Raw genomic sequence first — 72089 nt, forward strand, 5'->3', positions numbered from 1 at the left:
TAATTACCTAGTAGTTCCTCCCACCACACAGCTCTGGAATTTAGAGACCTTGTATCAGGATTTCCTCCGCAAATGCACGTCATGAATCTCGGCCTCCTCAGGCCGCATTCCAGAGCGGCAGGTTGGAGTCGTCTGCTGAGGCTGATTCCACCCCAACGCCTCTGCTCTGTAAAAGTCAAAGGTATGCACACCAGCGTTCTTATTCTTTCCTCCCCAGGCCTCCTTTATTCTCCCTCTCTCTCTCTCCTGGCTTACTTCTTGGAGAGGTACCAAAAGCACATATATTTTTAATTGACTTATTTCTCCTTTTTGAAAGCAGTGAAGTGTTCATATTCCTTATAAGTACTCGAATGGGACTAAAAAGCCTCTCCACAGCCCCAGGGGACAGAGTGGAGCTTCAGCTTGCAGACTGGCAGGAAACACTGCAGATTATTCATGCCATAAGGGATTGATATCCAGAACTCAGAAGAAGCTCAAGCAACTCAACATATGTATGTAAAACAAACGTAAATAAGTACTCAAATTTAACAATGGACAAGTGATCTGAATAGATACTGCTCAAAAAAAAAAAAAAAGACATTCAAATAGCCAACAAGTATATGAAAAAAAATGTTCAGTGTCTCTATAATCATCAGGGAAATGCAAATTAAAGCCGCAAAAGATACCATCCACCCCAGTTAGTATGACTGCTAACAAAATGACAAGAAAATAGCAAATGCTGGTGAGGGCGTGGAGGAAGGGGAGCCCTTGCTCAGTGTTGGTGAGGATGCAGAGCAGTAATGCCATGATGGAGAGCAGTGTGCAGGGGGGAGGAGGACAGAGGTTGGTTGGTACACAAGTACAGTCAGGTCAGAGGAGTGAATTCTCATTTCTGGAGCACAGTAGAGCAACTATCGCTAGTAATTTAGTGTGTATTTAGAAATAGAATGAAGCATTTTGAATGTTCTCAATACAAAAAATAAACATTTGGGGTAATAGAGATGTGAATTCCCCTGATTTTATTATATATATTATATGCATGTGTGAAATATTGTACACAACCCCATGAATATGTGTAATTATTATCAATTTTAAAATCTTTAATAAGTACTTAAATCAATCATTTCTATATAAAAAAGGATCCTAAAAGTTTTAAAAAGAGAGAGACACTCTTTCCAATTGTTGGTTTTAAGAAATGTGGAGAGGGCCACAGATTTAGCTCAGTGGTTCCACCACCTGCCTCACAAGTGTAAGGTCCCGAGTTCGATCCCTGGTACCAAAAAAAAAAAGAAAGAACTGAAAGAAATGTGGAGGCCCTTGCTGGCCTGGATTTCAGGTCCTGAACACAAGGCTCCAGGCCTCTAGGCTCAGGCTCCTACTGTCAAGTGGGAGAAGCAGATGGGTCAAGTTTCACATGAAATACCCAAGTATCAATCCTACCAAAGCACAGACGGCCATGGGGGGACCAGGCTTCCTTCCCACTGGGGTGATTTCCACTCACTCTCCATGCAATAAGGAAGCCTCGGTGAGTGCTGGAGTGAGTCACTGGTGAAATGAGGACATCTCTGGCAGTGCAAATGATTTATCTTCGTAACACAAGGAGTACGAAGATGTTTTGTAAAACAGGCACAAAGCCTAAAATGTTAGGGACTTAGGAAATCCAGGACCTTCTCTTTCTGTAAGCACTGCACCAGCATTTCTGTTGATTTCTGGGTAACAAAGCACCACAAAACTTCATGGCTTGAAACAGACAGGGGAGACTATCCCGTGGGGTCCTGTGGTTTGGCCGGAGCTCCCCTCCAGGGGGTCCCTTGGGAGTTTCTCCTCAGGCTGTGCTCTGGAGGCTGGGCTGGGCTGAAGGAAGGGCCCAGCCCCTGGGCAGGTGAGACCGTTGCCCTGGCTCTTCACTCACTGCAGGCTTAGCCAGGGCCTTGGTTCCCTTCCACAGGGCCCTGCTGGCACTCTGGGCCTTCCCAAGGAAGACAGCTTTGCTGAACCTCGGCAGCCAGGCCAGCACACACGGATCCTACAGGGCCTGGTGTCCCAAGTCCAGAACAGGGCTGGTACGACATTCCACTGAGGCACAGGCACAGACGGATGGAGGAGGAGAGGGCGAGGCCACCCTGGGGTGGGAGTGGCAGAGCCGCACAGCAGAGCAGCTGGTGGGAGATGCCTTAGCAGCCACTGTTGAAACGCAGGCAGTCGGCTTTGCCTGCGCAGCTTCAGCTTAAAGCTACACAGCCAGCCAAGCTCGAGCACAGAACCACATTTTACCCAGGATGCTTCCACCAGCTAAGGGCTCCGTCTGTGTCCCCTGCAGTCCATATGCTGAAGCTCTCACCCCCAGTATCTGAGTCTGTAACATTATTTGGAGAAATGCACAAAAATAAACAATATTTAAAGAAATTTTCTTTTCAGCCCAATAAAGAAACTGAAAATTTTCCATGGCCACTAACCTTGAATTGTGTTGTTCCTTTCTCCTCTTCCTCCTTTTCTCTCTCTTTCAGTTTCTCCCCATCGTCCCTCTTTTCCACTCTTCCTCTCTTTAAGATGTGTGATCACAGCATCTGCCCTTCCCCTCAGCCATTCCAGGCTTTGGTCCCCTCCCTAGTTCCACAAGGTGGCTGTGAGCCAGGCTGGGTACACTGCGGAGAGTCGCTCAGAAACCTCAGCCTGACTCCAGCACCAGGGCGTAAGGAGTCCACATTAAACCTGGCAAAGAGCAGAGCTCGCAGGCATGCACGTTTAGTGCCCAGTGCTTCCTGCAGGCAAGTCTCTGGACCTGGCCTTCGTGTTGAGATTCTTCCCAGATGTGAAGGGCAGCGTTCTCCCGGGACCCAGGGTCAGTTCTGCTGGAGATTACTGACAGCCACAGCGTGTGTCGACGACTTCGCAGGCCCCTGTGCGGGCTGGAGGGAAGAGCTTGCAGGAGGCACAGAAGGAAGAACTGACCTTACTACCCCAGAGAGAAACCTTCCCACCTCTTCAGCCTCACTGGTGTCCTGTCAAGGGCAATGGCAGTCAACGCTGAAACCTTCTCAGCACGCCCTACTGCCATCAGCCTATACTTGCAGGTGCCATTGCAACCATGACGATGTGAGAACCTATTTCTTGTAAGTGATTATTGAACCCAACAAGGCCTGAGTTAAACATTCCAGGTCAGTGGCAATGCCACACGCTCGAGTGATGAGTGGCCTGGCTGTCTCGGGGAAAGTTCATCTTTCTCCCGTTAACAGCCCAGGGCCACTCAGATAATCATGGGTTGTCCAGAATGACAAGCTCTCCCATCCAGCCTGCTCCGCAAGCACCCAAGGTGTCAGAGCTAGCCGGTGGAGGGCCAGGAACTTGCAAGAGTAACAAGATCTCTGCAGACCAAGCTGCCCAAGCCCCAGGGCGCCCAGTGCAGCCCAGCCACCATCACTCCGGGATCCATTCGGGATGGGGATGTTTTCTTTTGTCCCATTGACTATGTTTCCAGGGGACACCATGAAGCTGGGCTGAGGGCATGCTTTAAGAATCAGTCGTGAAAATGCTAAACCTGAAAACCACAGTCCAAGAGGCCAGTACCCTCCCCTGCTCCCCTGGAAACGGAGCCTTTACTACAGCTGTGACTTCCTATGTATGCCCCAACCCCCTCCTTCCTCCAATCGCGTTCAAGATAGAGACTGAACCACAAGGCTCAGAAGTGAGTTTGAGTGGGCCTGGGGGTGGCTGTCATGCTCGCCCAGCAGTCCAGTCTGGACTAAGCCAGGGCTGCAGCCCACGAGCACACTGGAAGGGAGCTGGACGCACAGGCAGCGCCGGGTCCACGTCCCGGGGTCCTCCAGGACCAGCTGTGAATCTGTTAAGCCAGGCAGGGGTTTGCGTCCCCAGGGGGATTGGTGGGGGTGTCACAGCGCCCTGGGTGCCTCTGCCCTTTGCCCCAGCAGCCCACTGCCACCACAGTGCCCACTGGCCACTTCCTACTCCTCTTCTCTCCTGCTTGCCTTTGGAATCCTGCTCTGCAAAGACGCCATGGCCAGAGTCAGGATTTTACAGGCAGCAGGGACCAAGCACAGCCAGAAATAAAATGGCAAATAGACTGCAAAGGGCCCTTCCCTCTGGCGGTGGCAGGATAGGTGTTCCTCTGCCTGTGGTGACACCATCCCTCTGTGCCAAAGGGTTGGGCGCACATTAGGGCCCAACAGCTGCCCTGAGCTTGTTTTTCTTCCTTCATGCCCAAGGACATCATAAACCAAATATATTCCTAGAGGACGGTTTCTGGGTGTCCTGCAAGCACACAGGCAAAGTGGGTGGACAAGTGGCCAGCAGGGACAGTAAGTCAATCAGCAGGCACAGGAGGGGTCTGGAGAGCCTCTTGGGGCACAGCAAAGGACAAGGCCCCCGCCAGGCCCTGTCCCCAGCACTGATGTCAAAGCCAGCTGGTGCTGCAGCGCTAGCCCGAGGAAGCGATGGAGCCGTCTGTCCACTGCCTTTGAGCCACCAGAGGCCAATGTGGGCCAGTGGTGCCCCCCCACACCGTGCCACTCCTCAGACGTCATCTTGACCCCTTGGCTTGGGGCCTGCTGCTCGGCTAAGAGGAGAGGCAGGACTACTCCTTGCACCGGCTCATTCAGGGCACATGGGCCCCATTCCAGGCAGAGGAAACCCGCCGCCTCCCCAGGTCAGTAGGCAGCTGGCCTCAGGGGTTACTGGGATCGGGAGGTTGGGAAGATCACCGGAAGGAGGGCTTTCCAGGAAGCTGGCGCCCCCGACCCTGGGCTCAACTGCACACACGCTGTTAGAGACCGAGGCACAGATCCACACTCGAGGCTGAGGTGCTCCTGCACCTGAGGAAGGATGAGCGGAGCAGAACGTGCAGGCCAACCTGAGCGTGTCTTCGAGATATAACTGGATGTCTGGGCCGAATACCACAGCGTTCTTACTGACCTGCTCTCCTGTTTACCCAGAAGTGGTACCACAGCCGTAACAGCTGGTTTTCATTGTGTTTGTTTGTGCCAGGCATTAGCTATGGCTTTTACCTTCATGAATCCTTTCAGCCCTCATGTCCACAAGAGGCGGGTGTTACTCTCCTGCGCATCTTATAGATAAGAAATCAGGAGTTGGGTGACGTGGCCAGGCCTCACTCTGTGTCATCACTTTGCCCCAGTGTCTTCACTCATGTCTCTGAGAAATGGTTATTGAGCTGCACAGTGGCCCCAGGAGGGCTAACACTGGCATGAGAGCATGGCTGAGGAAACATCACCACACAAAGGGCCTCTTTGTTGAAGGGGATCCTTCAAAAACATGCTTAAAAACTTTAACTGCTATAAAAATCATGCATGATATTCCCAGTACTTTCTACATGGCTTCCAAGTTGTCTTTTTTGGAAAAAGTCACTTGAAGAAAAAACCTGATGAGGTCACGGGGGGTTGGGCATACCAGGAAGAATGTCATTGCTTCCTAACGCAACTTGAAAGACACAGATATGCAGATGCGCCACATACCGTGTACGCCCATCAGCACCACCACACACAGCACCAGTACACGCAAGCACACATGCTGCCGCCACACACACAACACATACAGGTCCTCACATTGCATAGACAACACATATATACAGATGTGTGCAAGTGCACACCACCATGCACTCTTATAAATATACACCACACACTGCACACATGTATCACATACCTCCACTGCACTGCCGCCGTGTGCACCACACTGCATGCACATGCATACACAGCATGACTCTAAGCCTAGGCTCAAGATCCCCAGGGCAAGTGCCTCAGCTGTCTGCATTATTCCAGTCACAGGCATATCTGGGGTCAGGAGATCGCAGTATCAGGGGATGTCACTTTTCACAGCCCTGGTCTTTGGCCAATGTCCACTTTGAAAAAAAATTCCATAAATTATAGCAAAGTTCTCATATGCCTGAAGGAATTGAGCCCAAATGTCAAGATCTCCGCTCTCCAGAGTGTGTGGGTGTTTAGGGGAATTTGGTTATGAATGGTTGTCAGCAGTAAGCCTAAAACTCAGAAGAAGGAAGTGCTGATTTATGACCAAGAGTGCCGAGTCTCATTTCAGAAATGTAAAGGGTGCAAGAGTCCACATGCTCACACACAGACACACATACATCACTGCTGTACATGCTCACACACACAACCACACGCCAGTCCCGATACACTCACACACATACATGCACATATATCATTGATGTCGTGTTCACAAACAAACACACATACACAACTGCACACTGAGTCCTGATAGACTCATACATACATACACACTCAAAGAACACACCCTAATAGAAAGGCTGAGAAAATCTAGAGTAGAGACAGTTAAGGTTCAAGAGAAGATGAGCCATGCCATGGAAGGGGGTACAACATGGTCTGTCTGTGCTCGCGCTCCTGGTGTGATTTGTAAGACCATGAGCCTCTCCCAGCCCTGCAAGAGTTTCCCGTTTCCAGGTGCTAAACCGACAGCCTTTATGGTGAGCAGCAAAGCACTAGCTGCTCCTCCTGAGCACTCTGTGTGCCAGAGACCACCCACCCAGCTCAGTGTCTCCCTCGAGGAGGACTGAGGAGGTGAGGCAGGTGGTGCAGAGCCATTTCTGTGGCCTGGCTGAGGCGGCTGGCTTTGGGTAAGGCAGAGGCAAGGGCCTCCACCCTGGCTCCTTGCGGTTGGCAGAGATACAGGCTGTGCTTCGAGCCCAATAGCTGATTAGCACCAGGGAGGAAGCCCCAGGGAGGATGGGCAGTGACATCAGAACTACAACTTCGGCAGGTTTCAGTTATGAGGTCCTGAAGCTCTAAATCTCTTCTCTGTCATATTTTATGATTTCCTACATCCTGCTAGATAGTTTCAAGCTTTTTATTTATTGTTTTAAACTTGGTCAAGTCATTTCTTTTATCTCCCAGGTCTGATGATTCCAATGTCTGACATCCGTGCTGACCTAGTCTGGTGTTGTCTAGGGTTTCCATCAGCTCTGCTCACACTGCCTTGCTCTGCATGTCCTGGCATCTGCCAGTGCATGCTGCTCATTGCCTTTCGAAGGTAATCGCAACCTAGGACGCATAATTCCTTCCACCACAGAGCCTTTGTCTTTTCTTGGGCGAGGCACCTAAGACACTTCTAGGCAGGGACTGTCCAAATCTAGGCTTGAAGTTTGAGGGTTCACTCAGATTATATACGGCCAGGGTGTAAATCTCTACTGCTCAGCAGCCATCGTAAGGATAGTTGTTTATTATTAATTATTATTATCCCCCCTTTCCTGTCCTGCTCAGAATCAATAGTCATTTCTACATTCCCTAACATGAGGGGAGATCAGGAGTTTAGTCCTAGATCAGCCCTAGGTATGTACCTATTTGGGTCCCAACTTAATCAAGGAGCATATCCCATGAAACTCTTCAGCCTTGGCTCCTTGGGTCCCGACTTCTGTCCCCTTTACTCCACTGAACCACTGATCCATATGTGGGTAAGTTCTTTACAACTAATATCTGTGAGCTTGTTGGGAATTTCTTTATTATTTTTTCAGTACTTCAAAAGGTTTTAAGTGATATTTAAATGAAAATTTTATTCCAGATTTTTAAATTGTTTATTAACAAGAAAGTAGATCTTAATAACCTAGACCACAATGACCAGAAATAGGTCGTAAGAGGGAGTCACATGGGAATTCCACGGCTGGAAAGACTCTAAGCTGTGTGCCCCCCAACACTCGAGTCTCATCCCAGAGCTCCACAGCCTCCTGCACACAAGCCCACTAAGTGTGGCACCCAAAACTCTCAACCGTACCGACCATCTCTAGACAGAGAGCTGGGAAAATGCCAAAAATAAACTCCAGAAAGGCTCCTGCGTTCCTTATCTTCCACACACTGCACATCTCCCACCGTGTAAAGTCCAGCTCTGTTGACAGCAACTCGAAATCATTGCCCCAAAGCAGAGATTTTTGAAGGCATCATGTGGCCGCTTTGTAAAACCTCCTACTTTGGAGTAACTTACCTGCTCAAGGCTTTCCCCAGATTGCTCTCAAATTATATTTTCTTGTAATAACTGCATGGTCCACTTTGAGGTCGTTGACCTGCCATGCATGGAAAACGCAGACACTATCAACTTACCTCACAAGAAGAAAACTGCGGAGTTGAGTGGTTTCTTTAAAATGAACTGATTTTAATGATTCGCCCCATTTCCAGTTCTAATGTCAAAAACAACAGTCCCTGGATAATGAAAACTCCAAAGAGTGGTAACAAGCTAACGCACTTAAATCATAGGGTCTCTTTTTGAATATAGGACCAGACCAGAGTGCAGCTTTGTAACTGAGCCCCTTTTTGGACCTGTCTTGCGTGGGGTCATGGCACATATGACTTGCATTCCCCTTAGAGCTATCCCGTCTCTTCCTAAGAGGCAGAAAAATTTATAGAGGCAAAATAGGCAAGGACATTTCTTAGAGAATATGCAATGCTGTTCATCCATAATGACATCTTGGGGGTTATTTTGCCCTCCCTGGTCTCATATAAGTCATGTTGATGCAGTAAAATTTTTGTAAAATTCATAACCAAAGTGTATTGTACAAAAAAAAATAATAAGTACTCCCAGCCAAAGTCCTGAGACCAGCTTTAGCTCAACATCCACCTTGACTAATGGAAATGCTCCTCTTGAGAAAGGATGAGATTTTATTAGTCCTGATACTGGAAGGATTCCCTCATCTTTGCTTTAAGGTACCTCTGATTATTATTAGATAACTCAGTCCTGAGCATTTGAAAATGCAGTGCTTTTTGTACCGTAAAACACTCAGCTTTTTAATCCATTTCAGTTCTTCTCTCTAACTATGGCATAAAAAGATAGATCTCATCAATATGTCATATTAAAAAGAAGAAAATAAATTTCTTTTGATTTACCTTCTACCACCAAGCATTTTTAGAGAAGCATGCTTTTGCAGAGCACATCAGGATCATAAATGTGTTAATGCATAAAACATCCCATTATTCTTGCTATCTCCTCCAGAGAAGGAAACGGTGATAGAGAGAGATTAATGTATGGACCAAAAGCCATCCAGGAAATGAGTAGCAGGTCTGGGATTACACTTCTGAGTTCCTGCCACCCACTGTTACATTGCTGCAATAGTTCCCCAGCCCCCCAGGTGCCATTTAAAGTGTAGTGGAGATGGGGGAGGGGTGCTGCTGATCAGCATTGGCAAATTATAGGTGCACAAATTATTGGCCAAGACGCAATTGTGAAAGTAGCCAGGAGTCTGGTTTCATTCCAAGGCACTCAGAAGCTTCCTGCTGGGTCAAAGATGTTGTTCAACAGAGGAATCTGAAGCTGGAACAGCAGAAATGCTGAGGCTGTTGAAGTGCAAACACTCAAGGAGCTCCCTCGGCCCACAGCTTCCCCCTGCATGACCCTGGTTACCAGCTGCTGTTGACCATACTACACGTAGGAATGGCAACTGCCTTCAGTAGGGGGGACAAGGAAGACCCTGGGCTACATCCAAGCAGACCAGTTTGTGGACACAAAGCCTGGGGACACTGAAGAACTCCAGCTTCACCCTGGGTGGGGGAACTCACGACAATAGAGCAATTGCAGACCCTCTGACAGGAACTGCTTCTCATTAATTCACTGAGTCTATAATGAGCATCTTTTATGTATGATGCTAGGTTCAGAAAAAGATTTTGAAAAGAAGTGACACAAATTTTAAAGTATAAGGCAAGTCTCCTGCTTCCCAGTAACTCATAATCTAGTTAGTCACAGTACTCAAGGGACAGCCAAGAGAGCCTTCTGCTGCACTTGGCCAAGATGACACCAGGCAAACCATCGGGTCACTGCGGGTCAAGGCCAGAGCTCAGAGGATCATCGCTGGGCTCCTGTGCGGTATGTACCTGTGCCCTTCTGTCCTGGGATTTAAGTGGCTCTCGAGAAAGCCAGAAGAGTCCATTGCTCTCCACACCACCAGGCACTGGAGATGGGGCTGAACCTCAGATCCTGTCTGTGGACCACTGGTGAGCCTGATGAGGAGACACGGAGAAGGCCAAGTCCTTCCAAATCCAGTTGAAGTAGGCACTCAAATATGCACACACACACACACACACACACACACACTCACACACACACTGTCAGCTGCTTCCTTTAATGTGACTCAGCACATCCTGGAACACTGGGGCTCCAAGCCCTGCGAGCAAGTGCTTTCTCTCCACCCACCCAAACTGAACACACCCTGCGATTTTGATGGATCAAATGTTCAGTCTTCAAAAGCTCTGACTCCCCTATATTTGCAATTACATGTTAGTTATTTTCTGTAGTAACAGTCAGAACTTTCCCACAACTGCAGACTTAGACCATATTCTGTTTCTATCTGTCTGCTAAATTTTTCTTGATTTTCCTTGGAATTGAATTGCTTTGTCGAATACAGCAGATGTAGGGGCTGGAAGGAGCAGGGCACTTGGGGAAGCATACTTACTTGCTAAGCCTTGCACTTTTAAAGTGATTAGCCAAGGTTTGAGAAATTTCTCAGTGACAGTAGTTATGGAACCAAATAAAAACCACAGAGATATTTGTAGTTTAAATGTTCTTTAAGTAACTGCATTATTACCACAGCAGCCCCAAGGCTTCCCCTTTTTTGCAGATTGCACATTGTCACCACTTCCTAAATAGCGGGCTTTATTCAAGCACTACAGGCTCTTGGAAAAAGTATTTCATGCTTTGAATAATTTAATAACCATGCTGGAAGGGGAAGACCCCGTTTTGTTCCCACAAAATCCTATCTTGGGATTTACCACCTGAAGAGAAGCGAGCAAGCTCAGGTGGGTGTGTGGAGTGGGCACTCTGTGCCCAACACCATGTGGACAGTGGCCGCTGGAGCAGAGCTTCCAGGGGGTGATGAGATCACCAACACACTCAAAATGATACAAGGGCACTCCAGAGATTGGGTAATTCAAAGGTTCAGAAGAAAGAGAAACCCTTGAGTACCAGCCTCTTTGTCGAGCCTCTATTCTCTGCTCATCTTTCAGTTTTTAGCTTCTCCTCAACAGTTCCCATGAAACTCAGTCATCACAGTCAATGCTGGGACAATGGCGTCCACCAGCCCAGCTGTGTCCTTGTGCTGCCATCTTGTATCATTGGCCCATTGACAGACAGAAGTGACCAGGGCAGGGCATGCTGAAGGGTGGAGGAAATGCTGCTTCTTCCCTGAAGCCTGTGCCCAGCATACTATTCTGCCACATCTTGTGTTCCTTGGACAAAGTGTCCTCAGAGGACGGGGTGGGGGGTGAGGGTTCTCTGTCTCCACGGAAGAGTATTTTGCAGTAGGATTTTTTCCTTTCTGCTATTTCTTAACCTCAGTAGACAAGCAGAAATGGAGCCTCAGGTAAGTAAGAAACGACTTTAAGGTCTCCTCCCAGAAGCAAACGCTGTACAACCACAGACACCAGCAGAGCACTTCTGCCCAAGTGCCAGCCTTGGTCTCGGTTCCACAATATGCTTGCTGAAATTGTTATCGCTGCCTGATGACAGTCAATCCCCAGGAATTCTGGAATGGTTGCAAATCCACCATTTCCTGCAATTCATCAAAACCTACTTTCTAAATGGTTTTGACTTTCTTCAGAAATATCATCATACATCACCGTCACAGAAGTCCCCTGTGCCCCTCGTCCCCAGTACGGCTGGGTCACCTTTCAGAGCACTCGTTTTTGCCAGAGGAAGCTGTCGGCTGGAGTGACCTCTGATGAGACACGTCAAATGTAAGAGGGATGGCTCTTCGTGATCCAAATTGCAGATAAATTGAATGAGCTTATCTCCCTGAAGAGCTAGAGCAAAAAGAAACAAAACAACACCCCCCACCCCACCATGCAATGAGTATTTGAAAAGTCTGTGGTTTAACAGAGAGAAAACAAGAATGCCTAGATTGGGTGAAAACAGGAAAATGATAAAGGCCAAGCAGACCACGCTGGGAAGGGGGCAGCAAAGAGAACTCTGGGGTAGAAGGAAATGTGGCTGCCAGGGCTCTTGTTCCATCTGCTGGGTGACTTCTGTGGGTTCGGGCTCCTCAGCTGTGTGGCTCCCATGCTAATGCTCCGGGCGGGGAATCACAGATCTCCTTGAAGTCTGCCTAGGGCTCCAACATCTCGCTCGGTCCCTTCTGAGGCCAGAGGTGGAAGTACAGTAAAGCGGGTGCCATGCTGAAAACGGGTTCTCCCATGGGCATGGCCACTGCCCATCCCGCTGTCTTGCTCTGGGACCCCGGGGCTTCACTGGAGAAACAGAGACAATTCCAGGCCCACAGGCTTCTCCCTCCAATTCCCAGTAATTCCCAACAGGGCCACCTGTCGTCCCTTCCCTCTGTCACATTTCGTGGACATGCATCATAGTCCCACCTTTCATTTGAGTGTGAGGTCAGAGGTCCAGCTCCAGACCTGCTGGACATGCCTTCCAGGCCTCATAGGCCGTGCTGGACCCACTTCGCCCTCATCAGGGAGTCCCCGCTGTGCTTCTCTCTCTCTCCTTCTGCCTGCAGGGCCAGGTTCACAGGAAGCACTGAGGGCTTGGCCTGGATGGCTCTGCTGTGTTTCTTGCCATCTACTTGGAGGATAAAAGTAGAGGAAACAATGACTTGTTCACAAGTAGAACTTGGATATCCAAGGCAAGCTAGGAAGAGGAAAAGCAATTCAGTAATCTGTGAATTACACTTCATTTTCATTTGTAGTCCCCAAGACTGCTTACATCCACAGACTCATGGAATTGGAAGTAGCCTCAGAAACCAGAGTTTCATTCATTTGAACTGTTCTTCTTTAATTATAGATCTTATTTTCATGTTATATGCAAATGTGTAACATTTTAAATATGCTTAATCTCGTGGTTTTCTAATTCCTAGCTGAGAGCCAAATTAGGTGGTATTTTAATGTACTTAACCATATGTAATTAATTATAATTATGTTGACTAATGTTTAAGTTTCAGAATGGAAGTAGAGCAGGACACACAACAATACATGTACACTATTGTTTTCTGCTAACATGAACTATGGAGAATTTTAGGCAAGAGAGAACTGATACTCCTCCTTATGAAAATCTTAGAGCTATATGAAAATTAGATCTCTTTTGCTACTTCTGCTTCTTTTCTAATTGCACTTTTCAAAGTTGCCTTATTTCCCATTTCTCTAGTTATGTGTCATTTCATAAATGTACATGTTGTGATTACTTCATAGCAGAATTTAAAATTCTAGCGGTGTGAAGAGAGAGATTGAAAATTTCCTCTTTAGTCTTGTGAAATGCAGCTTTTCCCTGCTTGACCTCTCCCTGTCCAGGGGTCCTGTGTTGGGCTGCTAGGCCTGGTCACCCTGACTCTGTGGGGCGGGCTCCCTGCCACCCACCAAACCTTTGCAGTTGTAACCTGCCATCTGATACATCAGAGAGCGAGCTCTGACTTGTTTAGTTCTGAGCTGGGAAAGGGGAAGCTGCACTTGATTAAACTGGTTCTAAAAAAGGAAAGCCCTCTAATCTGTATCTCTGTGGGCCTAGGCCCTGGACCTGTCTACCTCAAGGCTGTCTCGGGAAATCCCACCACTCGCCCTAGCGGCACTAAAGCTGGCATTTGGGCAGCGGTCATTTAAATAAGGCAAGTTATCAAAGAGCAAGGGTTTCTAGCTCTGAATAAAATTGTGGGAGGGCAGATTCAGCCACTTCGGGACTTTGATTGGTGCCGTGTATGACCCACCGACTGGCTGCTGGGACAGAGCTGGCACAGGATGGCCTGGCCCTAGAGCTCTGTCCCCCTGCTGTCCTGAAGGAAGGGGCCCTCCTGGGCACTCACCAGCCATGGTGTGGACCGAAGGCTGGGTCTCCAGGCTCTTGGCTGAATAAAAACCAAGATCCTATAAATTAATTAGATCCAGTTAACCAGACAACTACCAGCTCACCAACTAACCAGCTAACAAAGCTTACCAACTAGAAAACATTATCACCAAGATGGCCCCTACAGACTGAAACTTAAAAACAAAAGAGCACTTATTTTTCTGCTTAGGTAAAATTCATTTCCCTTTAACCCACAACGGGTGAGGCCTGGTTTGCGCAGACAAAGCACGGATGGCAAAGCTTGGGCTCTTTTCATTCTCTGCTGCACTGGAGGAGGCATGGGTTGGGCACGTCTCATGGCTGCTTTGCTGTTTCCTTGTTTGCCTTCAAGTGCACACTTGGCGCCTTCTGTGTATTGACGGGGTGGCATCTCCCCGCTGGGTGACAGGACGGTGATGCCCAACTGGAGCTGGGATCCGAGGCTGAGGGTCAGGTCCTGGCCCTGCTGCTGCCTGGCTTGGGGACTCTTCTCCCTGCACTTCCGGCCCTGTAACCAGCCACTCCACCCACAAACCCAATGGTGATGCTGCATGATCTCATCCCACCTGTCATGGCTGTGCCCAGATGTCCCCCAAAGCCTCAGGTGAACGAGGTGGGGCTTTTCAGAGGTGCTGGATCTAGAGTGTGTGGGCTGGAATTGATTCATGGTGCAGTGCTGGGCTCAAGGGCACTGGGATTAAGGGTGTGAGTGCTGCCCACCCTAAGCAGTCTGGATAAAGTAAAAGGGGCAGAAAGAAGCTGCTAAGGCCCTTGTTGCCTTTGCTGTGTTCCGCTGCCGTGAACTATTGCCCCTCTGCCGTGTGGCCCCCGCCTCGGAGCCAGCCAGCTATGAACTGAGACCTCTACAGACTGAGCGAAATAAACCTTTCCTCCTTAAACTTTGGATGTCAGGTATTTTGTCTTAGCAACAAGAGAAAAGCAACTAAGACAGCTCCTTTCTACCACAAAAGTCTCGTGCTGGTCAGTTTTAAAGCAATTTTATCTTTGAGGGAACACATGAACACTCCCCTCTCCCTAGAAGTATATCAAGTGTTGGCAGACAGGGGGCTTTTAATTCCCACTCACATTAAACAGTGAATAAACTGGGCATGATGGTGCACACCTATAACCCCAGACCTTGGGAGGCTGAGGCAGGAGGATCACCCAAGTTTGAGGCCAGCCTGGGCTCCATAGTGAGTTCAAGCTCAGCATCATAGCAAGACCCCCTCTGTGACTTACCAGGTCTCCCGCCAGGTTTCTGACAAGCGCCCCCAAAGCCCCTCCTCCCCAGTGCTCACGCTCCGTAAGTCCCTCTCAGCCCTCTGCCGCAGCCCGGGGCTCGGCTCCCAAACCCTTCCCGAGGAAGCAGGCTTCCTCAGTTTCCCCACTGCGCCCTCCTTCACACTCTTCCTCCGCCGAGCTGCCTTCCTTCATGGTGTTCAGTCCTCCTACTGCACAGTTGCAGGGGTCTCCGGCTTCGGGCGGGCAGGGACCCAGAAACCGCGAGACTCAGTTCCCTGGCTGTCCTGATGCTCTGCTCAGACACCAGAAGAGAGGGTCCTGCCGTTGCCGCTCAAGGCAGGGCCGGGCGGAGCCAGGGACGAGGCCCATTGACCTGCGTCTCCCCCTGCACCGGGCCGTGTGGCCCCCAGGTGAGCCGAGCTCCAGCGCACGCTGTGGCCGAGACCTGACCGGGAGCGTGGGGGCCGCAGCAAAGGCAGCGTCTGGTTCCACGCCTCCCTCCCTCCCTCCCTCTCTCTTCTTAGCTCTTCCCTTCTTCCCCATTCCTTTCTTTTCTTTCTTTTCCTCACACAGGATGAAGCCACGCTCCGCAGCTCCCCCGGTCTCGGCCACGTGCAGACTCCGACACGGTCGCATCCCGAAAGTCACCCAGGGCCGGGCTCCCGCGGACGGACGTCGCCAAGTTCCCTGCTCCCGAGCCCGGCGGCCTGTCCTCGCCGGGGATCTGCTGTGGGGCAGCAGAAACGACAAACACGCACGGGCCCAGCAGCTAGGGACACTTCAGCTGTCTGCATTTTCAATTATTTTGGTCAAAATGAATCGCTTGCTTTCTTTTCTTTTTTCTTTGGGAAACAGTTTTACTTCCCGATTCCTCACTGGACACATAATTCTGATTTATAAGCCCAGCCAGCCTGGGTAAAAGGAAGCTGGAAACGAAGCCGATGCTCCAGCCCTCAGCTGTGTTTCTCCTTCCCCTGCAGTCTTTCCAGAAAACACTTTGGCTTTCCTGAAAAATGCAGATCCGAGCTGTGCCCTGCAGGCCCGAGGCTGAGGACTCCAGCTCGCTCGTGAATTGCCCTGCGCGCCCTGCAGCTGCACTCTTTGGGCCGGGACAGACTCTCCCTCCACGTTGGTGTCCTGGCCACCCCTCCTCAGGCGGTGCACTCCGGCCTGAGGCTTGTGTTAGTGACCGCAACGAAGCCGTCATTTTCCAACTCGCCCCACTTCCTGCGACTGATGAGCAGCTTCTGACCAAAGAACACAACTACAAAAATACTCTTGATCCCCAAATCTCGTAAGAAACAGAAGGTGGAATCGATGCCTCTTTTCCCTTGCTTCTTCAGACGATTCTGTGTGTCGGAGAAGAGGAGCCCCGCAGATGGGAAATTGGTGTCAGCAGCTTGGAAACACCTCATCCTTTCTCCCGTCACCTACACCCAGGTGCCGCAGGGAAGCGGATAGAAACGACCTTTCCCAAGTGTGTGCCATGCTCACAAGTGTTCTCTCAGTGACTTCTGAGGGACCCTTCCTGCTGCGTGCCGTGACTGTCTTGAATGTCATGCTTCACAATTGCAGGGTGCCTTTTGGTCCCTACCCCATGGCCAACTCCCTGACTTCTCTCCGCTTTACAGCTGGGCACAGTGAGGCTCAGAGAACATTCCAGACCTGCTCAGAGACCTCAGGTAGAGCCGGTCTTCAGCCTCCCACTCCCTGATGGAACCACCCTCGGCCTCAGTTCCCTCATCTAAACCCCAGGGCCGAGCACTGTTCATTCTCTGTGGAGGTCATGGGGGTCTGTGCTTCTCTTCTTTGCTTGTTTCCTGCTACCCTCCCCCAGCTGGGAGCCCCACGGTGGCCGTGAAGGTGCCAGGCGCAGTGCCAAGTGCCAGGGCCAAGGTTAGCAGCTGGGCCTGAGAGGCCCCTACAACGAGGCAGCCTCAGGGCCACCACATGGACAGTGGCTCTCACCATACTCAAGTGACTGCTATGCCAGGTATGTGCCCCACGCTGAATGGCCTCAGGGTCACTTACTCTGCTCCAGAGGCCACAGCAGGAGGACCATTTTCAGTGTGCGGCTCACACCACTAAAGCAACTTTAAGGGATTTGATTTTGATGCAAGAACTGGGCTTCCAGTGCTGTGCAGTCATCAAAGTGCTATAGCTCGGGTACCCAGCACAGCTCCCAAAGCTCAGTGCAGCCTGAAGGACATGGGACCATGACCAGACCGATGCCCAGCCCCAGACGAGCTTCCCCAGTATTTCTTCCTAAGGCAAGTGGTTCTGTGCATTCTTCCCCCTACCATCTTCAAGAAGGTGTTGCCATTCTGGTTGGAAGCCCATCTTACTTAGGGCTGTCAGATGAATACAGAACACTCAGTTAAACTAGGATTTCTGATAAACCACGACTTATTTTTCATCAAAATATGTACTATGCAACATTTGGGATATGCTTGCAAGGTACCACTAAAAAGAGCAGTGAATGTTTACATTTTAAAAATTATTAAAGTAAAAGACACATTGCTATTAATCCCCCTCAGTATTCTCCTCTTCACTTTGAACACTTATCCCATCATTCTTGCCACTTTCCGAAGCAGTTCTGGAAGTCTCTTTCATGAAGATCTTTATGAAGTGAGGTACAAAAACAATGACTCTGCTGCCAAATGCAGTCCAACAGAAAGGCAGGCTCTTAAAAATAGCGTGGTGTGCCCTCACCCACTTTCCTCACAGGGTCTGCACCACGAGATTTCTGGCTTGTCCTGGAGGTCAAGGTGACCATGAAAGGTAAACATTTTGAGTCAGTTCAGGACATCAAGGCAGCACAACTAAAGAAACTCACAAAAGAGGACTTCAGAAGGAACAACGGGTAAGAAGGTTCAATCGGGGGGAATATTTTGAAGTGGGATGAATGACAATGTGCCTTCTAAAGTAATAATTTTTCAAAAATCATAGTCACTATATTTTTATCATATTTCATATACCTTTATCTGAAATACACATTTATCTGAGTATACTGTGGTCTTGTTTGTGAAGTACACTAACTTTATTTGATTGGTTGCAAAAAATCAATAAAAACAAACACCACTCTTCATAGCTAGATATTGGCTGAATGGAATTAAGATTCGAAGCCCAGGAAGAACGAGAGATTCAGCCCAGGCTGACCTGTCTCTTCAAGGACTCAGCCACACTGCCCCAGATGCTGTCCCAGCCCGGACATTTGCCCAGGGAGGGGCATTTGTGATGTTTGAGCCAGGGGTGAGTGGTGGGCTCCAGGGGCCACCTACGGGGATAGAAGTCCAGCATCTCTGTCCTTAATCACAGCAGCCTTGGGTATGTTACTTCCATCTTCCCTTAGTTTCCTCCTGTGTTAAGTGGAGATAAACACAGGACCATCTGGCAAGATTTGGTGAGGGTTCCATGAGTTCCTCTAGTAGCATTTATGAGCATTCATCTTGCATTCAGCACTCTCACCATGGCTTCCATCAGCTTTGCACAAACTGGTCTTCATCCCTCTGCTCAGCTGGGACAACTTTTCTTTGACTGTCTCTAGGTTTCCTGACTGAAAATACCTACTTGGTAGGGAAGACCTGATTGCATTCCTGGCTAGTCACAGAAGCTTATCTAAAAAGTCATCCCTGAAGAAGGCGATTGTCCTAGTCACTTGTCTTACTGCTGAGACAAAATATCCAGCACCCACAAGTTAATAGAGGAAAGCTTTATTTGCCTCACAGTTTGTAGAGGTTTCAGTTCATAGTTGGCTGGCTTCAAGGCAGGTGGCATCATAGAGAAGAAAGAGTCCATGGTGGGCAGAAGGCAGCAAGCAGCAAAGTACCAAGCAGCAAGCAACAACCAGCAGTGCTCTTCCTGTCCCTTATACCGTATCACACCCAGGGTGGGCCTTCCCATTATCTACTCCGAGAACTATGCCAGACCAATCAGTGGACTAATTTAGTAATCAAACACCCTCAATCCAGCCACCTCCAAAAAGCCCCATCTGTGATCACATGAATCTTTGGGGGACATCTAGACACAAGCCATGACAGTGATTACACTGGATTTACCCTGCACTGAAACAAACCAGGTGAGACATGAACAGTGTTGCAGAAAATTTCAGTGGAGATAGCTGTTTGGAGCACTTTCCATCCCTGAAAGACGCCTGTGAAGATTAGGGTTTAGTGGCACAGGTTTATTGAAGCCAGGCACAGCCCATGGGTTACTTTGGCATCCACATGTCAAAGGACAGCTAAAATATTGCTGTGTTTGTGCACAACTTTAAACTCATGCCTCTGCTCACATTAGCAGTGTCCAGTAGTAATTCTCACCAGAAGGCTGCAGAAGTGTGGGCAGGAGCAGCACTTTAAGGACTCCATTTGGGATATAAGAAGCCACTGTGGCATGTTGTTAATTTTATGTACATGGCGACCACTGAAAAGCAAGGAGCTCTTGTGGGGAGCCAGAAAGGCTCACCAGAGATTGCTCTAGAGGTGACTGCGTGTCAAGGCCCAGTGCTTTTCAGCAGATGGGGCCCGGCTGATATGCGAGTGACATACCACCCGCTACCTAACCTTGAATCCACTCCGTAACTCAGTAATCCCACAACTCTTTAGCATGCTACATACACCAGTTGCAAGACGCAAAAGCCTTTAACCAAAATTACTACATTTGTACGTAATACAGTACTTTTAAGCCGCCATGTGTGATTTTTTTTTTAAGTCTTGACATCTTAAATTTTTCTTTATTAATAAAATGAAGCCCAGCTGTATTTCATTATACTCAGATTATTCAACTGTGATGCCATGTGGCTTGGATAAAGGCTATACTGATTAATTTTCCAAAATGTCTTCAAGCAGAATCATTCTTTTAGTTCTACCTCACAACCTGTGTGGACTCCAGTCATATTCCTCTCTCGAGACTGTCCAAGTTCAGTGAATACCAAGTTCTGTGTAGATGTTCAGAGACTAACAGGTATGCTACCAAGAATATCTAAACAGCCTTTGTAGATAAGACTGACTGGGGAATCCTTCTCGCTTTGTATCATTAACATTGCTAGGAAAGAGACAGGGGAATGTAGTTTATAATTTCTGCATTTTATTTTGGTAAGTAGCAGTTAACGTATCTTCCAACGTTTTCTTTTAATAAGGTAACCTTTAAAAGTGCTTCTTCATACTGCCAAAGACTTAATGAGGTCTATGCCAGGGAAATAAAATGTTTTTATGAGATATTTATCTCAATTTTACTCTTTCTGTTATCAGTACATGTTGCAGTACATAATGTTTATATCCCTCATGCGGAGTTGGTGCATGAAAGTAACACAAGGCACTGGAACAGGTCACAGTGCCAATCTTAGCTCCCTTGGTGCCTCAAACAGGCTTTGCCATTTGGGAAAATTGCCTGTGAGAAGCTGTCTGTCTGTCCCACTTCTGCTGTGGCCTGGTTTTGTTTTTGTTTTGAGGAAGACCTCACGGTCTACAGGAAGGCATTGTGAACATGCCTCACTTTCCTTTAGCCCTACTGTTCAACAAACAATGTATTTGCCCACTGATAATTCATGGATAGAATTTAGAAATCCTGACTGAGAAACTCTTAACTGAAGCCAGCCATAACCTAAGGCCTGTCAGTTGCTAATGCCTGTGCTTTCTTCCAGGCCCTGGTTCTCCAATGTGGTCATCATCTCTAGTGTGCTAACAAATCAGCTCTGGAAAAAAATCCTACCTCGTAGCTTTTGCTGATTTGCATGGTGTAACTGTCCCCAGCAAAGCCAACTCCAGGTTACCAATGGGGAAAGGACTGGCAAAAGTCCCAAATATCTATTATCGTGTTCACCTAACCTCATACAAACTGGCTTTGACACATCAGAACAACTTTTGTCAATATTAAACAATGTGTGCATCTATGAAAATATGACAATACTCTATATGTAAGTATAATTATTAGTTGAAAATAAAAATGTTTCAATGTTTCTAAAGATAATTTATGGAATTGTGAATTATTTCCTTACAGTGGATGATAGTTGACATTTGGATCCAAATTGTGGCACAAACTGTCCGAGTGATCTAACAGCTGAGAATGCAGCTGTCCAGGGGCTATGTGCTAGTTCTCTGAGAAATGCAAAGATCCTGGGATTGCTTTTGATTTCTAGAAACTCATAGTCCCGCAGGAAGGCCAGGAAGGACTCCTGAAATTATAATACAAGTTGAATGTGAGACATACTGTTGTAAAAACATGATTTTTAACTAGAAAGTAAGATGTACCTTCTAATAGTAACAGAAAAAGTACCTCCCGAAGAGTTTCAGCCAAGTTTAAACTGACCAGGGATTTTTTTCTTTGGTGTAAAGGTTCTGAGTTCCATCCTCAGTAGTGCCAGTGAATTTTTTAAAAATGAAAGTAGAACTTTGTTCATACTGTAAGTTAAAAACAAGAAGAAAGGAAGATTTACAAACAGCCATCAAACTTTTAACCAAATCTTCTCAAAGATGAAGTGGTGATCCTGCCATAAGCTGATAGCTAATCGCTGGGCCAAACAGTCCTTTTTCTACTTCCACCATCAAAGTCATGTTTCTTTCTCTGTTTCTAGAGTTGAGCTTAAAATATCCTGTGACTAGGTCAACATAAGATTAAGTTTAACAGTCTCCAAATGTTGTAAGGAATTCCTATCTCAACCTCCCAGAATTCCATCTCATCGCAAACTAGGCCTGAATCACACTAATTGCAAACCTGACGTGAGGCGGGCACTGTGAAATGGTTAGAGACAGGGTCACGTTGTACAAGAGGGCTCCCCCTGCCTCTCTCTCTCCCTCTCTCTCTCTGTGACTTCCTAAGAAATCTTCCTGGAAACGCTAACTTCTGTCACTGGAGAAAGGAAAGTGCTTCCTCCAGTGACCGAGAGCTGGCAGTGGCCTGCACAGGAGGTGGGGCTGTCCGCAGAGATCCCAGGGGCCCGAAGCCAAAGCGCATCCCAGAGCTGCCATCAGGGAAGAGGACATTTACAACAGAGGTGAAGGGAAATTTTGGTACAAAGCTAGAAAAAGAGGTGGGAGGACAGTGGAGTAGAGGAAAGAAAAGGAGAAAGAAAATCAAAAAGAAAACCAAGTCCACATGAAGCATTTGCCTTGCATAAAATTTTGGAATCCAAGACGGAAGCTGCAGATAAAACTTTGACACAATCTCTACTGAAACAGAGCACCTGATAAGAAGACAGACACCTGGTGCAGCCGTGAAAGCAAAGCAGAGCCCTGAGGCCCACTGTGGGCTGGGGGCATGGAGAAGGCCACACGGGAGGCTACGAAAATGATCCGTGAACGGTTCAAATAGGCACAAGCAAGTTCGAAGACAAATGAGAGTAGGGGACTGGGCAGCCGCAGGAGATGTTTCCCTCAGGGCCCCTCAGAGACACAGGGAGGGGCGCCCAGAGGGTCTGCCTTCCACAGCTGGCCTGCCGAGAACAAACGCTGCCAGTGCACAACAGCCAGTGCCTGGGGTTGCATCGTCCTGGCCGGGAGAACAGCGAGCACCCAGGCAGCAGGGGAAGGGTGAAGCTCTTCTCTGCCACATTTTTCTGACAAAACAAGAGAGAGCGGACGTAAAGCGAACCCTCCTCCATCCATGAGTTCACGCAAGCCTGTGACCCACCCTGAGATGGAAGCCAGCAGCCGTTCACAGGCAGGGACAGACTCAGCAAGGCTAAGCGACACCCTCAGGTGATTCGTGGTTGGGATTTGAATCCAGATCTACCTAAACTCCAAGCCCCAAATCTGTTCAACTGTCCTTGGCTTCCCAGTCTGTCTCCTGATGATTTCCAAAGCCATTTCTCCTCTGCTACACAGTTTTACCCTCCTTGCAAGCCTGGTGAGGTCCAGGACAGGGACCCTAATCCCCTCTGGGTGGTCGAGGATGCCGGACCACGGGACCCTGAAAGCCTGGGCCATGGTCAGGCTCGGGCAGAGGCAGGTACAACAGTGTCTGGTCTCCTCCTCATGACTTTGCTCTTCCAGAACAACAACAGCCCTCTGGTTACAGTGAAACTGGATATAGGTGTATCTGGAGAACCCACGAAAACACAGCCAAACTTAGGGTGTTCTTACCCAATTGAAAATGGCGAAGACTCACTAAGCAGGCAGCATGCTCCTGGGGTCTGGCGCCAGGTGGCTCATGTTCTCTGTCACTTCTGAACTGGTCACTGCTTAGGGTCAGAGGAGGTGCTCAGAAATTGTCTTCTAAGTAACTAACCGCCCTTTGCTGCCTTCGAACACTGGAATGCGTTAGGGTTTTCACCACACCACACATCGAACCCTTTTCTTTCCTTTCCCCACTGCCGCTGCCTCCATCCACCTCTCCCTTCCCAGCCCCAAGCAGCAGAGTGGCCAGTGCGCTCCAAGTGTCCTCTGCCCACGGGTTCCCCTTAAAGCTCAAGTGGCATCCTTCACAGTGTGCATGGGACAAAACTACTTCCCTGGGACTTTCTCCCATGAGCTTCCCCCCGCTTTGATGGGAAGTCCAATTCCTTCCGGAAGTGTTCAGGGCCCTCCAGGACCTCTTTGTCCTTGTCTCTTTTCTCCATTTACACACTCTCTGCAGCCACAATTGTTTGATGTAACTTATCAGTTAAAATGTGTATAAGCCTGCTGTTGTCACATAGATAGGTTTTCAAGCTAGGAATATACTTTCTTTAATAGGTGCTGTTCGAATTTTATATTTCCTCCAGAGTCAGTTTCATTAATTTGTCTTCCAAGGTACTTCTTAGAAGTTGTCAAATTTATTTCAAAACAGATTTTTATAATATGCTTTCTATATCCTTTTAAATTCTGTAAAAATCTGTGGTAATGTCTCCTAGATCTTAATATTAATTTTAAAAATGTATAACTGATATTGTGTAACAGGAACAAAAGGTCTAAAAGAGCAGGGGAATTGGGAGGGGTAGGGGAAGGGGAAAAAGGGAAAGGAAAAAATATGAGAAGAGGAAAAAAATGGAAACAAGGTCTTTGCAAATAGGGAAGGGTGGAAGGGGTGAAGGGAGGGCAGGGGAAGGGGAGAAAAATAAGAACCAAGAGACTCATGTAAAGGTACAGGATCCCAATGAGGAATGCAACTGTATTTTATACTGAAAATGTACCAATAAACTTAATGGGGAAAAAAAAAGAAAAATACATATTTGAATGGGTTACATTTAAAAAAAAAGATATATCATGTATAGGTACAAATTCCCAATGATAAAGGGGATCATAATGTATATCTGAAATGTACCAATAAACTTAATAAAAATGTTTTGGTTTTCAAGGAAAAAAAAAAAAGATGAAGACCACCAGTGGGCACTCAGTGAGTATGGGTCCGAACAGAAGATGTATCCAGTGCTTAGGTCCTAGAAGCCCCAATATATTCGAAAGATAAAGGGTGTATTACACTTGTAACAGTGAAAATCTTACTGTGTTTTAAAATATCTGATTAATAACCATGGAGTTGCATTCTAGTTTCATGATGTTTAGTTGATGTAAATAAACAAGGTTACTTACTCAGCCCTCTAATAAGGAGAGGAAAAAGTGGCAAAATGGTCAGGCCTACCATGACTAAATTTCACAGCTTCATGATTAGTGATTAGGGACGTCTAACTTCACAATGACATTTGGAGATTCGATCTATGAAGACATGAGTGGGAGGAGCATATGATAGTTTATCAAAACCAGGACTGTGCCTGACAATCAAATATATAATCACTCTATACTTCAGACAATATAGGTTTACAAATTTTCAAATACACACAATTTTTAACAATAATTTAAAGCCAGAGATTATGATTTTGAGTATGATTATTTGCTCAAAGCAAGATACTACTGTATTCTCCTCTCCAAGCTGGGATTCTGCATCCTGCAGGCCACTTCCCAGATGAACACTGGCAACCATGGTAACTGGGAAGCCCGTACAGTGACTCCTGGGTAACAACCCATCAGTTACATATCAACTCACCCCAAGGTGATTCATTCAACAAGATGAATACTTTCCAGAGTAGACAGAAAATTGTCCCCTGCTGCCAAAAAGAAGATGTCCACATCTTGGGAAGATGCTGTCTTACACAGCAAAGGCACCCTTGCAATGGGAATTCAGTGCAGGGCCATGGGTTGGGAAGGTTGTCCTGGGTCACCTAAGTGGACACAACATACCTACAGGCTCCTGATGCTTGGAAGGAAGGAGTTCCGGATGTGGAAGGTTGGCTATGGAAGCAGAGGTCGGGAAGGGAGAGAGAAGATGCTGCTCTGCTGGCTTTGAGATTGCTAATGCCCAAGAAACACTCGGCTTCCAGCAGCTAAATCAGCAAGGAGGCTCAGCCTTCCCAGCCCTGCTGACGCCTCGACTTTGGCCCTGTAACACTGATCTTGGATCCCTGACCATCAAAACTACAAAATAATGGACTTTTGTCATCCTAAGTCACTAAATAACATCAATTCAGGAATTGTTACAAAGTAGCAGCATGCCTAGCAGTGGGAGTAAAGATGTAGCACCTGCTAGGAATATTTTCAGCAGGAGCATTTGATCTGGGGATTAGTGTGTGTCAGTCATCAAACCTCAAGAAATACACAGCACAGCTAGAAATCAACAGAGAAAAGTAAATAAAATGCTCAGGAGGAGGAGCAATTTGGACTTTGATGCAGAATTTTCCAGAGGGAAAAATAGATCTTTCCATTTAACTCTACAAATCCTCAGTAACTCTGAAGCGACCTTTTTCTCTTATTTTCCCATAGTGCTCAGTCTCTGCTTTAGTCTGTGACCTAACGATCCTGCAGTGTCTCATCTTCTGTGTCTCCAAAGCGCCAAACATGAGCCAGGAACGGAGCCCGTGTAATATATTGGTAATGCCTTCGCTGCTCCCCAGTAACACCCACTGAAGTCAAACTGGACTAACAGAAGTGGACTTGGCCTACCTCCCTGGGAAGACCTCGGTGGTGGTTTCTGAGACCAGATGATGTCCTGAGGGCGGCAGGCATTGTGTCACAAAGAAGGGGCCACACATGACCGTGGGTTTGTCCTCTCGCAGCAGACGTGGACCTGGCCATGCAGCCCTCATCCTGCCTGAGTCATGGATTGCCCTTGATTGTCACCTCTGCTGGCCCAGCCTGGATTGTCACCCACGCCTGTGGCTGGCTTGGGGTGAGGGGTGGCTGTACAAACACAGCTGCCAGCCACCAGGGCCGTGTGCAAGAGGGAAGGAGAATTTCCTGTGGCCAGAAGAGGGGCTGAGCAGATGAAGTAGAAAATATCCACTCCATTCTCTGGTTTTATTAGGGTCCCACATATGTGCGAGGACTGCTTACCGTTATGCTGGGGACCGAGCATCACTGAGGGCTGGAACCTGACACCCCTCAGCAGGGCTTTGCTCAGACCAGTGCTCTAGGGAGAGCACTCGGCGCTGAGCCTCTTCTTACAACACAGCTGAGGCTCAAGACAGCAGCCAGAGCTGCCCCTCACTGGGAACCAGCGATGAAAGCAGCTCCCTCGGGCAATTCTCTGGGTTCAAATAAATACTCTGTCCTGGGTTAGAGACTCCATCTGTGTGCACAAAGGTGACGAAGATTTGAGGAAGCAATTCAAATCTGACCTAAAAGCTGCTGCACGTTGAATTCCAGCTGTCAGGGGAGAAAAGCATTTAGACTGCAGAAATGATAGGGTGCAGGGGCCGAGCTTGGCAGGCTGCTCAGCCACCGCAGAATAGACCTACCAGATGAGCATGCATGGTCATGGAGCTCACAGAGGTGCTCAACACAAAAGCATTCCTGAGGAGAAGAAAGTTCTGTGGAATGCGATGCAGGTTTGAAAATTATACTTACTTGAAAACCAAGGGAGGCCTGGAAGAAGGCCCTGGCTGGCTTCCTGTGGGCCACACTCAGCATACTCCATCCCTAGAAGACAAATCTTCCCCCCACACCCATGTCTAGAGGTGTCCTCGTCTCCACACTAGTCAGGCTTCCTGGTGGCCTCCTTCAGCCACCAAGAAAAGGAAGGGCACTCAGCAAAGGGACAAGAGACAATTTTCCTGACTCTCCAGCTGCGTCCTGACCAGCAGCAGTCCAACGTTTATATGGGTAGAGGACAATCAGAAGCAAAGTATATTTGCGTAAAAGATTCCCAAAGCCAGATGCTTCCTAAAAATGATTTGCACAAGGCTGTAGATTTGGTCATCTTGGGACCTTGTGCTTTTGAGGCAGGCAGTGGCACCACTGAGCCAAATCCCCAGCCCCAAGATTTGGTCATCTTGAAAGAAATTTCCTAGCCGGTGGCTTCCCAAGCTGTCCCCAGTACCTGCACTCTGTGAAGACCAACAGTAGAGGCAAAGACTCTCCCTGAAAAGTGTCTGTCACTTGATCTTTTTGTTTACAACTAAGTAAAGTCTGAATCGCTGCCTTTGTCCAAGGGCGTCGCAAATCGCTGTGGTTGAGACTTAAGCCTTGGTCAATGTTAGACCAACTCTTAAATCCCAGCTTGGCCGGTCATTCATTCTGAGATCTTGGACACCTTACATAAATGTTATATCCTCCACTGATTGCCAATTTTAAAATAGAAGTGATAAATCTACCTCATAGGAGGTTTGTAAATATTAAACAAGATGATTATGTAAAGTACTCAGCAGAGTGTTTAGCATAAGATAAAAGAACCAAAAAATGATTTATTTATTTATTTCAGAAAACATTGCTGAGGGTGTCCTGTAAAAATGCATTCAGCAAGCTTCAATTGGTTCAGAGATGGTTTCTTGGCAATCTGTGCTGAAGATTGTGATTTCATCTTACAGCCTACTTGACAGTCACACCAGGTGCTACTACAACTGGTCCTCAAGGTTTCCATTGTCCGACCTCCCCAAGCCTTCCCAAGTTGGATTATCAAATGTTAGGAAGTAACGTGGACAGCCGCCATGCTTCTAGAGCAGGTGGTGATTTGGGTGGCAAATGCTCAGTGCCGAGATTTTGAAACAGCTTTTGCTACTTTGCAAAAGGCTTGTCCTATGCAAGACCCCAGCAGGGGCAGTGTTAACTCTAAGTACTAAATAGACCCCCTTGGTAATCACTACCACAAGGGAAGGGAAAGTGTATAATCTCCTTTAATAACTGTATCAGTCAGCTTTTCTATCACAAAATATCCAATACGCACAACTTAATGGAGGAGAGGTTTAATTTGGCTCATAGGTTTGGAGGATGCAGTCCATAGTCAGCTGGCTCTGAGGCAGAAACACTGTGGCTGAGGGGCGTAGCAGAGGATGTGCTTTGCTCTTGGCAGCCAGGAAGCAGGAAGAGAGGAGCCAGGGAGGGAGATACATCCTTCCAGGTCACAACCCCAGTGACCATGTCTTCCAGCCAGACCCCACCTCCTAACAACACATTCAGACAAGATCTCGTTAGTGGGTGAATCCACTGATGAGTAGAGAGGCCCTATGATACAATCACGTCCCCAAAGTCCTACCTCTGAACACTAGGGACGCTGGGGGACAGTCTGGATCTAAACCATAACCATAACTAAGAGGGATCCTTTGTAGGTAAAGTGGACAGACAGGCAAGGAGTGACCAGGAGAAAGGGGTTGGAAAGGGAAGTAGGGGCCTAGAGACAGACTTGATATTTGAATATTGGAAGTAAAGTTAAAAGACTCCATTCCAGAAGGAAGATGGTGGCAACTGTGCTGGGAGAGTTGGGTACATTACAGAACCTGAGGAGCCGAGAAGCTGGTCTTGGGCTGTCCTTCACCTCAGTATTTTACCCCACTCACATATCCACATGAGCGCTCCTCTTGACATTTCTCAGAAATGGGAGAAGGAGGAGAAAAAAATCCTCCACAACTGCCCAGTGAAGCTCACAGACCAGCAGAAATCTATCACTGACCGATACAGCAAGACAAGATGTGGCATTTAGCAAAACTGGTACAAGGAATGTTCACTGACCAGGCACTGGCTCATTTGGAACTTAATCATAAGAAAGGGGCCCAAATAATTACAGAGGTTCTCTTAAAAGCACAAGATAGGGCATTGAAAGACCATAATGTGGAATTTAGATCAAATTTATATATGGCTAAGTCCAACTCAGGGCAAGGCCAGTGCCTGAAACACATCCACTACCACAGCAGAGGTCGCTTTGGGATCATGCAAAAGGTTTATTGCCATTATTTTATGAAGTTGGTTGAAGGACCACCTCCCCAAGCCACCAAAGACAGCTGTGGCCCACACCAAGGAGTATATTCAACACCTTTGCAAATGAACTATCATTCACACGCGATGGGGGTGTTCAGACTCTACGGTTATATATTTTGCCAATTACTTTTAAAAATAAATAAAAATTTAAAACGAAAAAGAGCTCATTCCTAGCATTTCATTTGACCTCCACTGTGGCCAATAGTATTCAGCAAACTGTATCCATGAAAGAGGACTCTTTTTCTGATTTTGCAGACCATGTTTAGGATAAGATTCAAGACCTGGGCCCACTGGTTTACTTGGATAAATATGACAGTGCATGTTATTTAGATCCATCACAGATGACTTGGTGTTTCCTTGGAAATTGGGCTTCTGGTCCTTTCTAACATGAAAGAAGCATGCTCTCACACAGACCAGATGCCCCATCCTGGTGACTCTTCTTCCTTAGTGATACTGCAGTTGCCCTTTGCCCTCCCCTAAGACCAGACCAGTTTATCAGAGCCCAGGACAGTTCCTGAGCCAATTCAAGTCTGCATTTTATAACTAGATTATTGAAATCCAGGAAAAAGAGAGAATTGAGAGGGAATATAATCCCCAGGCATCCCTCACCTGTACCTTTTCCACCTGCCACCTGTGTATCTGGGCACACCTGTTTTGTCACAAGAGATAATAAAGCTCCAGTAGTCACAACACTGTGAAATGGCTGTAAAGACAGGTAATATACATCAATGGCACAGAAATGAGCCCATAAGTGAGAGTTGATTGATTTTCAGTAAAGACACAATGGCTTGAAGGAAGTTGACATGGGCCATGGGAAACTGGTGCTGGAACTATTGATATCCACATACAATGAAAAGACCTTAAGCTCTCACTTTAAACCATGCTGAGAAAGAAACTCAAATGAATCATAGTCCTAAATAGAAGAGCTCAAACTACCAAACTTCTAGAAGAAATGAGAAGAGAAAATCTCTCTAACTTTAATTTAGGCAGAAAGCTTTTAGATAATATGATACCAAAACTATAAGGCAATAAAAAAAAAAAACTCAATAATTTTCACTTCATCCAAATTGGGCGTAACATTGGGTTAAAATAACCCACCCCATACTGTTTTACTATAAATTTGTACTTTAGCATAATAGTAGCCAGCTATGTGTCTCAGTAGCTGTGCCTGGGGAAAGAAGTAATCTTTGTGTTTACCCACTTGGTATGATGAACAGCAAGGTGTGTGCATGTATGCAAAAAATGTCAAGCCAGAATTTTCACCCACATAATGCTTCATCTAACAGGTTTTGCCTATATCTACATGAGCATCACAATGGGTAAAATACACTAACACCACTCTTCTGTTATAAAAAACATGTATTTTATCATAATGAAATGTAGATATGACTCCTAGTAGCTGCACCTGGGGAAGGCAAAAACCCATCTGGGGAAATGTCAAGGTGTGTACAGGAGCTCCAAAGCAGCAATAGGTGTTTTACCCATGAAATGCTCATTGCTAAATTTCTATGCATTTAGGATTTGTTTTTGTAAATTTTTTCTTTTGATTTTTCTGATAGAAGTAGCCCAATTCAGTACCATGGCACATGAAAAACCAGATTTGCAAGTTTTACAGGAGGTCAAAAGTAAATTATCAGGTTACTCATGCATGGATGATGAAGATGATAATGACTTTGACATTGGCCATGTGAGCCAAAGTTCCTGTGACTGAAATGGAGCAAGAATCAACTGACACAGACATAGGGAATGCAGACCTCCTTGATTCAAATGATGAAGAAAACAGCAATGTGAGTGCATATTTGACTCATAGAAATGTTGCAAAATGGTCATGCAACCAAATGAACAATCCAATGTTAGAACTAGGTCCGAGAATATAGTGAGGATCTTGCCAGGGGTGAGTGAAACTTATTGGACAGAATGCCAGCACTGCCATTCAGTGTTGAAAATTGTAACAGATAAAATGCTACATGATGCTGTAAAATACACAAAGGCTGAAATACAAGTAAAACTTTTTTATGGATGAATAACCATATTTTTTGGTACTGGGGATCAAACTTGGGTCCTTGCACTTGTGAGGCAGGCACGAGAACCACTGAGCTAAATCCCCAGCCATGAATAACCATATCAAAAAATGTATTTATTGTGTCAACTCACTAGTTGAACTGAAAGAATTCATAGGTCTGCTGTACTTAGCAGGGATTTCTCGTGGTAATCACAGGAATGTAAAGACTTATGGAAAAGGGATGGGTCAAAATATGGGATAAAAATTTAGGCCCTTATAGATGCAAAGACTTATAGTGCTTTCAATTTAGAAATTTATCCTGGAACTCAGCCACTATGTCCTTATTCATATATTAACAAACCGAATGATGTTGTGAACAGACTTGTTGCTCCCATCTCCCAACAAATCAGAACATGACATTCAACAATTAATTTACCAGTTTCCAGTTGATGTTACATTTGCTAATACAACACAGTTGACCTGCATAAGAACTGTACACAAGAACAATGCAGAAATGTCAAATGAAATGTTGCAATTTCGGAACAGAGAACTGTATAGTGCAATCTCTTGATTTCAGAAAGATTTACATTAGCCTCATATGTGGCAAAGAAAAACAAACTGATACTGCTGATATCAACATTGCACCATGATGGAAATACTGATAGGGAAACCTCAACAAAATGGAAGCCTGAGATGGGAATTTTCTACAACAAAACCAAAAGAGGAATAAATGTTGGTGAGTTACACAGCAACTGTGATGTCACTCAAAACACAAAGCATTGGGCCTATGATTGTGTTCTACTTGATCCTAAACAAGTGTGGCAAAAATAGTTTGATATTTTACAAAGAAAATAGCAAGTGCAAAGTATCACAGACAAATTTTCTTAGAGGATTGGGACTGGAACTCATAAGAGATCATTTACAGCAGAGGAAAAACAAAATGTTTCTGCCCAGGAACTATGTCCCCCCAAAAATTGTGGGGCCAGGGTCAGGGATTTAGCTCAGTGGTGTCACGGCCTGCCTTGCAAGTGCAGGGTCCCAAGTTCAATCCCCAGTACCAAAAAAAAAAAAAAGAAAAAAAGAAAAAAAATTGTGGAGCACACTGGTGAGCTGACAGATGCACAGGCAAGTGCAGGATCACAAAGATATACTATGACAACAGGAAAACAAAAACATGTCAACCGTACCCTACAAGAAAGGACAGGAAAACAAAACATATACACTATCAGTGTAAGCAATACTTGTGTTTGGAGCATGCAGATTTTATGTGTGAAGACTCCCTTGGATATGACAGTTGAAGCAAAGATTATTTCTGTGGTGGACTTTTATTTGTATTTGCATTATAGTTCACATAGGTGTTTACTTCTGAGGCTATCTTTTAGATTTTGTAAGCAAGTAAACAGATGTGAAAAAGTTGATGTCTATTCTAAGCAGTCATTACATATTTGATATTTTACTTTATTGATATGTTATTTTCCTGCTAAGTGTACATTGTACAATATAGAAGGAAGCTCTTGACAAACAGGAAGAGAAGAGAGGTGACAAGAATGGCCTACCACACAGGAAAGGAAAATAAGCGCATGTGCTGTCCGTGTAAGTGAGATGTGTGCATGGAACATGCAGTTGTCATGTGTGGAGACTGCCTTGGGTGTGACAATTGAAGCAAAAGTTATTTTTGTTGTAGAGTTCTAGGTTTTGTAAGCAAGTACACAGCTGATACGAAAATGCTGATGTCTGTTCTAACCACACAATACATATTAAGAATTTAATATTTTATTGTATTGATAATTTATGTGCCTGTTAACTACACATTGTATAATATAATAAGAACCTCCTGACAAAACAGCAACACTAGCAAGATGTTGAGTATGTCCTACAAAAAGGCCAGGCAAGCAAAATACTTGTGCTGTCCGTGTAAGTGGTACGTGTGCATGGAACGTGCTGTTGCCCTGTGTGAGGACTGCCTAGGTGCTATAATTGAAGTAAAGGGTTTTGTAGAGTGCTATTGGTGTTTTCATTGTAGTTCGTATAGGGATTTATCTCTTCAGGGAAATAAAATGAAAATGACATTAGAATACCTCCTTACATTTGCTGGAATGGCTACATCAGAAAGGAATCAGTGTCAAGTGAGACTAGAATGTGTATACAATGAATATGTTGGCAGTTTCTTAAACTGTTGTATGCATACTTACATGATCCAGTGATCCCCCACCTAGATAGCTACTCCAGAGGAATTAAGTCAAATGTCCACACGATTTGTCTATGAAGATCTGCAATAGTCCAAATTGGAAACAACCTAGTAATAGTGAGGAGACAAAATGTGATCTTTACTTAGGCACTGAGTTGAATAGTGATCCCCTCCAAAAATGCATGTCCACCCTGAACTTGCAAATGTGACTATTTTTGGAACAGTGTCTGCAGGTGATCAAGATAAGAATACATCACACTTGATTAGGGTGGCCCTGACCCAGGGACTAGTACTCTTATAGTAGAGGGAGTTTGGACACAGATACACACAAAGGAAAGATAGCTGCCTAAAGAAGACTCAGAGATTGGAAAGATCCATTGGCCCCAAGCCAATGGATGCCAAGCATTGCAACCAACCACGTGAAACTAAGAACCAAGGAAGACTCCTTAAGTCTTCAAAAGGAGTGTAGCCTGCCCAACACCTTGACTCCAGAGTTCTGTCCTCCAGAACAGCAAGGTGGCTTTTGTTGTTGATGTCCATTTACTTGGTTTCTGCAGCCATAGAAGAAAATAATGCAGCATGCACGGACACTATTTGGCAGCAAAATAAACAAATGAGCTAGATGAGCAATGCTAGGGATGAACCTCAAAAACTTTATGATAAGTGAAATAATGCAAACATATTTAAAAAGCTACACATGGTACGATCCAATTGGAATGAAGTTTCTACAAAAGGCAAAACTTGGGAGCTAGGAAGCAGAGTGGGGTTTGGGATTGGAGCGGAGATGGCTGCAGACTGACCCAAAGGACTGTCTGGAGTAGCAACTACTGATTCTGAAATTTGATTGTAGCCTTGTTATAAAACTATAAAAGTATTTAAAACCATCATGTTTTACATTTTCAAAAGTCAATGTTATGCTATGTAAGCCAGGCCTCAGTGAAACTGTGAGACATGAACTACGTATAATTTTTGTTCCTTCTGTGTTTTCTGTAACACTAGTATAATACAGAATTTACTGTTCTTAAAATTCAGGTAAAATTCACTTATCACTGAAAACTGGAATTTTTTTGTTGCTGTTGATATTGGATAAGTAGTTGAGAACAATCTCAATTATGTATTTAGTCTCTTCAAGTTTTCCCTTCTTGTATAAATCTGGCATTTTGCATTTTTTAGGAGGTTAGTCATGTTGCCTACGATTTCAGAAGTATCTACTTCAAATCTCTGTTGTATCTGTGAAACCAGTTTTTCATTTTGTGTCTTATTTGCTTCTTCTTTTTCCTTGCTTAATCTTATCAGAGGTCTACTTTGTTAATCTATTCAAAACATCAACTCTTTATTTTGTTTATCTCTATTGTTCTTCTTTTCTTGATTTCTACCTTTATCTTTATCATTTCCTTCCTTCTTTTGGGGGATTTGCTCAGAGCTATTTCTCCGGCCACATGAGCAGAAAAGTTAGCTCATTTATTTTTAATCTCTGTTGCTTGAAGTTATTTTTAAAGTTAGAAATTTTTTTGCTTCATTGTGTCCACAAACTTTGACATACAATGTTTTCATTTGTAGCATATGGGCTATTTTTAAATATTTAGTTTCAAATATGTAAGATGTGTTTTTTTATAATTTAACTTTAATTTTATTGCATTATAGCCAGAAAATTTAGCTGATGAAGTTGGTTTATTGTTTGGTTTTGTAAACAATCCGTATGTACTTGAAAATAGTATCTATTCTTGGTTGGTTACAAAAATTTATGAATATATATTTGCGTATACTAGGATGAGCTTATTTATTATATTGTATTCAGGCTTTTTATCCTGATGTTGTGTGTGTGTGTGTGTGTGTGTGTGTGTATGTGCACTTGATCTATGAGTTTCTGAGAGGTGTGCCTAAAATCTCCAGTCACAACTGTTGATTTATCTGTCTATTCCTAAATTTCTTCTAATTGATTCTTGACATCATTTACAACTGCACTGTTACACGTATAATGAGTGAAAATAGCCACATCTTCTCATCCTACTGCTCTATTCACCATATTTAACATTTCTTCTGTCACTTTAGAACTTTTTGGCTTTCAGTTTTGTTATAGGAGCTATTAAATGTCTACCCCAATTTCTTTCAATTCATATTTTCCATATGTCTTTCGCATTTCATGTTTTACTTTTCTGTATCTTTTATTCCTTTTGAAAAGAAACGTACTGTTGCATCCAAAATCTAAACCATCTCTTTCAAGAACGGTTTTACCTATTATATAATGTAATTTTTCACATATCTGTCCTTTCTTTTTATATTCTTCCATGTGCTGCATTTTTGTCTCTTTTTTCTCCTTCCTACTTTCCACTGAATAAATTAATTTATTTCCCTTTCTGCCTTAAAAGCTATAGATTCCATTTTTATTCTTATAGCAAATGTTCATAACCCATATAGATAAGCATTCATCCTCACTTATTTCTTAAACATAGCAGTATCGAAAGAAGACATGAAAATATGTAACAATTGACAATAGCCCTGAAAGTGACCTATGAGGACAAACCTTGGTTTATGTTTATGGATGGATGCTGGGAAAACATAAACATCATGGACTCAGTTGTGTCCCTGCACATTCCACATATTCAAACTCTAACCCCCAGGCCCCCAGAATGTGACTGCATTTGGAGATCACGTTGTATTAATCACTTTCCATTACTAAAATATTTTACAAGTGCAAGCTAAAGGAAGAGACATTTATTTTGGCTCCTGGTTTTCAGAGGTTCAGTCCATGGTCAAGTAACTCCAAGGCAGGAACAGGACGGTGTAAGGGCCTGCTGGAGGAAAGCTGCTCACCTTATGGGCACTGGGAAGCAAAGAGAGAGGGAGGAGCCTGGGACAAGAACACATCCTTGCAGGTCACACCAGTGACCCACCTCCAACCAGGCCTCACTCCTACAGCAAACTCGGGCATGAGTGCATGATGGATGAATCCACCAATGAGTAAGGATCCTGTGATCTAGTCACTTTCCAAAAGCCCCGCCTCTGAACAAAGGAGACTTGGGGACAGTTTAGATCTTTACGTAACCCACATCTTTCCTGAAGCGATTAGCATTGGACTTCAGTATGACTGGGGTCCTGATGATAAGAAGAGCTTGAGGCATGGACACGGGGGAGACCCGGTGAGGACACAGGAGGCCAATGGCCACCTGCAGCCCCGGGGTCATTGGTGTGGACGTGCAGCCTCGAGACCACGAGAGGATGGAGCTGATGTGCTGCCTTCTCTGGGCCCAGGACCAACAGGGCTATGGTGCCATGACTGACATCTCCAAAACTGTGAGCCCGAACAAACCCCTTCTCTTTGTAAGTTGCCTGCCTTGGGTATTTGCTACAGTGACTCACCAGGGCTCACCCTCCAGCCTTGGGGAGCAGGGGCCTGGGGAGGAGGCAGCCCCCAGTGCGGCTCCACGCACCCAAGCCTGACTGAGGGAGGGGAGTCCTCAGCCCTGCCCTAGCGGGTCAGCACCTGGAGGTGTGCTCTGCCCCTCCAGCACCTCCTCGTCTCCCACAGCTGACTCCACGGTGCCGACAGCAGCCTGTCACCTGGGGCTGCCTCACAGGCGTGTTGGTTCCATTCATTCTTGGCATGCACAGCTCTTTCTGCTTCTCCTTCTCTTGCCCAGGGTTGGTTTGAGAAGGGAGACCCCCTTCTGGGCAGGAAGCACAAAGCTTCCCGCACAGGTTCAAGGCAGACCCAGCACATTCCACGTGGAAGTGTTTGCTCCTGTCCTGGTGCGGATGAATTACTCACCTGGATGATGTGTGTCTCTAGCTCTCATGTGTCCTCTATTCAAAACCATCTCCACTTGCCAGAGTGGTGCAACTGTACACCCAGTTGCTCAGGAGGCAGAGGCAGGGAGATCTCTTGAGCCCAGAAGTTCAAGGCCAGCCTGGGCAACACAAGGAGACCCAATCTCCATCTCAGAAAAAACAAAAAGCAGACAGGCTCTAGGCCTAGGGAGTGTCCGTGTGCAGACCCCAAGTCCATTTCCCAGCACTGCAGAAAACAGTGGCTCTCTAAGTCGTGCATGTCCTGTGGCAGCCGAGCCTGGCCAGTCCGTGCCACTTGTGCCTTGCTTCATGTCACAGGATTTTGGAGGTTGGAGGGGTCAGACGTGTTTATTAGCGGTCACTCTCCCCTTTGGTCTGTTAAGGATCTGCTAATCGAAATGACTCTTGAGACCCTCTTGGTTATGAGGAGCAGCCAGCCGCAGTGGCCCACATTGTCCCTACCGTGTCCCCTGGAACCGAAGATCCGCCCCTGGCTGTGCTGTCCTCACTCACTGCTGATGCCCCAGATCCTGATCTTTCCCCACTGCCCATGTTCCTTCACAGCACACCCCATTAGCCCTGGAGGCCACACAGAGGAAGCACCCCACACCCACCCAGGGTCAAGGGTCAGTCCTCGCTCTGCTCTTCCAAATCCTTTCATCTTCCTCCATTTTTTCACCTCTAAAATGGGGTAAAAATTGGAGAAGATTGAAATAAATTATTGCCTATCTTCTAAATTCTGAAGGTCTGTGATTTAGTGGGAGGTCATCGGGCTATACCTGAAGTTCAGAAAGTCACACGTTTGTAGGGAGTTGACAGTGGGGTTTTTTACAGGCTGCTCTGATCCGTACCCAAAAGAGTCAGTGGATCTCACCCACAGGGGACCAATGTAGATGGACGTCCTAATTCACAATTTATTTTCATCAGAACAAAATAACATATTCAACTACTTGCCCGAAGACTTACCCAACCCCCCCAAGTATATAATAAATCTAAACTGACAGTTCTTTATTATTAGAACTCAGAGTCCACTGGCTCTAACTTATGAGCAGAACCTATTACTAAAAACATCACTGTAGCTCATCTCTCAGAGCATCCACACCACCCTTCTCTGGACCGTTCAAACATCGCAGGACATGTGGCCTCAATGCCTTTCATCAGCATGGACCAAGGACCGGAAATCAGAGTAGCCTGCGTACTTGGAGAGGCCCCGGGGAAGGCCCTGCGTTCTAGAAACTTCTTAAAGAAGGCAGAGTTGAGTGTGTACAGAGCAAAGGATGACATCGGTGCCCGTCTTGGGAAAGCCAAGTGTGATTGGCCCAAGGCGCCGCGTGAAGGTCCCCTGCCAGCCTCGATGCTCTCCTAGGGGCAGTGCTGTGGCCTTGGGTGCTTTGGAGAAGCTCTGGTCTGTGCTTCTTCGGGGGCCAGCAGAAAGTGTCAGCCAGTTGCAAAGTGGCACGTGCTTCTCCTCTGGAATCTGTCCTCCCAATGCGTCTCCTGGAATTCCGTATTCATGGCAGCTCTTTTAAAATAATACTGTAAAGTTCATGTTGCAGTGCATAGTGGTCACCCTCGGCGCGAGGGGCTGGCCCGGCCACAGCACGCCTTGACTCTTTTTTCATCCCTTCCCCTTCCTGCTCCTTCCAGCAATCGGTCCTCCTCGCGTTCACAAAAGCTCCATTTCCTTTATTTCCTTCAGCTTTTTCCATCCCCCTTCCCCCTTCATCTCCTGTTCCCCCTCCCACTTGAAAAAGATCTCCCTGTTTCCCATTATCTCTCTTCTATTTTGCTCTTTATTTGATTTTGGGTTTCTCCTACAAGAGAAACCATGATATTTAAGCTTGTGTGTCTGATTTATTTCACTGGACATTATGGTCTCAAGGTGCATCCATTTACCTCTGAGTGTCTCAAGTTTATCCTTCTTTATGGCAGAGTAGTATTCCATTGTGTGTAAACACCACATTTTCTTTTTTTTTTCCTTAAATTCTTTTATTGGAACATTTTAGGCATACAATACAGTTACATTCATCATTGGGATCTTGTACTTGTACATGATTTATCTTGGTTCTTATTTTTCCCTCTTCCCCTGCCCTCCTTCAACCCCTCCACCCCTCCCTATTTACAAAGACTTTGTTTCCATTTTTCCATTTCTCATATTTTTCTTTTCCCTTCTTTCTTTCCCCTCCCCCTCTCACTTCCCCTACCCCTTTGGACCTTTTCTTCCTATTTCACATCATCAATTATTCATTTTAATCCTTATTTACACTTTCAGTTTCTCACAGCACAGAAACTATTCTCTGGTATTTACACATTACACCACATTTTCTTTATCCATTCATCTGCCTATGAGCATACGAGCTGTTTGCAGTAACAGTGACATTTCTAAACTGCTTTGCAATGTCTTTGCTTACGCACACCTCCTTACACACGGCTCTGTATGGCTTCACACTTCACCCTCTGGCACAGGGCAGGCAGTCAGTGAACTCTGTATATACTGCCAGAGGGGGACGATTTCTGGCTCCTGGGGGTGAGGTCTCTGTCCCGACTGCTCAGCTCTGACTTACAGCTTGGAAGCAGCCAGAGACTCCACTGGACGGAACCACTGTGCACCAGTGAGCCTGATTTTCAAAGCAAATGGCGAGCCAGAGTCCACCACACACCTAAGCATCATTTCCAGAACCACAGGGTCCAGTACTTTAATATCAAATCTAAGAACGGCTTGGGCTTTTTATTTTGTGAAATACTGAATTCTCTCTAAAGACAGAGACTTTTTCACATTTGTATTCTGACATAAACAAGCAGAGATAGGTTCTGGATTTATACTTTCTCATGATTGGAAATGTAAACATTTTGCCAAAATGCACTAATAACTGTCATTTGTGTCAGCTGTTACAATTTATAAAGCTCTTTGAAATATTTTGCCTAATCACCTAGACAACTCTGCAGAATAGGAGCCTTCTTTCCATTTTGTAGCTGAAGAGTGGAGCTTACCAACTCCCTCAGAAATTGGCACAGCCAGGATCAGAGCCTGGTTCTGACACAAAGGCCACACCACTTCACTGTTCAAACCAAGCGACAGTGAACAGCAGGTGCTCGGAGCCCTGAGCCTAAGGGCCTGAGGGCGGCCGGGCCCCAGAGACCCAGGTTTCCCCGGGAGACAGGCTGTCCCGAGAGCCCAGCTGCCTGCTGCTGTGTGCGAGGTCCACTGGGGGAAGGCGCTCTCCCCTGTGCCGCACACCGCAATCAAACTTTGCAAATGAAGTCAATTGCAATAGTCTGTTTTATAGAACGTGTCCAGCTGCGAGCTGACTTCTCTTCCTTAGGGGCTCAGGGGTAGCACCCGTCTTAGGAGCAGGCACAGGTACTTACTCATCTGCTCCCTGCCCCATCTCTAGATCCCCTTCCCCATCTCCTTTTTCTTTCTTTTTTGAGTTCATGTTTTGGACACATAACGATTACATTCATTGTGGGTAGTAACTTCTATTTTTGGATTTTTTCTGTCCACAGGAAATTTCAGATGGCGTGTTCCATTGTTTCCACACTGTGGATTTATGTCAGGGCCCCTGGCACCTCGCCAGGGCTGCACAGCAAGCTGATAATGACCGAGCTGGTTCTATTATCGGATCTCCCAGGTTTTCCAACACACAGACCTGAATGGCGACAGGAATGTACTGCGAGCTGCTACATGACCTCACAGCAGCTCCACTCCAGCCCAGGGTCTCCAGTTACTCTTAAGCAAGGAAGTGCCAGATTTTATCATTTGAAGACCATTCTTGAGAGAGAGAAAAATAGAGCCAAAAATTCACTTGGCTCTGTCTGCTCTGCTTTGATGAGCTCGAGGCCGTCTTTCCTGGGCAGAAGTGCCTTTCCTCTATTGCTCTTACTACAAATCTGACTGCTTAAAAACTCATCTGTGTGGTCTCAGAATTTTTAAAGTTGCTCAACTTATTTTCTACCTTTGTCCCCAAATTTCTTCCTAATTGACAGCGAAAATTTTATGTTTGTTGTAAGATATGTAACTCTGCCCCTGTGCAAAATATGATGTGTAAGTCTCAGGACAAAGAGAGAAAGATGAGTTTTTTGGCTTTATCTTCTTTTTGCTTTCAACCTCTATTTTTTTCATTTTATAAAATCAATTAAAGTTGCTTCTCAGGCCCAGCACACGCAGTGGCAGTACCACATGGTCTGGCACAGTTCCCTGAGCTCTGAGAGCCTCTCTGACCTGAATCTTTCCCAAAGCAGCCTGAGCCAGGCTTCTGGTGCAGGCAGTTTGGTCACTATGGTGATGGTGGAGAGATCCCAGGATGCACTGGGAATGGGAGGAGGGCCAGGACAGGGAAGGAAATGATGAGAATGCTTTCCTGCTCAGGGAGTGTGCCTACCTCCTCCTGCTTCTCACTGACTGAAGCGCTTGCTCCTCAGTAGTTCTGACCTGCTCTGAGGTCAAAGGACACCCACTCACTAAGGCCCCTGGGCAGCGGATGGAGTGTGGGAGAACCATCTCCAGGAAGCCTCCAGGACAAGACCAAAACATACAGGTGGGGCACAAATGGCACTTGCCACACAGTCTTCTCTTTTTGCTGGGTGTGACTGTTAATTGTGACATGTCAGATTAGTGAAACACAATTCTGGGCATGTCTGTGGATGATTGACAAGCAGGCCAGCAAACCGAGGGGAAAGACCCACTCCAAAAGTGAGTGACACCAACCAATAGGCTTGTAGCTTGGGTGGAATGAAAAGGGAAAGAAGCAGGAAACAGCCCATTTCACCAACCTCCAGCTTCCTCAAGCTGATGTGTCCTCCTCTGCCATAGCCTTTGGGCATCTGTCTCCAGGTTTCAGTTTCCTCCGTCCTCCATTGCAGACGTGCACTGGTGACTCTGCAGGGAGCTCCCAGGCCTTTGACCTTGGACCAGAGCTGCATCCTTCATCCCTCCTGCTCTGCAGCTTCCACCCTCATGGGCCGAGCAGCTGCTGGATCCCCCAGCTCTTAAACCTGTGGAGTCTCCCACCTCTGATCTTCTAAGTGACCTTCTAAATCTCCACAGAGTTACACATATATTTTCTATTGATTTTGTCCTTCCAGGGACCCTTAACTAATACACTGAGGATAAGTTATTTGCTTTCATTATCTTTGTAACTTATGAAGCATTTTCACAGGCCCTTTTGCCCTCCACCTCTATTGGCAGCAGGGATGCTATGCATATATGCACCATAAGAGTACCTGTTTCACCTGTGAAAATCAGAGGCTCCCATAATTGAGCTAGCACTCAACCAAGGAGGGACTTGAAACCAGGCACTAGCCTTCAGTCCCCAGCTTGTTCCACCCCTGTGCATGCGCTCATGCTCCTGTTGAAATGCAAAAAGCTGCGAACACAGCTACTCCTCAGGAGGACCTGCACCAAGGAAACAGACCCTTAAATGAAGATCCTTCCTGTTTATCAGCTATGTGTGTCTTTATATTATTTTTAAAAATCAATCAGTACAGTGTGTGCACAGTGCAGATATGGAGGCCTCTGACCTAAGCTTGCTGGCACCTGGGTGAAAGTGTTGAAAGGAAAAGCTAGAAATTCTATCTTTCATTAACAAGGGGTTATTCTTGAGATGTTAGCTCAGTTTAAATTTATAGAGAGCAGAAATGAGAGAAGCTTCAAAGGAAGCTTCAACAGAAGGCAGGACACAGCTCAAGAAAGAGCCATGGCTTTCGTGAGATCAGAAATGGGTCAGAAGAAACTCCCTGACCTGAACAGAGTGCAAAGAGAGAGAGGGAGAGGGAGAGGGAGAGGGAGAGGGAGAGGGAGAGGGAGAGGGAGAGGGAGAGGGAGAGGGAGAGGGAGGGCACATCAAGGAGCTGTGGGACAACAAAGTTGCAATATACATATAATTAGGGTCAGAAGAAGGAAGAAATAGCAGAGATAATAATGGCCAATAACTTTCTAAAATTACTGTAAAACGCACAACTATAAAACTTTTAAAAATAACATAGGAAAACTTCTAAATGACCTCGGATTTGATCACCTGGAGAGAACATTGCAAGCACAATCCATGAAATAAAAGCACAATGGTCCAACCACACACAGTCTCTGCACTGCAAAGACTAAAGAAAATGCAAACAGAAGCCACAGACTTGCAGAAAATATTCGCAAAACTCTCTTGTGAGCCCTTCCTATAGCAGCATTAATCCATCTAAAATATATAAAAATTATCTTACAACTAAAAAATAATTTCAAATAGGTAAAACATCTGACATATCATCAAAGAAGACATGCCAATGGCAAAAAAAAAAAAACCCTACAAAAAGCTGCTATGTATCATTTGTCATCAGACAGTTACAAATTAAAACAACAATACAATACCACTACGCATACACTAGAATGACTTTAAAGCCCAGTGTTATGGATCCCTGGTAGAATCTGAAGCCACCAGAACGCTTATTGTTGCTCAGAGGATGCAGGCCCTCTGGAAGACAGTTTGGTATATTTTCTTACAAAGCTAAGCACGGTCTTGACGTGTGTCTTAGTCTGTGCTACTTAGTCTGTGCTACTGTAACAGAACGCCACAGGCTGGGTGATTTATGAAGAACAAAAATTTGTTTCTCCCAGTTCTGAGATCTGGGAGGCTGAGATTAGGGCTCCAGCACCTGCAGTGGGTGTCCTTGCTGTGGTCCCACATGGCAAAAGGTGGAAGGGCGAGAAACAGCAAAGCCCCTCTTTTGAGATCTTCCTGGAGCAGCATGAATCACTCCTGTGGCCCTCAGATACATCCCTGGCTCCCACCTCCCAAAACTGTTGGATGGAAGATTACGTTTCTGATCTGTGTGTTTGGGGCCACATTCAGACCATGGCACCATATGAACCAGCAAGAGAGATCCAAGATATTAATGCAGTGATTTGCACAACTCTGCCCCAACCAAAATCTACACCTTTACAGCAGCTTTCTTCACAATTCACCCAACTGGAAGCCACCAACATGCCCTCAGATAAATGGCGTGTGGAATGCCCATAACATTGTCCATAACACTCCATTTATCTAAGGGCATGAAAAGAAGTGTGCTCTCAAGCTACCAAAAGACAAGGATGAACCTTACATTTATACTGAGAAGTGAAAGTCACCAATATGTATGATTCCAATTGCATCACAATTTTAGAAAGGTTAAAATTATAAAAATATCAGTGATGGCTGAGGGCTTGGGGGGACATGGAAAGATTGAACTTGTGAAGCTCAGGGACTTTTGTAGGACAGTAAAGCTAGGGTACTGTGATGATGGATCATGGTTATGAATTGTTTAATTGCTATTGAGCTTCCTAGCACAAACAGTAAGCTTAAATATAGGCAAAACTGGGAAAGAATCATTTAGGATTTTAGGAGATCCCAGGAAGGAATCCAGGCAGTGATAGGAGAATCTAACCATTGCAAATAGAGGGAAGAACCCTCTGAGGGGATGGGGGAATGGCACTGACCAAGTCACTTTAGAGATGATTCCACCCCACAAGACTAGAGGCAAAAGGAAGCACACACAATTGCTATCTTCTGCTAGACCAAATGTTTCCCAGAGCATGGGGTCAGGGGTCAGGGTTAACAACACTGATGCTCCTCTCCATGTGCCTTGGAACTGAACAATTAAGAAAATGGATAGGGGTGGGCCAGGCTTGTTGTTGGAGTGGGAATTTACAGATAAGCAAGAGGGAACTTCTCCATGTGGCCATGATCGGCACCAGCAATGCCTGTGAGCTCCTGCTTGGTTCATACAGACGCTTACGTATGGAAACATCTAGACAGGGACTAGGGACGCTCTTGGCAGAGAGGACCAGAAGCAAACACACTCCAGCAGCAGCAAGGACACTAGCGTTGGGATTGTGAATTTAATAGTAACCTATCAGCACTGATTCATTAACCATAATAAAGGAATTGTACTTATGCAAGATGTCATAATAGGGGAAATTGCCTGCAGGGTCTATGACTCTGAACTGCACTCACAGTTTTTCTATAAGCCTATAACTTCTTAAGAAATAGATCTATTAAACAATCAAAGTAATATGAATAAACAAATAATAGAATGGACAGGTTTGTATTCAAATGTACTGAAACCATATCTGGAGCAGCAGATTCTGGGGAGAAATCTGTTCCCTGACTCATGGAGTGACTTGAGACCTTCTGTCTCAGCCGAAAGGCTGTACTTAGTTAAATCCAGGGGTGGGGATCGTCTGAGTTATGGATAAGAATCGTCAGCAAGTGGGAAAGAAAGTCTGCACTCGAATTCTCCGCTTTTCCTGCACCAAGACACGACTCTGCTGTCCTCGAATGCGGCCCGTTTGAACAGTCAGTGGTGTGGCCACCAGGTCTGAGTCACCCCAGGAGCTGAGGAGTGACTCCTCCCTGGGCTGACCAAGCCGAACTCTAGCAGGTGACAGACTCGGGCTCACAGGATGGCTGCCTAGGCCCCTGTGGGATGGAAAGAGAATCCAACACAAACACACGGGTGTGAACCTGTGTGCTCCTTGGGCTCTGGCTCCCGTGAGCATGTCAGCCAGCCTCCAGTCACCAGGACTGTGCAGGGCTGCGGGACAGCTCAGGACCTGCACTGCCAGAGCCAGGACGGCCATTCTCTTCCTGCCACTCACCCTCGGGCTGGCGATCCATCCAGGGCGCTCGTCCAAGGCAGCAGCCACGATGGAGTCCTGGGCCACAGGCGGGCAAGGCAGAGGCAGAGGCACCACCCCACCAGCACCCCAGACTAAGGCACTGTGCCTGGTGCCCTGACCATGGCGGCCTCAGTTTTTCCAGGCTCTTTCTTCTAAGGCCAAAACTGTTACCCGGGCTCCCTCGGGTCTCTAATTGCTCTGGTAGCTTTGGTAACTGCTCTGCCTCTCTGGGCTACAGAGTAAACAGTGGTGTGTCCTTTCAGATTCCCACATCCTCGGAGCCAATGCAAGCAGCCTCTCTGTCGCCAGTTCTTCCTGCTCAGGGCTAAGCGCTCTCCTTGGGAATGGGGCTTAGTTACCTCATTTTCCTCCTGGTTTAGATCCTTCACCCAGGCAGCCGAGGGCTCAGCTCCCTTCGCTCAGCTTCATGGAAAGGCAGGAGGGCCGGGCTGAAATGTCTCAGGCAGTGACGACACCATGGCAAATGACTCGAACCCTGAGCACCCCTTCCACCTTCAACCCCAGCTGCCCCGCCAGAGTGCCCACCTGCTCCAGAAGCGCAGGCTCCTGTCTGTCCTGAGTCACAGGTGTGCAGGGCACAGCCCTTCCACCCACCTGCCTTCCTCCTCTAGCTTGCAGGCCATTTCCTGCCAGATTCAAGGACAAGGGTCAGATTTATCCCTGGTTTAAAAAAACCAGGCTTTCCATTCCCTAACCCATGAAACTGCCCTGGCTGGAGCAGGGTCGGAGGCAAAAATGTCCTGAAACTGGGTACCTGAAGATGCTGGGACAGAAAGGAGAGATGTCACTCACTGGCTGCCTTCTGGGACAAGCAATTCTTGAGCCGAAGACTCTTCTGCTGTGGGATGGTGGAGTCCCTGATGGAAGATGGAAGCTTGGGTCGTGGGCAACACCAGGCACAAGTCAGAACTCAGCATGGGGGCTTTCCACGTTGTGAAATTGTTGCTTGTTTAGCTGGTCGGTTCCTTGTGTGATAAATAAGTGAGGTGTTCTCAGATAGGTAATGCTTAGTGGAAAATCCAAGCAGAGCACATTTCTCCGTCTGTGTGTTTGTCTTGCTCTGCTAGAGCTGCTTCATTAGTTTGGACCTTGAGTGCTCATGTGTCAGCAGCATGGTCCCCAGTCTGTGAGGAATCTTTATGGGGTACAGCCTCACAGAAGGAGACAAGGTGGTGGGGAGTGCTCCCTGAAGGGGTGTTAGGACTCCACCCTTTGTTTCCTCCACCTCGTGCTCCCACCATGGGGTGCTAGGTCACCCCAGGCCCAAGAGCTCCAGGCCAAGGAACCATGGTCTAAAACCTCCAACACTGAGTCACAGGACACCCTTCCTCCTTATACACTGATTATCTAGCTTATTTTGTCACAGGAGCAGGGAGCTGACACAGCTGCCATAATGAAATTCCTCAGCCTCGGTGGCTTGAGCAGCATGCATTCAGTTTCTCACAGTTCAGGGGGCTGGAAGCCTGTGATCAAGATGGCGGGATCTCCGTTTCTGTAAGGAATTTCTTCCTGTGGCCTCACACAGCCTGTGCTTGGGTTGAAAGCACTCTCCGGCATCTCTTGTCTAAGGACACTAGTCCTGTGGGCTCAGAGCTTCACCCTCATGACTTCCTTTGATGGTATTCCTTCCTGAGAGGCCCATGGGGAGAGGGCTGCAGCATGAGGGAGACACAGACACTGTTCATAACAGTGTTTCTGTAATCTCTTACCCTCCAGAGACAAATGTGTCATTATAATATCAGCGTCTATGGCCCTCAGCAATGCAAGAGCAGCCATATTAGTCTGCACAGTGAATTATGAAAGAGGGAAAGAGGAGGGACTTTTCCTCTCTCCCTAGCACAAGAACTCTTCCATACCTGACTAGTGACAACCCAGATCTGTTTACTGTTCTGGTACCCAGGCCCTAGGCAGCCTGCTCCACACTGTCCTAGCCTCAGACACGTGACCTCTTACAGCCCATGTGACCTGAGCAGATGTGACACAAGCACAGACATGGGAAGCACTTGTCTGTTGCTGGCTGCTCTTGGAGCTCGTTGCCATGGGAACAAGCACAGGCTCTCTGCCCAAGGCTCAGGCCCATGTTGGGAAATGAGAGGTCTCGGAGGGAGCCATCGTGCGGCCCCACTGCATGGAGAGCTCACTGCAGATGTGGAAATGAGCATAGGACAGGCAACTGGCCTGGGCCACAGAGACCGGCTGCCCAGCCAGCCCCACCTGAATCGCAGCCCGCCCCACAGAGAATGACCTGGATCAACTTCTGTTCTAAGCCCCTTGGTTTGCTACACAGCAACAGCAAATGAGGCGTCCATAAAATGCTCCAAGCACAGAGAAGCTACAAATGGCACTTATGGTAAGAAGACAAGACATGTGCATATGGAGCACATCCACAGCTGTGAGAGGGAGGCCTGACTTTTCTCCGCATGAAATATAATAATGTTGTTATAAAGGGTGAGAAAAACTATACATAGTTTCCTGTACAGTGGTCATTTTTATGTAACTGTAGCATTTTGAATCCCATCTAGAATAGGATGCAATGGGGCTCGTAAGAATGAGTAGCAGAGGGAAAAATTATCAAGAACATTTATGTTGCATCCAAGAAAATCGCGTCTCCCTCCCTCTCTCTCCTCTCTCTCTCTCTCCTCTCTCTCTCTCTCTCAGTGTATGTGTGTGTGTGTGTGTGTGTGTGTGTGTGTCATTGAATTCATGCTTTTGGAAGTGAGTCAGGTCACTTTTTCTTTATCCAAACTGCTTCACCCATGCCTTGAAATTGTATATGATGACATAATCCAAGCCCAACAGGCAGAGAGAATGTGTGGTCCAGTCTGGTTTCACTGCAGTCTGCTTCTCCCCAGGGCCCCATTCCTACTTCTCGCAGACACTTTTCCTTGCCACCCAACCTAATTCAACCCTGCCACATCTCCTCCACCAAGAGCATCCAGAACTGTTTTGCAGAGGTCCTATAAATAATGTTTTGACAACGTTTAAAAGATAATGTTCAGGGGAAGGGCTCAAGATTTAGCTCAGTGGTGCTGCGCCTGCCTCGCAAGCTAAAGGTCCTAAGTTCATTCCCTGGTACCAAAAATAAAATAAAATAAGTAAAAGATAATATTCAGGGGAAAACTGTGAACTCTCAAAGGGAAGGGGCATGGAAAAAGGATCTTCTCAGAACAGTGACAAAGGCTGTACCTGGACACTCTCAACCAGCCTGAATGGCCCACTTTTCCAGCCGACTGAATAGAATTGGCCTATTACTTGGGATTTAGACAGAAGCAGCCATAATGAGAAGTAAGGCGGGAAGCCTGACTGGGCAGGACAAAGTCAGCTGATGCAGCTTAGTCTACTAAATGCCTCATAACAACAGAGTTACAGCAATGGAGGGGGCCTCCTGAGGGGCCGATATCTGATGACATAGCTAAATGACAAGGACAGGTGCGATATTCCTTTCCTTTATGGTGGGATCTGACGCCTGGGAAGGGCCATTGTCTGACATTTGCACAGTGTTTACACCTCCCTTCCATTATCTCTGCTATGTTTTGAATGTCTTCATCTCCTCTGGAGTTCCAGTATCAAACTTAATCGCCAATGTGGTAGCATCCGGGCAGTTAGTGGGTGACAAATCCTGAGTGAGGGCCCCAGGGAATGGGAGTAGAGACCTCCCAGAGCACAGGGCTTTTGCCTTTCCACCTTCTACCATGTGGGCACCCGGGGCGCCATCTTGGGAGAAGGCACTGAGTCGCCCAACACCTTGATGGTAGACCTCTCAGCCACCAGAACTCAGAGATAAGCTTCCGTGCAAATTCCTCAGTCTTGGAGAACTTTCTGCAACAGCACAAATGGACTATGACTGTGCACTGTGTCCCCTCATGTCCACTATGTCTCCCATTGCCCACAAAGCTCTCCTCTGCATTTAGCTGATGACAATTCATATTAGTTGACTGGGGCTAGCTAACAAAGTACTAGTGTACTGGGGGACAGGAATTTATTTCCTCTCAGTTCTGGAGGTAGAAGATGAAGATCAAAGTGTGGTGTAGACAGAATTGTTCCTTCCCCCATCAAATTCATAGGTTGAAGCCCTGATCTTAAAGGAATATTTGGAGGTGAGGATCTTCAGAGATTACTGCATTTAGATAAGGGCATGAACGTGAACCTTTACGGTGGTATTAGCACCATTCCGAGAAGAGAGAGAGACACCAGAGCTCTGTCTCCACCATGTGAGGACACAGAAAGAAGGTGGCCATCTGCAAGCCAAGACCAGAGCCCTCCCTGGGGAACTGAACCTGCCATTTGCTTAGTCTTGGGCTTTTCACCCTCAGAACTATAAGAAACAAATTCCTATTGTATCAGAGCCCTTCGGTATGTGGCCCCTTATTATGGGTCCCTGAGCTGGCTCACACAAGGCTGGTCTCTCTGGGAAGCCTGCCCCCTTGGCTCACAGGTGGCTGTCCTGCCCCTCTGTCTTCATATGATTTCCCCGGTGGACACAGATGTCTCTTCCATTTCCTTTTCCGGTAATGACAACAGTCGCTTTTGGTTAAGCCCATCCTCACGCCCTTGTTTTATGTCTTTAAAGACTCCATATTCAAATCTGCTCACATTCCAATGTACTGGGGTTTAGAATGCCAACACAGGAATTTGGGGACAAAAGTGAGCCTGTAACTCGCCTTACAGTTCTTCGCCCCAGAGGGATATTTACCTTTCACTTAACTTCCTTCATATTAAGCCAAATCATCAGCTTCATAACTGTATAAGGGAGAAGAAAACACTTTCAAGTGCAGTACCTATTAATCAATTTTAAAGTGCATCCTAATTTTAGAAATGTGAAACATAAGAAAAAAACATCGTCTTAGATATATCATGGTAGATGGCTTTAAAAACTAAAAAAAATTGCCTCAGGAGTTGGAGAATTGAATCTCTCATTATTGGAGTTAAATTTAAATCCTCATGGTCCAGGAAAGAGAGGGCAGATGGTGCCCCACTGGGCGATGCAGGTAGATCAGTGAGCTCCCTGTACTACACACAGGGAGAGCTCCGGGATTTCTTTGTGGATTGGAACAGAGTGAGAGGGGCCGGTGGAGTGACAGAGATTGTCAGAGTACTTCATTAATACGATGGTCTGACACTCACAGGTCCCCCACAAGGCTCATGTGCTGGACACAGGCTCCCTGTGCAGAGTGTTAGAGGCAGGGTTTTGGGGACTGGACCATGAGGGCTGTCACTTAATGGCACAATAGTCCAGTGCACCGATGGGCTAGTAATCTGATGGGATTGGTGGGAGGTAACAGAAACCTAGGAGGCAGGCCTGGCTGAAGGAAGTTGGTCATGGAGGTGTGACCCTGGGAGCGCATCAGGTCCCAGCACTTCCTTTCAGGCTGTCTTGCTCCCTCTGCTTCCCAGCTGCCATGAGGTAAGTTGCTTTCCTCTACCAACCCTTCTTCCAGGATGCTCTGCCTCTCCACTGGCCAAAGCTCCACAGAGCCAGCCGACCATGGACTAAAGCCTCTGAAACCCTAAGTCAGGTACTTTGTCTCCGCAATTGAAAGGGGACTGACACAGCTTAAGAACAAGGCTGAGGTTACAGGTCAGTGGCAGCAGGCTCACCTGGCAGGCACAAAGGCCTGTGTTCAGACCTGAGTACAGAGGACAACAGAGGAAACAGGCTGAACACACCAAATGTGGAAATCTAAAATGCTCCCAGACCCAAAACTTTTGAAGAACATTTTGACATTGCAGGGGGAAAATTTCACACCTGGCCTCACATGACCCAGTGCAGAGAACATGCAGGGGGACTAGGAGTGCTGTAGAAAATTCCCTTCAATGCTGCTAGAGAAAGGAAGAAGCTGGGCCGGGGGAGGAGGGCAAGGGAGGGTGAGGGGGTGTAGGATGTGATCAGTAATCATCCACACAGTATCTCAGTGAGGCCCGCTGTGCTGTATAATAAAGCAATTTAAAAATTTTAAATGACCTTCAGGTGTGTATGAAATAAATGAATTTCACAGTTAAACTTGGGTCCCATCCTTAGGATATCTCAGTACGTTTATGCAAATATTCCAAACTCCAAAAGCCCTAAGCCTTCTGGCCCCAAGCAGCTCAGCTCAGATACTGGAGCAGCCATGGGCTCCCTCACCAGGCGCTTGTTTGTGCCTCCCACGATGCTCGAGTCCCTGATACACAACAACTTAATGCTCCAGTGAGCCTTAAAGCAAGGACATGATATCAGGTAGGCAGTCAATCCTTGCCGCCAGTGGATTAGCGCCAGCCTTGCAGGAGGGCCTCTCTTTACCCCAAGGGCAAAGCCCTGTGAGTGCTTCCACTCAATCCCACCACAGTTTGCTTCTACTAAAGAGAACACTTCACCCACAGCCAGCCATGGCTCAGGGCTCAACAGGAAACCTAAACCCATGGTCTCTTCAAGGCTTCTCTCCTGGGACATCAACCCTTGCTCCTCACTGCCATGAGAGTAGTTTAAGGTCTACAGTGACCGCAGGACATGGAGAGCTGAACTGCAAAGGCTCCTTGCTGCCAACTTCCCCCAAGCATGCAAGACACCAAGCCGGGCACACACTTTCTGCTGGAGACTCACCCTGTGTCCCCAAACCCTGCCAGTCCCAACAGAAACATTGCTAATAACCAAGCAGAGGTAAACACCAAAATCTACCCATTCTTTCCCACTCTGCTTTGCTTTTGTTCTGTACTTTTCGTGGAAAGTAACTCTTTTCGGAAGTCATCCTTAGAAGCTATCAATCAGCCAGGGCTGGTGGTATAGCTCTATAATCCCAGCACTCTGAGAGGCTCGGGCAGGACGATCACAAATTGGAGTTCATCCTGGCAACTTAGTCAAACCCTGTCTCGAACTAAAGAAGAAAAAGATCTGGAAATGTAACTTAGTGTGGAGGCCCTATGTTCAATTGCCAATATGAAAGAAAGAAGGGGAGAGAGGAAAAAGGAAGGAAGGAAGGAGAAAGAGAGAGAGAAAGAAAGAAAGAGAGAGAGAGAGAGGAAGGCAGCACGGGGAGTCACCCTTACTGCGCTGTCCCTCGCCCTTGACCATGCTGGGTGACCCTGTCACTCCTCCCCGCTGGTGCACTGAGCAGAGTCCCGGCCCTGTTGTCACCTGGGAGGCAGGCGGACTGCAGAGGGCCAGTGCCTGGCTACCGTGGTGTCCGGGACTTCACGGCCCCGGGCAGTGGCTGACTCTCAGACGCCGGCCAAGGAGAAGGCAGAGGGAGAAGGAGCAGGCGAAGACAAGCAGGCTGCTATTCCTGGATGAATAAAAATATACCTCTGCAAGTGGTGTAGCCAGGAAAAAATACTTTCTAGCTCCCACCACAGCTTTTGTCGGTCTAATTTTTCCTGAAGAAACAGCGCTGAGTGGGAGCCAGATGGCCGAGACGTTTCCCAGCTCACCAGCGCGCTGCTTTCGGTCGCAGTGATCCGTCCTTGAGGACTGAGGTCACTTGCTCCTCCTGCTGCAGGCAGAGGCAGGCAGATCCCTTCATTTTAAGAGCAGGGGCACGGGACTCACCCCAGGAATTTAAGTGCTGGGAAACATCTTCACCGAGGAGTTTTCTTTCTCAGGCGACAGCCCTGTCCCCCACGTCTCTGTTCATGTGGGATGCAATGTTATTTCGCTGCCCTCTGGTCAGCTTACCTCCCTGGAGAGTGCTTGACTCATGGTATAATTATAGGCTCCTCTGTTCCCACTGAGTGGCCCCAGACTGCTGATGCCCCCTGCTGCTCCGCTCCAAGGCCGAAGGAAGCCCGCGTTGGACCAGCGCCCGTTATTAGCAGCCGCAGTGGCCGCTGGGCCTGGCGGTGACTCACTGCAGAGCCGCCAGCCAGTCGTGGTCTGCAGGCCGGTCAGGGCAGCCTGCCCCGTTCCCCTCGCTGGTCCATAAAAAGTCTCCTGGAGGACAGATCGTGACAGGCTCGGGAAATGAGGCTAAAGCCGCAGAGATGGGGGACACTGTCCTACAGCTCGGTGCGTGGAGGTCCTCGCTCCTTCCCCGTCCTCGCTCCACCCTCCTGAGTGTGGGTCGCTCAGGGCCGCGTGGTGCCAGGTCTGGGGACGTGGCAGCTGCCTCACTGCTTGACTTCAGAAGAGAAAATGGAGTCACACTTATGATCACTCCTGCGGCTGGGAGGCCTCCACAGCGACGCGGAGCTGTCTCTAGAGCGCTGTGCTTTGCCTTTTCTCACAACCCCCACAGATCCACTGGTGTGTCCTTCTGCTCTCAAGGCTTTGGGGCTCGCAGGGAGCCACACTTCCTGGGGAGCCTCTTCTGGCGCCGGAATCCAATTCACATGTGGCAAGCGCTTTCCCAGGTCTCCCTGCAGAGTTTTCTCACGATTTGTGGTTACAGATAGTACCTGCGTTAGCACTGTCTCCTCCCACGAAACTGAAAATTCCATCAGCGAAGATATGTAAGTGTGTACATATGTGTGTGCATATACATAAACACATGTATGTATACAGACACAGATAGATCCGTAGATGATAAATAGATAGATAGATGAGAGATAATTTTACCACTACTAAAGAGCCTTCACGAAGCCCTTCACAGCTGGCTCCCAGTGCACCTCATATCAGCAGCAGCATCGGGTCAACGGGTCAGCTCTGCGACAGCCACTTAACTACCTCTTCTTGCTTCTGAACACTCTGACCCTTCCTCCTCCCCCAGCTCCCCCTTTCCGAACACTGATTTCTACAAGTGCCCAAGATCCCAAATCCCTCCTGAAGGGAAAACACCCATCTATTTGTCATTTTAATGTTGTATCCCCTGCGTGGCCACGGGGCTGATCCAAATTGCTCTTTTCCCAGAAGGTCCCAGAACCTCATACTCACAGTGTGATCGCAACAAGATCACCCAAAACACTATGTCAAAAATAGCTCACTTTTTCCTCCCATTTTTCCTCTTTACCCCACATGCTCTCCCTGAGTTGGCCGGAGAGTGCTCCATAGGTCACCTTGTGTGACTGCTGCTGAGATGGGTCACGGAGCCCCAGAAAGGAAGAGTCACATGATCAGAGATGAGGTAGAGCTCGTGCTAACCCGAGGGCCCCTGGAGAACCCACTGCAGCAGCCCCCCCCCCCCGGCTCCTAAGCTAGCCGGTGCCCACCTGGCCTCCTATTTCCTAGCAGCCGCTGAGGAAGCTCTGTTCTTGGAGGCCAAAGACCTCCTTCAGCACAGCCTGTCATGCTTTCGTGACTCTCGGTTGTAAAATAAGGAGAAAGGTGAACTCCCTCTTGAGGCCACTGTGCCCCTGAGCGAGTAATAATAACCGTCTCATTAACAACAAGAGGCAGAGCCCAGCACTCCACCAGATTCCTGTATGTGTTTATAGGACTGTTCGAACCAAAGATTTGCAATATTTCATAAACTCCTAAAACGTGATTTAAAAATTTGTATTAAATATTTCTGGAGCTACCTCACCTTGACTACTGTTAAGCAAAGGGACAGCCCTGGAAGAGCTTCTGACGTAGCTGCCATCAAACCCAGGTGGCTGCAGGGACATGGCCCTGAGCAGTGCTGTGCGCTGAGTGCCACCCTTGGCCCGAAGGACAGACAGCTCCTCCCAATGGAGCTCTGGGAGGACATAACCGGCTCTGACCCTTCTAGAAGTCAGCGGCTCAGGGAGAAAGGCTTGCAGCTTCGGGGCATGGCTGGAGTGTCCACTGCGTCCCCTCCAGGCCCCTCCAAAGCTGGGGGTCCCTGGCTGGCCTTGCTGACAGCTGTGGCAGGGGTCCCCAGGGTCCCCCGTGATCTGAGCTTGGGCAGGGCTGTCCGGCTGTGCAGAGCATCTCCTCAAGTGGAGGAGAGGAAGCCTCAAGGCCTCTTGAGGCTCCGGCTGCAAAGCTCACAGGATATCAGTTGCGCTCCGAAAGTCAGTCCGGGGCAGTGGGAGGGAACTGCCAGTCACTTTGCAAAGAGACAGGCAAATGGGGTGAGGACTGGAGGCTGCTGAGTCTCCACCCCTCAGAGGAGCTCGAGAGCACCTGTGGATCATCGGGCTCCAGGCCACATCTCTCAGGTGGGCGGGGAAGGTGACTTAGTAACCGCAGTGACAGAGTCGGAGCTCAGTGTAGATCTGTACGGAAGTGAACGCCGAATGCAATCCCGAGGGAAGCAACCCCACTGGCCAGACAGCAGCACCGCTGTGCCCTCTCACCTGACCCTGCACATAATCACGTCCCAGCCACTCAGCAACAGGACTGGTTTCTCCAGGCAGACACAGTGTACAAGCCCGGGATGCACCTGCTGGGGGCCAGGCAGACAGAGGACCCATGTGACTGACTCTTCCTTACAGTCTCCCCTAGGCAGCCCCTCCCCGGAAGGTGGCTTCTCCCACTATCACAGGACAGGGGCTTCATTTACCACCACCCCCGCCCTTTCCGGGATTCGGGGTTTCAAAATTTCAAGGGTTTAAGCTTTGGGGATTTTAAACTTTAAGGATTTTGATCTTTGGAGAGTTCAGCATCTGGGATTATGGCATTTGGAAGCACATCTTCAAGGAGTATGACTGATCCAAAAGCTCCAAACTGATGCTCTAAAATGAAAACTATTGCCTGAGTCTAAAATACAACATGCTGTCTGGGATTTCCAGAAGATTAGAGCTGCAGAAAAAAACAGACAAATGCTCAGGGAACAGCAGAGCAACACGAGGGACTTCCCACGTAGACAGCCAGATTTCTATGACAAGAGAAAGGGATTCAGAATAGAAATCATGGGAGAAATGATGACTAACATTTCCAAATTTGATGAAAATGATAATTGACCAGGCCCAAAGAGTTTGAAAAACACCAAGCAAAAGAAAAGGTAAGAGAATTACACCAGCACATACCATATCACACTGCTTAAAATACGTAGGAAGAGAACATCCTACAAACCGGCACAGAGAAAAGACTCCTTACACCGGGAGAAGAGGAACGGCGGCTCGTGGCCGCGGACCAGAAGACAGAGCCGCAGTCTGTATGGGCCGGGGGGGGGGGTGAAGAGCAGGGAAAAGCACCAAGGACTGCACCCCAAAAGCACCCTTCAAAAGCACACAGGACAGCAAACTTTCTTAGCTTTGCAAAATTCTAAATAATTCAACACCTGAGATTTTTGCTACAAAAAAAACTTAGAAGAAAGTCATTCAAGAATAAATAAATCTATAGATCCACAAATTCCAGATTTCTAACTGCTCAAACATATCAATATTACCAGCTCTGGTCCGAAATCTCTCTCCCTCTCTCTCTCTCCCTCTGTCAGCCCTCACTCTATTTTCTCTGTGTACTTTGATTCTGCCTAATGAAACCTTTCTACAGCTCTCAATAAATAAATAAAAAGAGGAAACCAGTTAGAAATGTGAATATATATATAAAGAAATGAAGAGTACAACAAAATACCGATTTAATTACAAAAGATCTATTGAAAATGGACTTTTTAAAGAAAATAAGATTTTAATGTATCATTAGATGATAAGCTATTGTGTAGTAAAATTAGGACAATACTATAAAAATCGTGGGAAGGGGTGGGGATTTAGCTCAGTGGTTTCGCCACCTGCCTCGCAAGCAGAAGGACCTGAGTTCGATCCCTGGTACCAAAAAGAAAAAATAGTGGGAAGCTGGGTGTGGCACTGCAGGCTGGGTGTGGCAGTCCTCAGGAGGGGAGGATGAACTCAAACCCAAGAGCTGGACCCCAAACTGGGCTCCATAGCAAGGCTCCGTCTCAAAAGTGGAGAAGAGAGGAGTACATGCTTGTAAAATTACTATAACTTCTGTAAAAGTGTAGACCATGGGCTATAATACACCCACATCCAGTCAGTAATGAGTTAAATATTTGTATAATAAACCATACAGCAACCATGAAAAGTAAATAGATGAAGATGCTTAACTATTAAACCAACATAAGAGATAAAAGAGAATTACAAAATATATGCAACTAATCCAAAATAAGGCCGAAAAAGGGGGCAAGGGCAGAAAAGCAAGCAGATGGGAAAATGATAAATAGTAATCGTATTAGCAGTCACATTTAAAGTAAGTAATCGAAACATGCCAAGGAAAAGGCAGAGACTGTCAGATTGGAAATTAAATAGACAAATAAAAAGAAAAACTAGGAATGGTGGCACATGCCTGTAATTCCAACACTTGGGAGGCTGAGGCAGGAGGATCATGAATTTGAGGCCAGCGTGAGCTACACAGGCTCTGAGTCAAAGAAAATGAAAGAAAAAGATAGACAACTTGCTGACTACCAGAAAAAAATTTAAATGTAAAGACACAGGTTAAAAGGATAGAAAAAGATAAATCAGTCCAGTGAAAATCAAAGAAAAGAAGAGTGGCTGCATCAATATCAGACAAAGTAGTTTTTAAGTAAGGAATATTACAAAGCATATAAAGGGCAGCTTGCAATGACAACGCAATCAATTTATCAGAGGGACGTAAAAATCCGAAAAGCTTATGAATCCAGTAATAGAGATATCAAGCATATGAAGCCAAAGCTCAGAGATGTGAAAGGAAAAATAGATGCACAGTCAGATATTTCAACACTCTGCTCTCAATAAATGACATGAAAAGTGGACCGAAAATCACAAGGATAGGGAAGACAACATTTTCAAACAACTTTACCTAATTAGCATTTGTGGAATATTCTTTCCAACAAGAGCAAAATCACTTTCTTCCCAAGTGCACCGGAAACATTTACCAAGATAGCCCACAGGTTAGCCATAAGTCCCCCCGCATTTAAAAGAGTCAACTATACAAAATATGTTCTCTAACCACCATAGAATTAAATTAGAAATCAGCAGCACAAAAATCCCTACAAAATCCTCTGATATTTGAAAATTAAATAACACATTTCTAAACAAACCATGGGAAAAGGAGGAAGCAATGAAAATCAAATGGAATGGAATAAAAATTAGAAAAAGATACAGTCTATCTCATACTGTGTGAGATGCAGCTAAAATAATGCAGTATTCAAAGATAAATGAATAGATTTAAACAGTTATGTTAGAAGAAAAGTCCCAAATCAGTCAACTTAACATCCACCATGATAGACAAGAAAAAGAATTGCAAATACAAAAGAACAAGAAGAAAGGAAACAACAAAGATAAGAGCAGAAAGCAGCAGTAGGACTGGGGAGGTAGCTCAGTGGTAGGGCGCTTGCTTAGAATGTGTGAAGCCCTGTGTTCAATTCCCAGCCCACAAAAAAAGAGAAAGAAAACAATGAAATAGAAATATAGAAAATTAATTAAACCAAAAGCCGTATCTTTGAGAAGATGAACAAATATTATGAAAAGTTAGGGAGGAGAGTGAAAAAGTATAAATCACAAATATTAAGAATAGGAGAGGGGACGCCACTACATATCTTACGGTTTAGCAAATAAGACAATATTTATAAGACATAAATTCTTCCTAAACCGATGACTGGATATAATATACTCACAATCAAAATTCCAACAATGTCCTCATCACTTTCTTGTCACTGGGACAAATTTGACACACTTAAAGGAGGAGAGGTTTATTTTGGTTTATGGTGTTTACTCCATAGTTGGCCAGGTCCAAGGCAAGAAAATCATGGAGGAAGTGACATAGGGAAAATACAACTCCCAGCCTGCGAGATGTCAGATACTCTGAGTTCGCGTCCCCCGAAATTGAAGAATGAATTCTAAAAAACAACCAAGGTTAAGAATAGGAAAATTCCATTGAGAGATAGCTCCTGAGAGACAGGAGGGGACCCCAAAGTGGGGTGCCAACGGAGCCACTTCTCAAAGGAAGCCTTATAGAGCAAATCATGGGATGGGTACAAAAGCACGAGGTGAGTACAATGTGGGTCTGACTACGATCGAGAGGTAAGACTGCAAGTACAGCTGCTTAGCTGTCAGTCCAGTGGGGAAGCAGGTCACGTAGCAAAGAACAAAGACATTTTTAGCAAAGAATGGATCCCGAAGTTCTGGTCACTCAGCTGGTGACTAACGTCTGCCTGGACTTCATTAGCCTAGGTGATACAAACTATAGTGCAATCTCCAGTTATTGCCTGTCCCTCGGGGAGGCACGAAGGCCTGCTCACTCCACCTTTATCTTGAGGCCTGGCCTTCGGCAGCGGCGCCTGCAGCCACAGTTGTGATGTGCTCTCCTCTTCTGCACTGACTCCCTCCAGGGCCGAGCCCTGTCTGACTGCCTGGAATATTTCTACCTAACCAGCTGTCTATAGCAGAAGAGCCCAGGGGAGGAGAGCTGGTCCTGCCTGGCAGCCAGGAAGCAGAGAGAGCAGGGAGGAGCCAGGGAGGGAGAGGCGGCCTTCCCGCCCCGCCTACAGAGAGGCACTTCCTCACCGCGAGTCAGCTATGGCACCGGTGAGCGCCTGCGCGAGCCCCCCCCCCCCATGTCAAACAGAACCACAGACTGTTCTGTACAAACTGACAGGCTGATTCCAAAACCTACATGAATATCAAAGGTCCTGGCATAACCCAAAAGTTTTGAAACAAAACAAAGACGACACACTGCACCTCATTTTAAGATCGCTACAAATCTGCAGCAGTCAGGAGAGGGTGGGTTGGCAGCAAGGTAGATGAAGAGCTCGAGTAGAGGACAGGTGATACATGGGTGATCGATCATCACACAGTCTACAAAAATCAACTCAAAATAGTACATGGCCCACATCTACAATTTCAGTCTATGAAATTTCTAAAAGAAAAATACGGACATCTCCGTGAGCTGGGACTTGACAGAGGGCCAGTGCCATCTCCCGTGGCTGTGCTGCTCTCAGGCTCCTGCCCCAGTGGAGGACCAGGCTGGCTCTGTCACAGTGGCTCTATTTTAGTTTCTTGGGCTTCCTCCATACTGTTTTCCATAACAGCAGCACTTGCAAATATTTTTTAAATGGAGAAGCTTATTAACTAGGTGGACCAAAGCATCGGATATGTCATTGATGATGTAAGTACAAATTTCAAACAAATATATTAAAATGTTGTGTAAATAAGGATCAAAATGTATAATTGATGATATGAAATAGGAAGAGAAGGTCTAAAGGAGTAGGGGAAGTGGGAGGGGTAGGGAAAGGAAAGAAGGGAAAAGAAAAACTATGAGAAAAGGGAAAACATGGAAACAAAGTCTTTGTCAATAGGGAAGGGTGGAGGGGGTGAAGGGAGGGCAGGGGAAGGGGAAAAACAGAAGAACCAAGATACTCATGTACAGGTACAAGATCCCAATGATGCATGTAACTGTATTGTATACCTAAAATGTACCAATAAACTTAATGGAAAAAAATGTTCATTGTCCAAAGAGGAGCTCTTTTGGATGTCAGTAGCATTTTCCAGGGTACAATGAGGACTCTGTCCTTCACTGGTATCAAAAACTCTATTCCAACTAATTCAAACAGAAGGAAGGGGAGAGAGGGGCAGGGAGGAAGCAGAGGACAAGACAAGTTCACGTGTGGCTCCCGGAAGTGAAGGCCAGGCGTCCTGGTTGGCTCCCCCCTGGTCCTTGTCCCACAGAGTGACCAGGGTTCACCCAGCACCAGCCCCAGCTCTGCTTTCCCTGGCGGGGTCCACGCATGGGTAGGTGGTCTCCACATCCGAGGAAACAGGAGCCCGTGCGCCCTGTGCTGTTGGACCGCCCACAACCTGGAAGGAAACCTCCTGGTAGCTGAGCCTGGGTAACACCCTGATCCCTAGGATGGCTCCCCTGCTCCTGCTGGCATCTGGGAGCACCTGGGAGGAGGGGCTCCACCCCACAGGAACCCCAAGGGGGCAGGAAGAGCAAGTTCTCAAAGGAGGAGCACCAGGAAAACAACTCGGGACCGTTTCGGAAGGATCAATTGACACAGACATCCAGAAAGCAGTTGGAAAACACCGATCAAGAACATTAAAATGTGCCAAACCCTAACTCGCTCCCCCTACGGCAAGATCATATTTTATTCAGGATTTGGAAACATCAGCCCCAAGGACATTACAGTAAAGGAGGAAAGCGGGAGATGATGAGTGAAAGATTCTCTTTAAGTGAGAATCTCACGTAAAGATTTCTCTTCTTGGACTCTGCCTTAGGAAACGAACCAAAACGAGTACAAGGGTTCAAACCTAATAATGTCGATCCTACCCAAAACCACAGAGGGTAAGGCGCTCCCCAAGAAGGGGTGGAATAACAATATTAGCCATTTAAAATGATGCTTGCAAATAATGTAACTGAAGGAAATGCTTATTATTCACATTAAGTGGAAAATGCAGAAACATACACACTACGCACATATAATGGACGATGAGTGTATAATATGTATTTGTGTACTAGAAGAAAATACACAAAAACAGTTGGACTACTCATTTTTTTGTGTGTTATAATGATTTTTAGTATTTCTGTTTCTTCTCTATTTCCAATTTTCTAAAGTCAGCACGTGTGATTTTTATTTTATTTATTTATTTAATTTTTTTTTTGGTACTGGGGATCAAACTCCGGTCCTTGCGCTTAAGAGGCAGGCACCGGAACCACTGAGCTAAATCCCCGGCAGTACGTGCGATTTTGAATAACAGAACAAAACTTCATTTAGAAGATAGTTGACATCTGCTTTTCACACGGCGTGACTGGGGCCACCTCAGTGTCCAGGTGCCCTGAGAGAGGACTGGTGAGTGCTCTTTTAGGGGCCTCCAGGGCAGTGGACAGAAGACAGAATGCAGTCCCTGGGCTGCCTGCGGGAGAGCTCTGGGCTGGGAGACAGAACTGTAGAGGAACTGAGGTTGGCCTGAAATCATCACGGGATGGGTCAAACCCAAAAGCAAAGGAATAAGAACAAAGAGGTTGCAGTAAACAGCGAGGGCGGGGTCTCTGGCGTCACACACTGGCATCTGTGTGGGATCCCACCGGGCAGTTCTGCATCCTTACTTTCCTGGGGGCTGGGGCCCTGAAATACACCCTGCAGTGCTGACTCTGCAAAGTCAGAATAGGGGAATAAGAAGGAGCATGGAGGAAAAGAAGGAGGAAGAGAGAGAGGAGAAGAAAAAAGAGCAATTAGCCTAAATTATTTTTTCCTGGGTTAATCTCTCAGTTAATCACTAAGGGCAGGAAGTTAGCGTGCTGAGGATGATGGTGGGGGAGGGGCACAGAGGATTCAGATCCACTTCTGAGCCGCTCACCTGGCCCTGCAGGTAAAGACTCAAGCACCGAGGATGCGGAGTTATTCTCGTGACCAATCCAGAATGAAAGTCCTGCTTGGAAAAATGACTGCAGGGACTGCTGCTTGGTCATTCCTGGGTGAAATCCGTCTTCTCTTCACTTTCAGAATCCTCCTGCTCTCCTGTGCCTTCGAGGGAAGTTGATATCCTGCCCTGTCGAACAATGACTTCTCTATTGCTCCTTTCCATAACTGGAAGCTGACATTGTGGAGAACTCTCGTAAAATTCAATTCATTGAGACACAGATTGAGTTTCTACTACCAGAAAAAGGTTAAAACTGAAGCCAAATCTGCTGATGGCTGTGGATTCTTCTTTTCTTTTTAAAAACCCGTTGTAAATTAAGCTACAACCTCAAATTAATATATCTGGTCTTCAAGTCCTTTTACTTTTAATTCTTCCCCTAAAAGCAAAAAGATGCAAGCTGGTTAAACAGTTTGACTAGCTTGACTGGTATTCTCTTTTGCACAATCTCTGATGCTTAATATCACACTAACAGCTGACAGGCATTAAACAAAATAAAGAAGAAACTCCCAGAGGCCACAGAGCCCGTGTCCTTTCCCGGGGTCCACTCTGGCTCCAGGTTCCCTGCCTCAGAAGGGAGCAGCTTCTCAGAATACAGACAATTGGCTATTGACCCTTCAAATGTATTTGGCTTTTATTGATTTGAACACAGAAGCCAAAAATTAAAAATGAAGGCAACCACCGAAACTTTTAGCTCTGTGAATGTGTGTTGTACCAGTTTTAAGTACTCCGCTTCGGGTGCCAGAGTCAGAGGAGAAAAACGGCAGTAAGAAGAAAAATGAAAACACATTTAAAAAGGAAAATATGTCTTCGCAAGCAATCTCTTTACTTAGTGGAAGCCACAGCTTTATGACTTTTCAGCAGACAGAGAAGTGTATTTTTTAATTCTCTCATTCCTTGGGGGCATTAAAGCCACACTATAAAGCAGCGGGCTGCCAATCAGTCATAAAAAGCTTAACAGATGATGACATGCACGACAGCAAGATGATATATCGCCACGCTTTTAAACCAGAGACTAATTCTTGATTCTCCAAACTCCTCATAACAAAAGGAGCCTCAGAGCAGGGAAGAGTTAATTCGACTGGAGAGGGAAGGCTGGGGTTGGTTTCTAGCCCCGGGCTCGTCCAAACTGAATATTGCTCACAGATCTGTATTTGTGAGGCGCCCTGGTCCACCAGTTAATCAAAGCCCTGGAAATTCAAGGGAACCTGTGTTTATGGAAATCTGGCGTTTCTGTAAAGTTTTCAATGAGGCTAAAGAGAGCAGTTCATCTCATTTTGAAACTGATGATTCCTGCCAAGTGGTTTTCCAACGCCGGGTCTTCTGGCTCAGTCAGCATTTAGGAATTCATTTATGAGCTGGGTTAGGAGACTCTGGAATTCGAATTTATGTCTGTAGTGCACTACTTTGGTCCTGATAGGTCTCTGAAAAGAGATTGTAATCAATTTACCAAACCCAGACTTCAGGAAATTCTCAAATCCCGAGAAGAAGGCCGGTTTGGAGACTGGTCCAGGAGGAGAAGCAAGCCCTACCGTCCATCTCGGGGCCCTGTCCTGCTCCTCTGATTGTCGCTGCCACTTCCCAGCCCTTCCCCCTCCGACAGCCGCATGGGGTGCAGAACTCACGGCCCTAACAGCCTGGCAGAGGGTTAAAGGGTGCAGGAGACAGACAGGAGGCTTGGTGCCTGCCACAGCCTCGCCTTCTGACCGCTCTTTGATGGGAGGGGCGGAGGCGCTGGTAATTAACGATCCGATTTGCGAATACACACCAGGTGTGCGTGTGCGCGTGTGCGTGAGTGTGGCCTCAGCCTTGCAAACCTCCGCTTTTAGTTTCCTGCGAGGCAAAGGGCGAGCACTGAGCAGCCTTTCAATGGAACCGTAAATTTACTACTTTTTAAAAGATTTCCTTTGAAGAAGTCATCGAATAAATTAGCAGAGCTGGAAATGTGCCTCCAGCTTGGGTTGGCTTTGGGTTTTAGGGAGTTACTTAATAAACAAGAGCCGGTGAACTCAAATAGTAACAAAGTAATTTCAATGATTAATCAACTGTTAAAACTAGTTTAACCTCTCCTGTTTTACAAACTCTATATCACCCTGACTAAACTAATAGAGGAATAAGACACCCATCTGGAAATCTCATCTGAAATATTAGATTGGGAATCTAAAATTCAGCCAAATAGTGTGGCTTGTAGGGATATCCTGTCGGATAATAAATTGCATTAATCTTACTTAAATTTTCCATCTAAATCATGTCCTGAGCCCATATTACTCTGCAGAATCTATGCTTTACTTAAAGTGCATTGTGCTACTGAAAATGATATTAAAATGGGGAGAGCCTGTCTCTTTCTGTCTTTTTTTCCTCCTGCTTGGTTTTTCCAGCATTAAGAAATCTACACAAAGACTTCTGGCTCTTTGGGAAGCACTGAGTCCCCCAGAGCTGGCGGAGCTCTTCCTGGGTACCCACAGAGGACAACGCCTCCATCAGCAGCTCTGCAGCTCCCCTCTGTCTTGCTCCGGCCGGCCGGCTGTGAGCTCTGTCCGGCCGGCTGTGAGCTCTGTCCTGGGGTGGGGAGCAGGCCTCTGGGGGAGGCTGGGTGGGCGGGATATGTCCTTTCTGAACCGCTTTGATTTTCAGAACTACAACCACTGTCTTCCTAAAGCTTCTACTGCAGCTTCTCTTTCACTTTTTAATAGAAAACATTAAAATCTGCTGAAATGTTCAACTATTTTTTAAATGCCAGGAAAGGAAAATACATCCTGTGGCTTCCCCAGAGCTTCAGGAAAGGATTCTGCTGAAGCTGCTCGCAGCCCCACACCTCTGTCTGGGCCTTGCTCCATCCTAGATGCTACACATATGAGGAGCGTCCAGTGTTCTCGGAAAACCTCGGCTGGGACTTGAGCCCACATCCCTCGGCGGCTCCTTCAGCCTCGCAGTGGGGGGATGCTGGGCAGAGCCCAGGGAAGAACGACAGGCAGCTGTCTCTGGGAGACACGAAGCAGCACGCAGCTGGACTTTCTGTCATCTCCCCACTAGTCCCTCAGCACCCAAGGGCTGGCCTCACTGCCATCACCTGCAGAGGAGGCACGAGGAGACAGGAGGTCCAGCCGCCTGTCTGTGGTGGCAGTGCTACCCACCCGGGATTGTATCAGTCAGTTTTCCATTATTGGGACAAAATACCCGACATGGACAACTTAAAAGAGGAGAGGTTCATATCCACTCATGGTTTTGGAGGTTTCGGTCCATGGCAACCCAGTTCCAAGGCAGGAACATGGTAGTGGAGGAGGAAAGATGCTCACCCCATGGCAGCCAGGGAGCAGGGCACAGAGCGAGAGCCAGAGAGGAAGGCGCCAGCAGCCAGATGTAGACCCCAAGGCCATGCCCCCACGACCCACCCAGACACCCCCAGAGGGAGGCTCAGAAGCCAATCAATTGGACAATCAAGAAGAAACATCACACAGTGAGCACAGTGGCCCAAGGTGCTGGGAGGCTGAGGCAGGAGGGTGGAAATTTCCAGGTCAGCGTGGGAAAATTAGTGACTTACCGAGAACCTGTCTCAGATTAAAAAATAAAAAAGGGCTAGGGATGCAGCTCAGTGCAGACCATGGATTCAGTCCCCAGTTACACACACACACACACACACACACACACACACACACACACACATACAAGCCCATCACCGGCTGGGGTTGGGATGAGAGCGGAGGCCTGAAGCTCTCTGCCAAGTGGATCCTGAGGTGAGGGAGGAAGGGGATCCAACCCCATGTGGAGCAGCTGGCCAGAGGCTGCTCCAGCTGGACCCACTGAAGCTATGAAGTCAGCCACAGGGCTGCCTCCACCCCAGCCCTCCACAGCCCGAAGGCCCCAGCAGCCACAGAATTTGAACTGAAACTGCTTCCGGCCCCTCACTGTCTCTGTGCTCAGGGGCCCGAACTTGAACACTCTGCCCACGCTCCCCATGCGAGATCAGAGCCTCTTAGGTCCCCGGCTGCCCCTTCTCCAAGCCCCTGGCTGCTCTCTCACCCCAGGATGAGCTCCCAGGAAAGCCCAGCCCTGCCGGGTCCTGAGTGCATCACTCTCCTCCACACCTCCACTCCACACTGCACCCCAGCATCCGTGGGCCCAGTGGCCTTGGCACCCACGAAGTGACAGGAGCCGATTCTCCAGTGTCCCCTCCTGTCTGCTCCCTCCCCTCCACCCCATGCAGATCCCTTTCCCACGGACACCTGGTGTTCCTCTATGACTCACCTGAGTTCCCCTCAGTCCACCTTTCCAAGCCGAGCTGGATCCTGAGTTCTGATTCTGCAGCACCCCATGTGCACCTGGCCCCCAGCAGGATCACTACTCCATATGTGGCCATCACCAGCTCCTGGCCCAGGTGTCCCTACCTGGTCTACAGCACCAGTGCTTGGCAGGAGTCAATGTTCAGTGGCATCTGCTGAACTGAGTTCTGCCTTCCTTTTTCATGTCCTGCCTAAAACTCTTTGGTGATCCAGAGATATTTTATTTTCTTCCCGAGGGCATTTTTAGCTGGTTCTGTTTCCCTTCTAGTCCCCTTCCTCCCCATGGAAGCCCCCATGGGAGCTCGGGGGACTGCTTCCACGCCCTTCCCGCGAACAGCCCGCCACTCATGCCTCCCTCTGAGGTGCCTGGTTTTCCTGGGCTCTGGGTTCCTGGCCCTGGTGTGGTTGGCATCGCAGGCGGCTTGTTCGGTGACCTTAGACTGTGGCCAGAAGAGAGGGAGTGAGCACCCAAAATAGCAACATCCCAGACCACCGGCACAGGGTGCCCTGCCAGGAGGGGTGACTCACAGCCTCAGGCCCCTCGGTCGGCTTCGACAAGGGGCCCTCGTAACCCCACGGGGGGACACGCCCCCTAAATGAAAGACAGCAGAGCTTGTGGCTAAGGCTGCAAGGAGCAGTGCCCTTACTGCCCTGAGCGCCTACAAAGATGTTTACCGTCACACACGGGCACAGCCTCAAAGACACGGCCGCTCTCGGATAAACTCATTTGGGTCCACATAAAGTTGCACAACGCCTTGCAATCCAGCAGGAGGCTGAGAAATGTCAGCAGTTTAGACCAAGACAATTTGTCAACAAAACCAGTCCGTTTCACCAGCTGCAGCAAACCATGGCTGCAAGAACCGGCTGGGTTTTTTTCCATAGAAGAAAATGGTCGCACATGACTTTAAATAGGAAGGATACAAGCTTGCAACCCCACGGGCAAAGCAAACAGCAAGTGGAGGCTCCGTGCACAGGAAGATTAGAGTGAGGATAGGATGGCACAGTGCTGCCAAGAGGCCTAGGACCACCCTTTTCTCTGCGGAGGAAATCTGACATCTCGAATGTCCTCCTAATGTCCTCTGCACATTATGGCGGCCTTTCTGTACCCCGGACACTGCGTCAGGACACGAAAATACAGAAAGCAGAGCACACAGCCCGGTGGGAGAGGGTGCAGATAGAGGCACAGGCCACACAAACACAAGAGGCCTGGTCACCACCGAGGTGTGTCCCCGGGAATTACTCATTTCCGAAAGAGGCATTCCTTGCTTGCCTCTGGCAGACGTTTTATTGAAGCCAGGCTGTCTGCCCAATTTGCTATTCTTACAGTAGTCTTTATGGGTTTTGAAAGCAAATACCTGGGACAATTTGAGGGGAAAAGTATAGATGAAAAGCAAATAATTGTTGCCATGACTCAAAGAAAAACAAGGTCATTCCAGGGAAAGACGCCGTGAACGAAAGCCAGGGAAGTGTGGGGACTGAGAACGCCCCAGGCGGTCCTTTCTTGGCAGTGACGAGAATTCAAGGATCGATACAGGGAGCCATGACAGACCTGACTGGAACAGGTCCGTGACAAGAAACAGAAGCTGCTTCTCATGGGCTCTCTCCTTCCCCAAGACCAGCTGAATTTTCTCTGCTCAATTTATCCCTGTCCCTCACTGAGACCTGCCGGGCAGGGGACACAGAAGAGGAAAACCCCACCTTCCCTCCCCACCCTGCTCCCCAGGTGTGAGAGATCCTGTGATTGAGGACCCGGGAGCTGGGGCCCATGAAGGACCACAGCAGGCCACAGCCGTCCTCGAGAAAGGAGGCGGGGCCCCCAGGGCAGGCGCCCCTCGACACCAAATCAGCCAACCTTAGAGACCAAAACTCTGGAAGTAAGGTTGCCAAGAGCATTGCTCCTGTTAGGGACAAAGGGAAGCCGAAGTTTTGAGGACAGAGAGGGGCGGACTGAGATCATTCAGAAAGCCAGGGGGACGTTTCGGCAGGTGGACCCCTCTCCCGATTTCAGCAATAACCAGTCCGTGGAAGTGACCCGGCCAGTTGAGGGAAGTGCAGGCCTGAGCACTCCTGCGTCTGAAACCTAGATTGTTGGTCCTGGCGTTTCCATCACGTGGATTTCTACGAGATGTTCTCCTGCTGATGAGGAAGCAGCTCTCCCAGAGTGACAAGGGGACTCTTGGAAAGGCGAGTGCGATTTTGCAGCAGTTCTGCTTACGGCAGAAATGGGCTTGGAGCCTCGTACCTGCAGGACGTCCAGTCACTGCGGTGCCTTTCCTCTTCCCAGCTGTCCTCTGCACTGGGTAGCAGTGGCCCCACCTTCAGACCAATCCAGCATCACAGCACTGGCTGCGAGATTCTGGAGCTGAATCCCCTTCTGCCCCCCACTGGCCGCACTGCCCGGAAAAGTCTCCCTCTGTCTAAAGCCAGCTGCTATTTGCAGAGGGAAAGGGTTAAACCAGGGAGGGTCCAGGCTCTCCCAGACCTCAGATTCCACCCACCCTGTGCCAGTGCAGACAGCTAAATCTTCCGGGTCCCAGGTTATACTGAAGAAGTCACATTTTCATAAACCCTGCTATCGACATGTTTACTGGCATGTGTTTCGCACATAAAACTAGAGTGCAGACTGTGTCCTCCGCAAAGTGAGTCTTCTAAGCTCCTCAGATGTTTAGATTCCAAACAAACAGCAGTAGGTAGCTTGAAAGTGACACACAGTCCTCACTCAGGGGAAGAAGCTGAGCTTCTGAAACCATGAGCTAGGGAGAGCAGCTTCCCTCCACCCTCAAGCTGCAGCCAAGGCCCAGGCAGAGTGGTCTGGGGGATCCGCCGCCTTCCAGCTGATCCGGCGCCTTCGCCTTCCTCTGCAGAGGAATCCATCTCCTGGCCTGCCCAGAGCAATCTACTCAACAGGCCTTCTGTATATAGAACACCAAGGCATTCTTTCAGTATGAAAAAGTCCAGGGCTGTGTGGATGAACTGTATGTGCAGAGGGAAAGGGGAAAGTTGCAGTTTGATTTTTAGGACAAATGGATCATGGGCCTGCCTTCTATACTTCCCAGTTGAAGGAAATGAAAATCACTTGTAGTTTTCAGTCTGGTCTCAGCATGTGCCGATGTGGGGGATTTTGCTCTTCAGAGGAATCAAAACAATCTAACTTAAAAACATACACGTTTTAATGATCTGAAAGGGTTGATGATCCAGACCTTGCTTGATCCTCACAATTCCCCTTCCAGGTAAGCAGAGGGGGCTCCTTCCCACTGGCAGGCAAGGGAATTCCTAAAACCAATCCTAAGAGACACACATGGGACCTCAAGCCGACAAGATCAATAGTGAATTTGACCCAAGTTCAGCTGTGGATGCCTCCAGCAAAACTCTGGGCCCCTCCTACCCTTCAGCTTTGGTTCCTTTTATGTTGATTTGTAAGCTAGGTAATTTCCCCTCACTTTGGAGGATCCCTCCCAAATTAATAGATAAGCTTTGATCCAATCAAAATCAAAACAGAAAGATTTTTGTAATTTGCTTTTTAAAGCTTGTTTTAAAAGTCCTTGGAAAAACTGAAAGTCAAACCACTAAATTTTCAAATGGGAGTAGCTGGTAATAGAAGTTATGAAAACACTATGTCAGAAATAATTAAGTAACAATGGTAATGGCACAAGCTAGACAGGAAAATGGAACAAAGTCAAAGTTTCAGAAATAGGACTTACTGTATGATCACATTAAATACTTGAAAAAACCTGGAGCATAGAAATTAATAGAGAATAAAAGCATTATTCTACAAGTGGTCTTAGGATAATTTGTAAGATATCCATAAAATGATTTGTATCCTTAAATTATATGTGTTCACTTAAACAAAGATCAAACAGAATAAAGACTTAAATGTTAAAAAATGAAAAATCACAAAAGTCAAAAAATAGGTAAATATCTGACCTAAATATGGGAGATCTCGCTATGCTCAAATTCAATGGATGAACTCACAAAGGGAAAATATAAATGAAGCTGAATTTAATAAATATTTAATTTCCATATATCACAAGAACACATTAATAGATTTTTTTTTTTGATACTGGGGATTGAACTTGGGACCTTGTGCTTGAGAAGCAGGCAGTGGAACCACTGAGCTAAATCCCTGGCCCACTAATAGATATTTTAAAAAATAACAAAATGGGGAAATTATTTGCATCAGGTAGGAGAAACAAAGTTATAGTCATCCACGTGCATCAGTCACCCTGTGTTGTTCACTTTCCTATCACTGGGACAAAACTCCAGACACCTGCCTGTTAAAGGGGGAAAGGGTTATTTGGCTCATGGCTGCATTGGGGTCAGTCCATTGTTGGTTGGTCCAAGGCAGAAATGGCATGGTGGAAGGGCATGGTGGAGGAAAGCTGCTTAACTCAGGAAACAGAGAGAGAGAGACAGAGACAGACGACAGAGAGAGAGGTAAGAGGAGCCAGCCTGGGATAAGAACACCCTCCCAGGTCACCCCTCCAGTGATCCAATTCTGCCAAACAGGCCCCACCCACTTACAGCACATTCAGCTAGGAACTCATCAATGGATGAATGCACTGGTGAGTATAGTGCCCCATGATCCAATCACCTTCCCAAAGCCCTGCCTCTGAACTCATGAGACTTGGGGGACATTATTCCAAAACCATAATACAAACCAATTTAAAATTGCTAAGAACTCATCAGGTCAACAGGCAAGGGCCATGTGCAGGTCATTCATAGAGAAGGAAAGGCAGACAACTAACAGACAGAAAGAGTCCAACTGGGCCGGGGGATTTAGCTCAATGGTTTTGCCGCCTGCTGTGCAAGGGCAAGGACCTGAGTTCGATCCCCG

At 47.1% G+C, this 72089-nt stretch overlaps 1 pseudogene; it reads left to right on the forward strand.

Moving 5' to 3' along the window:
* The first annotated feature begins 28552 nt into the window (after positions 1 to 28552).
* LOC101702174 (large ribosomal subunit protein uL22m pseudogene) lies at positions 28553 to 29307 on the forward strand (annotated as a pseudogene).
* Positions 29308 to 72089: the final 42782 nt, after the last annotated feature.

The sequence above is a fragment of the Heterocephalus glaber genome, unplaced genomic scaffold (assembly GCF_053883595.1).
Source record: "Heterocephalus glaber isolate CG9 unplaced genomic scaffold, H.glaber_assembly_v1.0 deba00001067, whole genome shotgun sequence".
Taxonomy (NCBI): Eukaryota; Metazoa; Chordata; class Mammalia; order Rodentia; family Bathyergidae; genus Heterocephalus; species Heterocephalus glaber.